The sequence below is a fragment of the Natrix helvetica genome (assembly GCF_964273705.1).
Source record: "Natrix helvetica genome assembly, chromosome: 3".
Taxonomy (NCBI): domain Eukaryota; kingdom Metazoa; phylum Chordata; class Lepidosauria; order Squamata; family Natricidae; genus Natrix; species Natrix helvetica.
In genome coordinates, this window is record NC_138549.1 from 120,469,644 (window position 1) to 120,531,162 (window position 61,519).

Sequence of the window (61,519 nt, forward strand, 5' to 3'; positions counted from 1 at the left end):
TCTCTACTCTGTATCAGATGAGAAATAAAGTGGAGATCATGACACCGTTTTCGGAGGCTGTGAGGGTCAGAAGGAGGGAAAACAGCTATAGATTGAATCCTACACAGAAAACATGTCTTTGGATTGTGTGGCAATTGAGACAAAGGTAGACCATATTTGACTCTAAATGAAATATCTCTTTTCAGGACAAAACTGGATTGCAATTTTCTGGTCTCGCTGCTCCTGGAGACTCTGGTGATGAAGGCCTTTGCACAACTACTTGTGCACAAGGTGTTGCTTTTCCTGGACTGGGAAACTTTACTCACAGTCATTAATGCCCTACCCATCCATAAAATCTAAGGGAGAAAATTTGCTGAATTTTTTGCACTACAAGAATTGCCCTCCAGGTGGATCTACATAAAAGGAAATGTATGATATATCGATTCCATCCTATCCTGATAGGCAAGCTGTCCAAGCAGAGACATGTTTTTCCCCCCTTAGGCTTTCTCTTCTTGGAAAGCCCCTGACTTTCTGCTTAGAAAGATAGTAGTGAGGGTATTGGTTTTTTAGCTTCAGGAGCTGCCAGGCACTTTTTTTTTTAACATTCTAATATTCGTCAGCAGGAGGAAGCACTGACTGCCTTATTGTATTCCCTTCTTATTCTCAGCATTCTGAGATCAGAAAAAGTGAAAGTAGTAAATGTCAAAATACCTTGCTGGGGCTGAGAAATGAAAACGGATATTGTGTGAAAGCATTCTACAGGTTGTTCTCAACACACAGTGACAATTGAGCCCAACATTTCTGCTGTTAAGTGAGTTTTGCCTCATTTTATGAACCTTTCTTGCCACAGTTGATTAAGTGAATCACTGCAGTTGATAAGTTAGTAACCCGGTTGTTAAGTGAATCTGGCTTCCCCCATTGACTTTAATTGTCAAAAGGTGGCAACGGGTGATTACGGGTGGCCTTGGAACCCAGCAATAGTCATAAGTATGAACCAGTTGCCAAGCATCTGAATTTTGATCATGCGGATCTCTCAAAGGTTGTAACTGCGAGAAATGGTCATAAGTCACTTTTTTAGTGCTGTTGTAACTTTGAACTAAATGAACTGTTGTAAGTTGAAGTTTACCTGTATTTGTAGATAGCTATAGCTACTAAGACTTGTTTCTCATGGTTGAGTCTAAAGGCCTCCAACTCTTTCATCCCACAATCAATGCTATCAGCATAATATTTGCTGAGTTCTGATGCTCCTTATCCTGCCAGAAGTTTGATGCCTGCAAATGGTGTCATCCTTATTTACTGGGTACAGGCAGGGTTGGGCTTCAAAAATTTCAGCAATGGTTCCTTAGTCGGCCTCCTGCACCATGGCAGGGGAACCGTTTTCGCCTTCCCCAGGCTCTGGAAGCTTTCCTCAAGCCTCTGGGAAGGCGAAAACTGCCTTCCCCGGGCTCTGTTGGCCCGGAACTTCCAGGAGGCTTGTTTATCCCCCTCTCCAAGCCTTCGCGTGGACCCTGCCCTTACCTAGCATCCAAAATGGGCCGCGTGGAGACTCCTGGGAGGGGAGGGGTCAGAGGGATGGCTGGGGCAAGCCAGGGATGGGATTTGGAGGTTCTCCGAACTGGCCATAACATTAGCTATGGGTTCTCCTGAACCCGGATGATTCCATAACTACCCACCCCTGAAGCCCACCATGAAGCAGAAGAATGGAGCTGCTTCTCTCTCTCCCTCTATCTTTCTCTCTCTCTCCTCTCAAAACAGCGCATTATCAGTTAATTTCTGTTTGGACTGATCCAGGACATCTTGGAGATGGACAGAATTAGGATCTTCTTGCTACCTAATCCTGTGCATCTCCAGTAACCTTAACTCACACATATATTTTACTTTGATCTAAATTGTCTCTGGTGGCACACCTGTGTAAGTAGGATGATCTTTCTCATTTTCAATCCCAATTAATCTCGAGAAACAGATGCTCCTCAACTTTGAGGTGGCCCATTGCCACCATGAGATTAAGCCATTGAAAAGCAAGTGGGCTTAATAAAATAATTAGAACACTCCCCTGGGATTAGATGTAGACCTAACTGAATGAGAGCTGCACATTTGCTGGCATTAAAGGAGTCCACATGCCATCATCCCTTTAGGGCAGGGGTGTCCAAACTTGGCAACTTTAAGACTTGTGGACTTCAACTCCCAGAATTCCCCAGCTCGCTGGAGAATTCTGGGAGTTGAAGTCCACAAGTCTTAAAGTTGCCAAGTTTGGACACCCCTGCTTTAGGGCCCCCTGTCTGTCAGAAAGGATATGAAGTCTTCTTGACTTACTGTGTTTTAAAATATGCTTAATTGGTATCTTGTTTTAATATTCTTTAATTGCTGTCTCGTGTTATATGGGTATGTTAATTTTTATACCACTTTAGAATAAAACCTTAAGTACTTCTACTGTTGTGGAATTCAGCATGACCCAGTCATCACCAAAAAGATATAAAGCTTATCCTCACACCTATTATTTTTCACATAACAATGATTGGATAACTCTGGGAATCATTATTGAATACTTGAATCCTCCTAACTGCAGCACAAGCATGCACTGGTAAGTTTTTATTTGACACATCTCAAAGACATTGCCTACATCTCACATTCAGCTGCAGTTAAGAAAGCTTAAAGCTGTGCTTAACTTAAAAACTTATCAGTGCATGCTTGTGCTGCAGTTAGGAGGGTAGTGTTTTCCTTGGGGAGGGAGACACAATTTTTGCCATCAGTTTATCATGACCTGGCATGCTTAATTGACAATGTACTCATAAGAAGTAGCTAGAGGCCAAGCCATATGGTGCTTTATAACTTAGGCTAACAGTTTGAGCCCAAAGCAATCAATAAAGGACCTGCAAGGCGGTTGTAATATGCTCACAATGATTTATGGTTGTCAGCCAACGAGTCATTGCAGGTGTAATGGTTAATCATAAATCAGGAGACTCCCACATCAGTCCAAGGATCAGATCAAAGGAGCTCAGGGAGACATTCAATTGAACAGCATCTTAACCCCACAACCCAACTTAACAAACCCCACTGCCTCAAGAAAACTGCCCATCATAACAAGATTGTTTTACGCACAAAAAGGGGGAAATTCAACATTGCCCACAATGGACAAATGGTTGGTGAAAAGGATGGAACTTGCTGAAACGACTGAATTGACCTCTTTCAGCAGAGACCAAACAATATTTATGTTTATTGCTGATGGGAAAGCCCTTATAGACTTTTTACATTAATCAGAAAAATATGAACGTAAGATTTATGGTTTTGGTCATTAAGCAGGATGGATTATAGAAAGAAAAGAGTATGTGGTAATGATAGAGTAAAAGGGAAATTTATCATTGTACTTATAACTGCTTGCAAAGAAGATAGGAAGCTGCTTCTTCATATCATTTTTCTTTTCTATTTTTCTTCTACTTTAGCCTTTGTTGTATTTTTATCTGTCTCTTTCACTTCTTTTCTTTTTCTTACTTTATGTCAGTTTGTATAAATGTTTACCTTCTTTTTTAAGCCGGGCCACTCTCCAGTAACTGGGGTAGGTTCAGCACACAAGGAGATGGATGATTTATCTGTGCAGAGAAGAGACCAAAGGGCAAAGGGTGTGACTCCTGCGTCATGCAGCACTGAAACTCTAATGCCTACTATTTGCCCTCTCGCTCTCTGAATACTTCCCTTTATTCTGTGTATTAATGCTCCTTTGAACAGAGGGACAAAGTCTGAAGTTGAAACCATGTTCCAGAGACAGACACAACTCTTTCTGTGGTCTTTTTCCTGATTCTATGCTTAGCAGAGGGAAATCCTGTGTTTGTTCGATCAAACCACCTGTTACCACAACAATTCAGAAGGTAAGCCGCTTTATTAAACCCTACTCCCCTCCCCTCTGATTGATGGAAAATAGCACTGATTTCTCAAGTTCACTTATTCATAAGTGGAGCCAAACCCAGCCTCAAAGAATGTTGGTCTTTTCAATAACCTTTAATGGATCTTGGCTAATGTTAGTTAAGACAGGTTGCCTAGATTAGTACGGTAATTGGAAGGAAGACCACCTGGGAATTCCAGGGCTATTGACCAGATTAGGACATGTATTAAAGTTTTTTAAAAGCAGTTTAAAAGTCCTACAAGAAGTCTCTACATGACACAGACAAGAAAGCCAACTAGTCAACTGGAGGGTATCTTTATCTTACAATAATTTTATTTTTTGCAATAATTTAAGAAGGGTGAAAGGTCTCAGGTAGAAAGGGAAAATGTAATAACATTGATGACCATGGAAAGAGATGCAGTAGTAGTAGAAAGTACGTACAAGGAAGAAGCCTTTAAAATTATCTGCATGTAAAACAAATTCCTTGGGGGGGGGGGTTGGTCTATTAAAGGGAATGACTATCTTGTGATTTTTAGCTTTTAGGTAGGAATGACAGGAAGTCCTGGAATTAGTCTCTGGCATCTCCAATTAAAATCCAGGCTGTATGCCCAAACATTTGGGAACATGAAAGCATGGGATCTGCTACTAGTCAGATTAATGATGAAGCTAGGTCAGATGAATTGACCACACTACCAAATTTCCTGCAAAAGTGCTATTCTTTAGAGTTATGATTAAATTTAGCCTAAGGTCTGGCTATTTAGAATGTTGAGAAGAAATATAATGCTTCAATCACAATTGCAGAAATGATTTATAAAATGCAGGTCTAGAATATTTATTTATTAATCCAATTTATATGGCTATCCATCTCTGCTAGAAACTCTGGCTGGTGAACAAGACTGTAAAAATCTGAATTCAGAATGGAAGATCGCTTCAGCTATGGGAATGGTGCTTACAGCGAGTGAGTCTATATATTTAAATATTTTTAAATAGTTTTTTTATTAGTTTATAATATAGCATGCAAAAAAAAAAATACAAAAGTAAATTGTAGGGGGAGGAGCTGAAGTCACGATGACACAACATGCGATCTCAATGCTCTGAGATTGCAGTCAATACTTTTGCCACTGGGTGGTCCAAATGGACCTAAACCATCCTGCAGAGACTGTGAACAGGAAGAATACATCTTGCTGATCTCAGGGACATCGCAAAGTCCCTGATTGATCCAAGAGAAGTTCTTCAAGACGGTGACAAAAAATCCAGCCAAATGGCTGATGAAGTCGGGGTGGCTCCAAAACGGAAGGATATGGAAAGAGAAAGTGTTTCCAGCTGGTGAGGAATTTTTACTGTTTTAAAAGTGACTGCCTATAAAAAAAAACCTTAAAGTTAATTTAAATTGGAGAACAGAAGAAATAAGCGGCGGAATTAAATTTGGACTGGTTTTGGATAGGGGGTTATCTTACTTTTTAAATGCTATCTTCACGGATGGAATTTATGCAAGCCTTTTAAAACGAATGGATTAAGTTTCCTTCTTCTATTTTTTTTCTTTTACTATTCTCTGTAATCTATGGACTAAAATTCTCCTCTTTCATTACTGTGAGTGTTTTTCTAACTCATTTAAGAATTGGACTTTTTTAAACTTGAAATACAAAAAAGATACAAAAAAACAAAGAAATACATTGTAACACTGTTACTTGGAGGCTAGAGGTTTGTGTATTGGAAACAAAACACTTTTTTCACTGATTAACCTGGTTTGACACCTCAAGGTCTCACAGCTTGTTTATAGAGAGTGATAAAACGAAAAGCACAGAGATGTTCCTTTGAAGTAAAGGTGAAATGTTATTGTGATGCTTAATTCTGTTAAAGCCTTCTAAGCTAGAGCATCGGTCTTTGTTAGCTGGAGATATTGGCAGAATTTCAACACCAGAAAGAAGTTTTAAGTCTGCAAAATATACTCAGAAATTATCAGATACACGTGAGAGGATAGAGAAAAAGTTGGAAGTTTTAGTGCACCTAACAGCAAAATATGATGAAGAAGTTGAAGATGCTAATCAAATGGAAAAAGTGACAGTTAAAATCCTAAAAACCGAAGAGGAAAATGAATATAAAGAAATTAAAATTGCTGATATTTATGGCAATTGGTTTGTCTCTGAAAAGGGAAAGAGTGGAATACTGAAAGAGGAATTAAATGGAGGGGAAATCTACCACAGATGGCACGATACAGAAGAAGGGAAAACAAAATAATTTATGGATTTAAAGAGAAAAATTTTATTAGCAATATCATTGATAACATTACCGACAATCAAAGATAAGCTGATTAAGGAAACAAAAGGGCATTGAAATTACATGAGAGATTCTATAAGCAAAGAGTTGCTAAGAGGAGTCCATACAAAGCTGATTAAGGAGATGATTAGAGGACTGACACCACAAATGGCAGAAGATACGAGACTGTTTTGCTACTGGAAAGATACAGGTTGATAGATGGAAGAGTATAATTTAAAACTAGCTAAACTTAGCAAAATTTAGTGATAATAGATATAGTTAAATAAATAATTGATAATGATAATAATGTATAAATTGTGTAGTGTTATGATAAGTAATAACTGAATATGAATATTGAATGGTACCCATGAAAGGAAGATTAGAAACCCTTTTGGATTATATATAAAGGTTAATTTAAAAAAGAATTAAGTTAGATTCAGTTGTCTTTTTTTAATTTTTTTTTAAATTTTTCTTTTAGATTCAGTTAAGTCTTGATTATTGGGGGGGAAATGATATGATGCAGGATATAGTCAAATAAAGGAGGGATAATGATAATAACATATATATATGTATGGGTACAACATAATGAAATGGGATGTAAATTGTAAACAGTGATTTGGAAAGAAGGACAGAAAACTTTGTTATTAAATATTATGGATGTTTAGCTAGAATAGGACATAAGGATTCTGTGTTATTGGAGGATTTTAGAAATAGTAAATGAAATGCCAGTATGTGGTTATGTATTAAATCTTGGTATATTTTATGATGATGGACGTTTAAACAATTATAGTCAAATGAAAATGGAGGTATAATGACGGTAACATGTATAAATATCTGAGTTAAAATACTTGAGTTAATATGAATTATGCTTGATGACTGTGGAAGAGATGCACGAAAGTCTTTTGTAACCAACTGATGCACTTTCTACAGTATGTAAAGAAGGAAGATTTTATCTGTTGTGTTTGTTTTAAAAATTAAAATAAAAAACTTTTATATAAAAAAGTAAATTGTAGGGAAAATAGGAAAGGGGAAAGAGAAAATGAGGGAAAAGAAAAGGGAAAAAGAAAAAAAGGCATTGACTTCTGGCTCCCTTTAGTTAGTAAGAACAAGGCATTCACTTCAAACCTCAACTTTTTCCATAATTGTATTAATTAGCCATTTCTATAAGAACAAATCTATCTAATCTGTAAAACCCAAAATCAAAGTTTCTTTTTTTTTCCACCTCAAGCATAAAATCCAGAAGCTGTTTCCAAGTAGAAATAAAAGTATTTTTATTTTTTTCCTTGATCAAAAGGGTCAATTTAGCCATCTAATGCCATCAGTTTTGCTGCCATTCATCCATTGTGGGGGTCGAGGTGATTTTCCATTTATGTGCATAAAGAAGTCTTGCTTTCATCAACATATATAACATCAAAGTTCTGAATTTTTTCCCTTAGATCACTTTCCACTAAACCCAAAAGCAAAGTCTCTGGTTTTCTCTTTATATTCACTTTAAGAATTTTCTGTATTAAAATATGAAAAGTCTCTTCTTTACATTTACATTTCCAACATTCATTTAAAATGCCTTCATACATTCTTGACAACCTATCTGGAGTTAAATACCAGTGATATATCATCTTATAGGCATTTTCTTTTAAGCTATAGTTTAATGTAAATTTTAAACCTTTATTCCTATATATTTCAATCTTATTGAGAATTTGCCACAACAAACTAGTCTCCAGTCTAGACACGGATTTGAGAAAGTCTTTGTCAAAAGTCTTTGGATTTGGATTCTAGACATTTTAAGTGAAATTTAGCACACACAGCATCTCAAAGAGCAGATCATTTCATTTTGTCCAGAATCATGCATTTTTATTATTGTAACTTATTAAAATTCCTGATTCAGTAGTAGCAGAGGGGAGGGAGGAATAACTGAGATATAAGGGAATATAAGTGAATAACAGGCCTTTAAAAAAAATTGAATCCATGTAATGGATCTTTGTTTTGTTTTCTCCACAGTGATCCTGGAACGGATTTCAGCAGAGACAACAGCATGTCCAGGCCAAGTGCCAAAGCCATTTACCGTAAGGATAGCCTGCTCTCCTCTTTCCAGATCATTCAAATGGAATCATATCCTAGAGGACAATTTTTTTTAATCAGAGCAAAAATGCAGTTGTAGCTACCATCTGCACATTGTCTACTTTCTTATGTAGGAGTATAATTCTTTTATTTCAAGAAATAGCCTAGAGAGAACCAGATGATGAAGATGATTGATGACGATCACGATGATTGTCACACTCAACCAGATTTTTAAACTGGATCTGATATTTTTATCCACCTATCAAGTCCTTCCCTGAGACCTGGAATAGGCAGATATTGTTTGATGTATTAAAGGTATTGTCACAGGATATAAGCTGTTCCAAGGAAAGCTGCCTTTTGCAATTGACTGGTGGTGATTTGTCAATGCTGATGGTATTCATGTCTTGCCCCAGATATTTTTGGAATTGCACTCAAGGCTTCTATTACTATCTTTGCTTTCTTTCGCCACTGTTGTTCCATTTCTATTTACAGATCTTTGTATGTCATGATTTTCTCCAGTTTTTTCTCTTCTATTCTGCTGTCTCCAGGTACTGCAACATCCACTATCCAGATTTTTTTTTATTTTTTTATGAACAATTGTTAAGTTTGGGTGTTATGTGGCAGGTACTTATCTGTTTGAATTCTAAAAGTCCCAGAGCACTTCTTTATTTTGTATTATTTTATCTATTTTGTGGTCCCACCAGTTCTTGCTTGTAGGCAAATGGTATTTCTTGCAGATATTCCAGTGCTTCATTTTTGCCATTTGATCATGGCATTGATTGTTTATAGTCAGTCTATGCAATCTTCTTGCAGCAGCTAACTAGGTGGTTCACTATTTCTTCAGCTTCTTTACAGAGGCAGCATTTGCTGCCTGTTGCTGCCTTCACAATTCTATCTTTATATGTTTATCTTCTTAAAGCCTGGTCTTGTGCAGCCAGAATTAGTCCCTCTCTTTCTTCAACTTTCTTGCTCTTAGCCATTGTCAGGTCTTGTTGTTATCTGCTTTGTCTGCTATTGTTAATAATACTTTGCCTTGACTCTTTTCTATTCTTTATTTGGTCTTTCTTGTAGGCTACTTTTATCTATCCAGTACTTGGTAACCCTCCATTGTATGCTAGCTTCAGTGCATCGTCTTCACTGTCCATCAGATATTCTTCCAATGCCCTTTTTATTTCTTCAACTCTCTGATGCCACCTGGGCAATATTCCATGCCCACTTATGCTCCTTTGTACATGAAGTCTGTCAACGTTGCTTCATGGGTACTTCAGGGCATGATTCATTGTCATTATTTTTCTGGCGTGGCTATCCCAGACGTTTAGTTCTTCTTGAGTCCAGTCTACTATTCCAGCTGTGTATCTAATGACTTGCCAAGGTGTTGTTGTTTTTTAAATTATTATTGATATGCTGCCCAACTACCAAATCTGATTCTGGATGCTTTACAAATTGTTGAAAACATTTAAAAATAAGGAAAGATCACAAAAATAAGACAACACAAAAAGAAAGAAATGTGGCAGAGAAAGCAAACCCAAATAGGGGCAAAGAAATGGAAGAAGAGGGATGCCAATCCTCTCCAAAGGTCTTGGAAAATAGGCCTTTGAAACACCAGTATTGGAGAGGGGGACATTTGAATCTCTCAGGGGAAACCTCCCTCCACAGAGCTGCACCAGAGAAGCTGTGCTTCTGAGTTCCCAATAGATAGCATTGTTTAGTCAAAGGTACCCAAAGCATGCCAACCTAGTCAAATCAGAGCTGGCAGGAAAATAATATGGGAGATAGGCGATCAAGTAACCAGATCCTGTGCCATGTACTTTCTCACTCTGTATCGAAGATAGGAATATCAGCTGATCTTCAGGCATAAACTAGTTTAGAAAAGTGGAGGGTTCCCCTCGTTCTGTTATCTTCTCTGAAAAAGAAACTACCCCCTTCCCTTATTAATTCCCTCTAATTGGCACGTAAAGCAGTCCTGGAGAAACCAAGATGAGTGAAGCCAACTCCTGCCCTCACCTGTCCTCGAGACATAAACTTTCTCTGAGGTTTTGGGTTATCATTTGTGTGGTACCCACTACAAACTGCGTTCTAATTGCCATCCCAATGTACACTTAAAGCAAAAACTGGAGTTGAATTCTGCCTTTTTCCCCTTCACAGGTCAAAGGAAAGAGTACAGTAACACTATAATGAAGGCTGAGCATGACTTTCGGCATCGAGTGGAGGTAGGAAAAACCTTTGGAAGCCCAGAAAGATCCCTGCCATTCTGCTCAGTTGCAGAAGTTGGGGGCACTTATCAGTTACGTATGCTCTACGTCAGGGGTGTCAAACTTAAGGCCGGGGGGGGGGGAAATCTGGCCTGCCGAGTACTTAGATCTGGCCCATGGGGCTGCCCTGGAAACAGTGAAGAAACGGCCCACGGTGTCTCTGCCAGCGAAAATGGAGCTCGGGAGGGCTGCACGCATGTCCTCCTGAGCTCCGTTTTTGCTGGCAGAGGGCTGCAGGAGGCCGTGAAAACTGAGCTCAGGAACCCATTTTCTCTGACAGAGTGCTTGGGCCACCATAGATGGCGTTAACATGAGTGATGTTGAGCTAGCCATGCCCACCCTGGCCACCCCCCCCCCCAAGGTCAAACACAATCCTGATGTAGCCCTCAATGAAATCAAGTTTGACACCCCTGCTCTACGTAAGCCTCATCCATTTTTCAATGAAATAATTTTGGGTCCTTTTGTGCTGATCGTCCTGAAGAGGAAATTACCTATCCATTGGCTCAAAATGCTCTGAGTCTGAACTTCCTGCATTGCACATAGAGTTAAGTATGATGGTTGACAAGATTTTGTCTTATTCCATAATGCTGTGCTTCCCATGCAGGATGATTTTTTTTCTTTACCAGTTCTCTGGTGCTAACCTCTTAAAGGCGTTCAAATGATTTTACAGAATGGTGAAAAACAGAAAATCAGCATTAATAACATCCTCAACTTTTACATTTTTAATTTACCATTCATTCATAAATTAGTAAATTTACAACCTTCATTATACAGGTAATCTTCAACTTACAACCCCAATTGAGACAGAAACTTCTTTTGCTAAATGAGGGAGTGATTAAGTGAGTTGGGCCCTATTTTATGACCTTTTAGGCCACAGTCATTAAGCAAATCACAATGGTTGTTAATTAAATCATGTGGTTGTTAAGTGAATCCATCTTTCCCCGTTGACTTTGCCTGTTGGAAGTCCCCTGGGAATGTTGGGAATGATGATCATTTCACCCCAGGACACGGCAAATTTTGTAAATACATGGTGATCACCAAGCAGTCAACTTTTGATCATTTGACTGCAGGGACACTGTAATAATTTATTTTATTTTATTTCTTAGATTTTTAGACCGCCCCTCTCCCAAAAAGGGACTCGGGGCGGTGTACAGTCAATACAATAAAACCAGTCATAAAATTAAATACATTTAAGCTACATTTAAGATACATTTGGAGGGGAGATAGGCTGTACTAAGAAATAAATAATTCTAATCCTAAAAACATCACAATTAAAACCCCAAACCCTAAAATAAAATAAATCCCTGGGAGGTAAAACTAAGAAAGTGCCAGGCCAGCTGATTGAAACAGGTGAGTCTTTAACTTTTGCCGGAAGGAACGGAGGTCGGTGGTAGTTCGAATGTCTGGGGGGAGGTCATTCCAGAGGGTTGGGCCCATCACAGAGAAGGATCTACTCCTAGGTGTCGCCCGCTGGCATTGCCTAGCAGACGGCACCAGGAGGAGCCCCTCCCTGTGTGAGCGGATAGGTCGCAGGGACGTATGTGGAAGGATGCGATCCTGCAGATAACTAGGTCCTCTGCCATGGAGCGCTTTAAAGATGGTGATCAATACCTTGAAACGCACCCGAAAGGCCACAGGTAGCCAGTGCAGCTCGCGCAGGAGAGGTGTTACGTGGGAGTAACGTGTACTTCCCATAATAACCCGCGCGGCTGCGTTCTGAACTAGCTGCAGTCTCCGGATGCGTCCCAAGGGAAGCCCCATGTAGAGGGCATTGCAGTAGTCCAGGCGAGACGTCACCAGCGCATGAGTGACCGTGCGCAGGGCACTCCGGTCCAGTAGGGGGCGCAATTGGCGCACCAGGCGAACCTGGTGGAACGCCCCCCTTGCCACGGCTGCCACATGGTCCTCCATTGACAGCCGGGCATCAAGGAGGACGCCCAAATTGCGCGCCTGCTCCACAGGGGACAGTTGTTCGCCCCCTATGGCCAGCAATGGGGTCAGCTGGCTAAACCGAGGTGCCGGTAACCACAGCCACTCGGTCTTGGAGGGGTTGAGTTTGAGTCTGTTGTCCCCCATCCAGACCCCGACGGCTTCCAAACACCGGGACATCACTTCGACAGCCTCGTTGGGGTGGTTTGGGGTTGAAATATACAGCTGAGTATCATCAGCGTAGAGATGGTACTCAACCCCAAAACCACGGATGATCTCACCCAGCGGCTTCACATATGCGTTGAACAGGAGAGGCGAGAGGACCGACCCCTGTGGCACCCCACAAGTGAGTGGCCTCAGGGACGACCTCTGCCCCCCTGTCAACACACATTGCTTCCGGTCGGAGAGGTAGGAGCCGAACCACCGCAAAACGGTGCCTCCGACTCCCATCCCCTCCAACCGGCGCAATAGGATACCATGGTCGATGGTATCAAAAGCCGCCGAGAGGTCTAATAGGACCAGGATAGAGGAGCAACCCCTATCTCTGGCCCTCCAGAGATCATCAACCAACGCGACCAAGGCTGTCTCAGTGCTGTGCCCAGGTCGGAAGCCGGACTGGCGTGGGTCTAGATAGTCGGATTCGTCTAGGTGTCGTGGGAACTGCTGCGCCACCACATTCTCGACAACCTTCGCCAAGAAGGGGAGGTTGGAGACTGGACGATAGTTAGCTAGCTCCATTGGGTCGAGCGAAGGCCTCTTGAGCAAGGGTCTCACCACCGCCTCTTTCAAGGCGGTTGGTAAGTATCCCTCACCCAGTGAGGCGCTCACCAGGCCCAGGAGCCAGCCTCGTGTCACCTCCCAGGCTGCCAGTACCAGCCAGGAGGGGCACGGGTCCGTTAAACAAGTGGTGGGTCGCAGCCGTCCACGCAACCTGTCCAAATCCTCGGGGGCAACAGAGTCAAACTCCTCCCAGAATGGTCTCTCAAGACTCGCTGTTGGCGGCTCGTCTGGTCCACTGACGGAGGTCCACCCGCTCCGGATCTGATCGATTTTGTCCTGAAGATATTCCCCAAACTCCTCTGCTCTACCCTGTAAGGGTGTCTCCCGCGCCCCCTGCGATAAAAGGGAGCGAGTCACCCTAAACAGGGCGGCAGGGCGGTTATCCGCGGACGCAATAAGAGCAGCACAATATCTACGTTTGGCCGCTCTTATTGCCACAAGGTAAGTCCGCAAATAGGCTCTTACCTGTGTTCGGTCAGATTCGGAGCGTGAGGACCTCCACCTGCTCTCTAGACGTCTCCTGTGGCGCTTCATCACCCTAAGCTCCTCAGTGAACCAAGGAGCCCGGGTGGGTCGATGCCGCAGGAGAGGTCGCAAAGGCGCAACCCGGTCCAAGGCCCCAGTCGTCGCCCTATTCCAGGCAGTCACTAGGTCCTCGGAACGGGAGCGGGACAAGGCTACAGGTATTGGCCCAAGCTCCGTCAGGAATCTGTCAGATTCCATCAGGTGCCTGGGGCGGTACCAGTTTATAGAGTCTGGTTCCGCCTCCTCGCGGTGGGGGATAGCGCCAGGGAAGTCCAGCCGGAGGGATGAGTGGTCTGACCATGACAGGGGCGTGATGACTAAATCCCCTATTCCCAGATCACTCGTCCACTGTTCAGATACAAAAATGAGGTCCAGTGTGTGGCCCCCTTCGTGAGTGGGGCCCTGCACTAATTGGGTCAGGTCCATGGCCGTCATGGAAGCCATGAACTCCCGAGCCACCTCGGAAGCCGCTCCCGTTGACGGCAAGTTGAAGTCCCCCATGACCAAAAGTCTGGGAGTCTCAACTGCCGTCGCTGCGATTAGCTCGAGGAGCTCGGGCAGGGCTGCTGATGCATAGCGAGGAGCCAAGTATACAATCAGCAAGCCCCACTGCCTCCCTGGGCCCCAGCTCACACCAAGGGACTCACACCCGGGTATCTGAGGGACAGTGAACTCCCTCGGCTCTAAACATTCCCGCATAACCACCGCCACCCCACCACCCTTACCCAGGGCCCGAGGCTGATGAAATGCACGAAAACCCGGTGGGCACATTTCCACGAGGGGTAAACCACCCTCGTGGCCCAACCAGGTCTCCGTTATCCCTGCAAGGTCTAGCTCCCCCTCTGAGATCAACTCATTAATGAGGGGGGCCTTGTTGGTGACAGACCTTGCATTGCAAAGCATCAGCCGCAGGCCCTGGCTCTGTAGCACCTGTCCACCTAGACTGCAGGGGTTGGTACAAGCGACCGGGCGTAACCAGCAGTCACGGTCTCCCAACCGACCTTGGGATCTTATCCTGTCCTCGCATCCCCACCTCCCCGCGACCGTTGTAATAAGACAACCCTCCGCTTTTGTGACCTTTATATTCCCTCCCTCCACCGCATCCCCGTCCTTCCTGGACTCACCTGTCTGTCCGGCGCTGGCTTTCCTCCCGGTCTGATTAACCCTCCCCCCCACCCTGGAACCCCCTAAAAAAGATAAAAAACATTTTACTAAAAATCCCCTTAGCTTCCGGTTCCTGCACCTCTCGGGGTCCACAAACCCGTCCTCGAGGCGGGCCCTTGAAAGGGCCAAGGGCCAAGCCTGCGAGAGAGGGGCCTCCCGCAGGCGGAGCAAGTCTAACCTCGAATACATATATGATCATATGTGTGAAAACTGACTCCAAGTCACTTTTTTGATTCCTATCATAACTTCAGTTACTAAACAAATACTGTATTTTTCGGACTATATGACGCCCCGGTGTATAAGACGCACCAAGATTTCAAAGAGGTAAGTAAGAAAAAAACAGTTTTTGTCCTCCCCAGCCGCCAGGAGCACTCTGCAGGCTTCAGCAGGGCTGGAGGAAGGCAAAAATGCCCCCGTTTTTGTGGGAAATGGCCCATTTTTTTGCAAAAGGGGGGCATTTTTGCCTTCCCCCAGCCCTGCTGAAGCCTACAAAGTGGTTCTGAGGGCTGGGAGAAGGTAAAAAGGCCTCAGTTTTTTGTGGGAAATGGCCCATTTTTTGCCCATTTTTCACAAAAATGAGATGCGGGGGCAGGGATTTGGGAGGCCAAAAATGGCTGTATTTGGTGTATAAGTCACATCAACATTTCCACACTCTTTTAGGGGGGAAGGGTGTGTCTTATACTCTGAAAAATATGATAGTTGGAAGTGGAGGATTATCTGTATATTCAGAGATTGCCTTCCAACATCCAGATGAATAAAAATAAATTAGGGCAAAGCCTATTATTGGCTGTATTCACACAACATTCCTAATTTGATGACTGAACTATTCTGTTGTTGTTGTTTTGTAAAATGTACGGAATCCCAAACTAACCAAACTGTCAAGGTTTTGTTTCAAGTAATAGTCCCTGGCAAAACTCTGAGGCAGGTGAATTCCTCAAAGAATAGCTTTATTGGAAATATATTGGCACATATCTGGTGAAAACCGACTCTGAAAGTTCCCACGGTTTTCACCTAATTAAAAGAAAAAGTTTCCCAACAACCCCAAACAATCAGTCACATGGTCCAATCAAGACGCTGTCTGGTTGTCCAGTGACCTCACTCCTCCTTCCACGGTCCAGGTGTGAGACGGTCCTTGATTCTCAAGAGAAAGTGTTTTATTTTGGCTACACAATTCCCTCTATCTCTAATCCCCCCTCCCTTTCCCTCAGCTCCAGTGTGGCAACACTGAAGTTCCAATATGGCTCTAGTCAGGTCGTCTTCAGGGTTGACACAAGCAGCCTTGGTTTTCACACCATGCTATTCAATCAAACCCACCCCCACCCCCACCCCCGTTTGAGCTTCATGTTGGATGAATGCAGCTACTGTAATTAGCCTGGCTAAGCATGTTGCATATATACAGCCACAGGTGGCAACTCACTTCTCCTGGTACACATTTGTCTGAATATCTGCAAGAGACTGTGGCCTATTCTTCTGACAGAAAGTTATTCCAAATTCCAGCATTAGAAGCCTATATCTTTTGGGTGATTAATATTTAACTCACTGAATTTTAATCAGATAAATTTAGAACTGTTTTCCTGCAGATGGAATATTAATTTTTCTATCTTTAATGTTTAATCTTTTTTCATTCTTTCTTACAGTAATATAACAACTCTAAATTACTTGTACATATTAAACAATTATGTAATCAATGATTAACCACCCAGTTTAATGAGCTATATGTTGCCTCTGTTGAACAAAATTCCCACCATAAATTAATCATGTGAAAAATGCCGCTGTTTATTATTCTGAACCAATTGAAGTTAATAGCATATATTCTATATGCAGCATGGTTGGTGCTTCCCTACAGTACTTCCTAGTGCCTCTTATACATTGATCCTTTCACAACAGTTACACGTACACCAGGGGTGAAATTCAGCAGGTTCTGACAGGTTCTGGAGAACCGGTAGCGGAAATTCTGAGTAGTTCAGAGAACCAGCAAATGCCGCTTCCCGGCTGGTACCAGAGTGGGGAGGGAATGGAGATTTTGCAAGATCCTTCCTCTGCCACGCCCACCAAGCCACACCATGCCCACCAAGCCACGCCCACAGTAAAAAAATTGAATTTCACCACTGACCAAAGTCCATATTTGATCCACAGCACCTTTTGACTTGTACTATTGATGGCAAAGAAATCAACAATGTGGAGAATTGTATTGAGCGACTCAAAATGATGCATGCCCAAAGCCAAGTGTGGGGCCAAGATATGCTTTTGCAGATCAAGGAAAACAAATTGTTGCTGATGGACATAGAGTCTGAGGTAAACAAAGCTTCTGTATACTTTATTTCACACCCAATTTGCATTGCCATATTTTCTTACAAGCTGGGATGGGTACCTGGGACAACTGAGACAGACTAAATATCTGAACAGTAGCCATGATACTGCTATTAAATAAGACATTTAAAATGCCAAGGAATAGCAAAGAACTACTGTACACTCATGGACTGTTGGGACAGAAAGTTGTGCCCTTTTCTTTGGACCTGGAAGGCAGCAGCATGGTCCTTTCTGCTACATCTGGTGTGTTTGGTTTTTTTTTACCTACAGGAAGAGCTGGACTGCTATCCCTTGGAAGATATCCAGGATTGGGTCTCCATCCTTAACCGTTGTATTTACAACTCCATCTTGGCCATTTCTGTTAAAGACATGAACGAGCAGAAAACTAGTATCTTGCTCTTTCAATGCGAGCAGATTGGGGTAACTATAGCATCTCTTTAATTTGGAGGGGACAGATTTGAAGGTAGCCTAGAGACAAACTGCAGGTTTCTCTGAAATCCATAATCACATGCAACATATCTGAAATTGACACCTTTGCTTAAAATATAGCAGTCCTAGACAATCTGATTTGGATCTGTGGCACTAGAAGAGTTGGGAAATTGTTCTCCTCTGGCAACATGATTGCCAGATTTTAATAAACATGTGGGGAACCTTCCATAGTCTAAATCCTACTGTTTTCCTAGTGTTTAACATAAGGGGATTAGCAAAAAGAACGTTCCTGTTTATCTTATAGGAGTGGGGAATAATTTGCTCGGGTATGAGTCCACATAATTTTCAAAAGGTTAGCCAAAGGAAATGTTCTGCAGTAATAGGATAGTACAGAATAACAGAATAATAGAGTTGAAAGAGACCTTGGAGGTCTTCTAGTCCAACTCTCTGCTCATTTCGTGAAAGAAATGGTATAGGAAAACATTCAGACAAATGGTTGTCCAATCTCTTCTTAAAAGCTTCCAGTGTTGGAGCATCCACAACCTCTGAAGGCAAGTTGTTCCACTGGTTAATTGTTCTGTCAGAAAATTTATCCTTAGTTCTAGGTTGCTTCTCCCATTGATTAGCTTCCATCCATTGCTTCTTGTTCTACACTCAGGTGCCTTGGAGAATAGTTTGACTCCCTCTTCTTTGTGGCAACCCCTTTAGTTATTAGAGCACTGCTATCATGTCGCCCTTAGTCTGTTCTTTCATTAAGCTAGATATACCCAATTCTAGCAACCTTTCTTTATATGTTTTAGCCTAATCATCTTTGCTGCTCTTCTCTGCACTCTTTCTAGAGTCTTCGCATCTTTTTTTTACAGTTATAGTGGTGGAGATCAATTTGTATCAGACAATAACAGTAGCCATTCCAGTTTAAAGCTGGAAGGTCTGAATCCAGAGAAACCTGAAAATTGCTTCTTCTTTCTTTTAGGCTGACTTGCTGAAAACCAAAATACAGAAAGCTATTGGGGAATGGAGAACTGAACGTCAGAATCATGATATGCTCAGGTAACAGAAAGGTAACCTGATATGCTCAGGTAACAGAAAAGTTGGACATCTGCAATATTATGTTTCAATTGTAGATGCTTTATTGATTACCTCAAGTGATGGTGATGATGATGATGATGTAGGTTTATTATTATAATTTAGAATTAACTTGGAGAACATGTTGAATCCGCAAAACAGATCATCTCACATTGGCAACACCAAACCAATTCTTCACGATTCTCCTTGGGACATAGAGCCACACTACACGGAATTCAATGGTAATTGTATAATTCCTTTTTGCTGGAATGTTGCCTACGAATGGAAGGCATGCATGCTAAATAAAGTAACAGATGGAGGGAGGGTTTATTGTGATAATGTACAGCACATGGAAATATGACCAAAGGAGAGAATTAGATTATTTACATGGGATAGGCTTGAATTATTCTTGGACTGTTTCCAATTTTGGATGCTCTGAATGCTGAATACAGTAGAACTGTAGTCTAGTGGTTCAGGTTTAGGAACTCTTGCTCAACAATAGGCCATTTGCTTGTCGTTTTCCTCAATATTCTATTTTATCTCCCACTGCTTTTCAATTTATACATGCAATTATTGGGATAAATGTTCTGGAAAGATCAGCTTCAGTGTCACCAGTAAATTGATAGCTTCCGGTAATGTGTTTCCTTTAAAAAAAAAAACACCAGGGAACATGTTGAATTCCATTGTCAGTTATGGGTAAGGTAAGGACAATCAGATTCAAGCTTAATGCAGAGAAAGATGCTTCTATCCAGTCAAAAAGCAAGTCAGGGAATGGAAATTTAGATAAAAAAGAGTCAAGAGTGCAATCGGGGTATGTTTCTAGATTGAGCCTAGGATCTAGAAGCCAAGATTTAGTAGCAGTAACTAGGAATGGATTTTCACAGCTTCTTTTACAACAGAGGGATGTGGTGGCTCAGTGGCTAAGACGTTAAGCTTGTCAATCGGAAGGGTCGGCAGTTCAGTGGTTCGAATCCCTAGTGATGCATAACGAAGTGAGCTCTAGTTACTTGTCCCAGCTTCTGCCAACCTAGCAGTTCAAAAGCACGTAAAAAATGCAAGTAGAAAAATAGGAACTACCTTTGGTGGGAAGGTAACAGCATTTTGTGTGCCTTCGGCATTTAGTTATGCGGGCCACATGACCACGGAGACATCTTCAGACCAACGCTGGCTCTTTTGCTTTGAAACAGAGATGAACATCGCCCCCTAGTGTTGGAAACGACTAGCACATATGTGTGAGGGGAACCTTTACCTTTATCCTTATTATAAGACTTCCAGGGTTAAATTATATCCATTCATTATGTGATAACAGCTACCTCTTTTACCCCCTGGTATCCTTTTTAGAAGCAACTGGGGTGCACACATTTGGGGCAAGGACTTGAAATGGAAAATCAGCTAGCTGGGGCATTATTGACACACTGTAGACACATTGATTATTGAATGTTGTAGATTCTGAACAGCAATTTGACTGGCAGCAGAAATATGAAACACATCAAGAAGATCCTAAACTCTCCTCGATGTCACAGGATAAACAAATAGAAATTGTAAGTACTCCATTCTTTCCTGGATACCATCTCTCTGCTGGCCCCACACTAAAGCATATTTCCCTGTCGTGTCTCTAGAGGGTAGGAATTGGAGAACTGGATATTGTTATCTAAACAGGTAGGGCAAGAAAACTGCATAGTTTGGATGGTGTATAAGATAAGATATATCCTCATTTATTTGGGATTAGAAATGCCCAACTGCTTAGGTTCATCATATTGTCTGGAGAGTATATGATTTTTAGCTCAACCCCAATTAGAAATCTCCTGTTTGAGTATAGGAATTGTTGTTGGTGGTACAAAGTCTGAATTTAAATATTTTTACGAACAGAGGTTATAATCATGAAGCACCCCTTCTAAAAAAAAAAGTGTGACAAGAGATTCTAGAAATTGTCTGGAAAGATAGTCAAGAACTATATTAAATGAAGATATTTAGCTAGAAGCCAGGATTACAAGCCAGAATAAGAGATACCTTGATATGTTTGTTTGTTTGTTTTATTGGATTTATATGCTGCCCTTCTCCCAAAGGACTCAGGGCGATGTACAACATTAAAAAACACATATCACAAAAGTTAAAAGGAAATTAGATAAATATCCAAGAAAACAAACCCAATTAATAGGACAATAACATTTTAAAAATTAGATAAAATTAACAGGCCAGGCTGGCTTGCTGGAAAAAGCAACTTTCTAGGGCGCGGAAGGACCGGAGATCAGGGATTATGCGAAGCTCCGGGGGCAGCTCATTCCAGAGGGAAGGCGCTCTCATAGAGAAGGCTCTCCCCCTGGGGGTCACCAGCTGACACTGTCTGGCTGACGGCACCCTGAGGAGGCCAACTCTGTGGGATCGTACTGGATGGTGGGGGAGGCTACTGGTGGCAGTAGGTGGTCTCACAGATACCCTGGGCCTCAGCCATGGAGCGCTTTAAAGGTCATAATTAATACCTTGAATTGCACCCGGAAAACAACCGGCAACCAGTGCACCACCCTAAAAGGGGTGTAACATAGGAGTACCTAGGTGCCCCCATGATAACCCGCGTGGCCGCATTCTGGACCAGCTGAAGCCTCCGGATGCTCTTCAAGGGCAGCCCCATGTAGAGAGCATTGCAGATATGGAGATCAATAACATTTAAATGGGAGAAGATGTCTCTGTATAGCTAATTAATTTCACTTCTTGATTAGTGTTTTTCCTCCAGATCTAGACAAGGAACCAAGTGAGGTAAATTAAACCATCATCAATACATCTATTGACTACAGCCAGAATAACATTTGCCCAATGTTGGAAACAGATTAATATTCCCCCAGATGAATTAGTGATTCAGAAAATTCTAGATTGTGCAGAAATGGACAAGTTAACATTAAGATTAAAGGATTAAAGGAGTCTGAATACTATTAAATTTGGGATAATTGGTATAAATGGTTGCACAACAGAAATAAAGTTAATGTAGCCAAGAAACAATAGAGAAATGTATAGAACTGTAAATGATTGTATATAAATAAAGAAGCAATATAAGATTGATATAGGCAGGTATGATGACACAACAATGTTAATGTGATGATTGTAAGTTGTTATAGATGGAAAAGACAATAAAAATGTGATTTAAAAAAATTAAACCATCATCAAATTGCTAAAATCTCTGAATGGCAAGAAAAATGTACACTGTTGGTAGTTTTCAATAATACAGTATTGGGTTTGGATTCTTGTTCCTCTGTTGCGAGCAGGAGATCCTGAACCATGTTCTGGAAGATATAGAATCATTCGCAGCAAAAGTACCAAAGAACGGCACCGTGAGTGACAAGAAGCAAAAGAAAAAGAAAAAAGGGAAGGAAAGTGGTAACAATCAAGGTAACATCGCCAAAGCAGCAGCAAGCAGGCAATTGCACATTTCTAAATTTCCTTGGTCCCGTAGAAAATAGAGGAGGGGGGAACATAAACTGATTCTAATCCAAACTTTTTTTGACTCAAGTCTCTGAACTGAACTGCCTTAAGAACTGTCTCATTTCAGAGTATTCTTTTATCTTCTAGATTAGTTTGCTAATGTTTTTTCTCTGATTCGGCAGCATTGCCCTCGGAATCTGAGTTTGGAGACTGCTTCCAGAAGATCAAGTACAGTTTCAATTTGCTGGTAGGTTTGCAACTTGTTTAACCTTGGCAGAAATTTCTCTATTGCCAATACAGTTGGCTACATTTCTTATGAAAAGAACCCTTCATGAATTCCGCAACAGAAAATATCTAGGGCAGTAGCACAAAGAGCTCCATTCTCTTTAGTTGTAGCTGTTTATTGCCACTGTGGAATGACTGTAGGAATATTTTAAGCAACTGAAAAATTATGGTAGTCAGATAAGAAATTAGGAAACTAAGAGGAGGATTGTAAATGTACCTACATATTCACCAGATGTAATCATACAACTGTTGGTATTTAATTCAGCTTTTTAGATGAGAATTGTTTCCCGAAGAAAGCCTCAATTAAATCACAATTAAAATTCTATGTGCATTTATGCTTTCAAGCATGATGCACAAATGATACAAACCTGACTTTATCGGTGGGCCCAATAAAGGCTATGCTTTATCGGAAAGCTATGCTTGCAAACTTGAATAGATATGATAAACAGGATGGGGAAAATAGTCCAGACTGGTACCAGAGTTGGGTTGCTCCCGGTTTGGCCCGGATTGGCCAAACCAGTAATGGCGGCAGCAGGAGGCTCCGCCCACCCTCCCGGATGCTTCTGCACATGCACAGAAGTGTCACGTGTGAACGAGCATGCGCGCGATCATGAGCAAACCAGTAGCGCCGGGATTTGAAACTCACCTCTGACTGGTGCTATGTAATTTGGAAAATAACCTTTCCTCATCTCCCAACGTGCATTGTTAGAATTATTCCCCAGTGAAAACAACTGAAACGATCTGGATTGGGATCATTTTGGGAAAGAGTAAAGGCTCCTAAAAAAGGGATATGGTGGCACAATGGCTAAGACGCTGAACTTGTTGATCAGAAAGGTTGGCAGTTCAGCGGTTCGAACTAGCACCATGTAGCGGAGTGAGCTCCCGTTACTTGTCCCAGCTTCTGCCAACCTAGCAGTTCAAAAGCATGTAAAAATGCAAGTACAAAAAATAGGAACCACCTTTGGTGGGAAGGTAACAGCATTCCATACGCCTTTGGCATTTAATAATGCCAGCCACATGACCACGGAGACGTCTTCAGACAGTGCTGGCTCTTCGGCTTTGAAATGGAGATGAGCACTGCCCCCTAGAGTCAAGAACTACGAGCACATATGTCCAAGGGGAACCTTTACCTTTACCTTAAAGGCTCCTAAACATTACCTTTCAACCTTTCCTATGATCCATAAACAGATAAAATCGCCCTGTCACTTATCTATTGTAAAAAGCCAATCACTAAAATAATTTTCTGGTGGTTTTTAAAAACCTTCTATAGTTTGATCTTAAAACCGTAAATGTGATCTGATCTTTATCTCCTATCATGTTTTCCTATTTCTTCTTTTCATAACTACCACAGTTGTGTTCTTCCGCAAAATTGGGGCATCAATATTCTCTCCTATTTTGATTGTTCACATCCGAATTATCCCATTCTACCTGCTTCTTTTTTTCTCATAGACAGCTAAAATGGATGGATGCAGGAATCTGGTTCCGAGAAACGAAACGAAGGGATAGGATTAAGATTTTCCCCTTTCTTTGTTTATCTGTATAGTATTATGTTTCTATTGCTAAAAAAAATGGAAGGAGAAAAAGAATAACTGGTAGCAATACTATGGTTAGATCTGTGTCATACACTAGACTAACCTGAGATTGTTTTAGTTTGTTGTCCAAATCTAGTTGGTATGTTTTATGAATGGTTCAGTGTGTTGAGCAAGAAATATAATTAATTTGATAGTCATTATGCAGTTAATTATGGGTTAATATGTTGTTTAAGCCTAATCTTTGTGATAACTGAGCTTCCTGAGCAGTTCCCATAAAGAAAGGGGAGTTAAAGAAAAAGAGCTGAAAAATGAACCAAGATGAACAGCACTTGAAAACAGCTTTGTCTTCTAGTGAGGGGGAAGTTCATTTTTCTTTGCTGATGGTCTTGCTAGAAAGAGAGGAAAGAAGTAATCCCCAGGGGCTCTTGGCTCCCTGGACCAACATCCAGCATCCCTTCCCAACTAATAATTGAAATTGTGTTATTAATGATGGGGAAAGGAGACCAAGTTCCCAGTAATTACTCACTAGCTGGAGTTGCACATATGTTACCCATTTTGTTTTGCTTACTGATGGTTTGTTAAATGTATCATAATTTGTTGGGTTTACCCAAGTACACAACAAACACTGATTTATAACCTATGTTCATACCATTTGTTAAACCACAGTTCCCAAACAAGGATTGTGTGATTCCCCTGGGCACCCCAGGTTATTTTAAAGAGGCCACAGATGAAAAACGTGTAATGGGGTGGCACAGTATGGGCTGGTGGGGCCACAGAAAAGTAAAGTACGTCTACTACAATTCTGTCTTATACAGTATATGCCAGAAAATGCATTGGTTACTGTCCCTTGTCTGTAGTCAGTAATGGGGCCTGGATAGGGGCAGTTGATAGGATGAAAACAAGGTTGGGAGAGGACTACAGATGGGGAAAAAATGTGGGGAAATGCAGTGTTAAGCCAAAATATGTGATGACACAGTACAATATGTGACTAGTTCATTCTCCAGCCAAGGACCAAGATAAGGCCTGCCTTCTTTCTTTAGAAGAATCAGAGTCCTGGCCAGAGCCAAGTATTAGTCGAAAATATGCTTCCCACGTCCAGTTTAATCCTTAATCCCCCTTACATGTTTTTCTTTGAGAAAGGAACAAAGCATTAGCTGAATAAGCAAGTTCAATAGGATTATTAGAGGGTCAAAGTCTTTACCAATACCAGGGCAGGTCATTGTAGGTTTCTTGCCCAGATTCTAATCAAACCTAGCCCCCATTCTTCCCCATTCTTGCACCCTCCTAATGGCTGGCATCGAGGTTCCCAGCATTCCCAGCCTATATAGCCACTTGGAAAGCATCAAGTTTGGGAAAGTTTATTTAGTACCATCCTTTATTTAAGTTTACCTAATATGAACAGTACTTAAGTGGTGTAGTCATTCAGGCATTAAAAGTAGAAAGTGGGAGACCATGAATTCTAGTCCTGCCTTAGAATTCATAAATAAATTAATCATCCATTCACCTATCACCTTGCCCCCACCCCCACCCCTCTCTTTCTCTTTCTCTCCCCCCAAATCCTCAAGGAAGAGGATGATGGCAAACCACTTCCAAACTTTTGCCCAAAAAATTGCAGGAAGTTGCTAGGAGTCAACACTATCTTGAAGTACAAAAATAACCCCATAACCTGATGTCGTGTTAACGGTTTACTTCCTTCCTTCTTCAATCTGCGAATTGGTTTTTCAAAATAGAAATAATAATTATGGGACTGTGCTTGTTTTTTTGCAGGGGAATCTTGAGCAAACAATACAACAGCCAAGTGCTCCTGAATTGATCAATCTCATCTTCACCACTCTAAGAACTGTGAGTACAGAAGTCAGGCAAGAAATTCCAGAAGTTTCTGATGGCTGTCTTTTTTTAAAAAAAAAAAAAGATTCATTTGTAAATAGAGAGCATTACTTTCTTATATAGTTTTATTGAAAGTTTTTACATCCGTAAAAGACAAACAAGAAAAATATATAAAAGGAAAGTAGAAAAAAATAAAAGAAAGTGCTGGGAACAGTAAAGATAAAGAAAAGAAGAAAAAAATGGTAAAATTTAGGAAGCAGCTTTCATTCTTTGCAGCAATTACAAACAATTTTTTACCATTTCCCCCCTTTAGTATTCCATAATATAGTTCCTTTCATAAAAGGCACTGTAAAGTCCATTAAAAGTTTTCAGTAACATAGTTACTGCCTATGTTATTAATCAAACAATTCAATTTTGTCATTTCTGCAAGTTTTCACAGTCAACTCCTTCATTGTGGGTACTTCTGTGCTTTACCATCTTTGTGCGTATAGTATGCACATGAGAGAGAGATTCCCCCCCCCCCCAAAAAAAATCAATTAGGTATCCCAGAGTCCTGAAAGGTGTTTTCCATGCTCTAGCAATCACATTTTCTAATATTCAGGATCAAAATGCAGGTGTCCTACATATTTCCCAGCATTGTTTATACCTCATTTTCTACAAATGACAAATGGGAAGCAGCTGTTATCAAAGGCCAGATGAGAAGAAATTTCCTGACACATTAGAAATCTCTAAAGAAGGGGTGTCAAACTTGATTTCATTGAGGGCTGCATCAGTTGTGTTTGACCTCGGGGGGGGCAGATGGGCATGGCTGGGGTGGGCATGGCCAGCTCGATGTCATTCATGTCGGGGGGGGCTATGGTGCCCTGGGCAGGGCTGGGGGGGTGAGATCCATTGTCTCTAGTGGAGGAAGGTGAGACCAGGGAGGGGGGCAAACCCTTGTTGTTAGATCAGGGCAATGAGAGGACAGACTCCAGACATGAAGGCAACAACAGCTCTTTATTAGCAGTCAAGTATGTACAATCCAGCAACTGTGAGGTCTGACGGCTCCCCTTTTATAGGGAGCTGTCAGGCCTCTCAACCAATCAGGTTAACCCAGGCTTCCCGCCTAAATGGAGGACTGGAGTGGAAACCTCTATAACTATTTACAGTATCTAACACTCCTCCCCTCTTAGTCGGAGTGTTCCTATTGGTTACGTAGTCTTTGAGATAGGCGGTTCTTTGCCTGACTCGCTCAGACCTGCGCAGTTCATTTTGAACTGGTTCGTGGAGCAGGTCGGAGGGACCTCTGTGCTCCTCTGCTCCAGGCGATGGAAGTTGCTGGAACTTACCCCTGGCCGCGGCTGGAGTCCTTGGAGCTTGTTCGCTTGGGGCTCGCTGTGGGCTAGCGACAAAGTCAGGTATGATTACCGGTTCATTTGGGTTGGAGAATTCTGTAGAAGGAGTGACTGGTTGCTCTTTTTGAGTGGAGCCTTGGTCAATTGGCGTCAGAGTTTCGTCTGGTGCCCTAAGATTGGAGTGATTCTACCATCCTCTAGCTCCAAGAGATAGGAGCGAGGCCCGGTGATGCCTATCACCGTGGCAGGAATCCACAGAGTCCCCCCTGCATAGTTGTGGGCGTATACTGAATCCACTATGCTAAAGTTCCAAATCTTGCTGGTAGAGTCTGGGGGCGATGTGGCAGAGTAGTTTGGGTGTAGCCGGTCTAAGTGGGACCTTAGCCGGCGACCCATGAGAAGCTCGGCTGGGCTTCTCCCTATGGTAGCGCTTGGCGTGATATGCTGAATTAAAAGATAATGATCGATGCGTGTTTGCCAATCACCTGGGCCCATCCTATTGAGGGCTTCTTTTGCTGAGCGCACCATTCTCTCCGCCTGTCCATTGGAGGCCGGGTGGAATGGCGCGACGAGGGCATGCCGAATTCCCTGGCTAGCTAGGTAGGTCTCGAAGTGCATGGCCGTAAATTGGGGCCCGTTGTCAGAGACCAAGACATCAGGCAGGCCGTGCGTGGCGAACAGGCGCCGTAGCACCTTGATGACCGCCTCTGCCGTGGTAGAGGTCATCAGGGCTACCTCTAACCATTTCGAATATGCATCAACAACTATTAGAAAGGTCTGGCCATGAACGGGGCCAGCAAAATCTATGTGCACCCTAGACCATGGTGCTTGAGGGCGCTCCCACTCCTTAGCGGGCACCTCTGGAGGGGCTGGTCTGGATTCCTGACAGGGCGTGCAAGTGGCCACCCACTCTTCTATTTCCTCAGACAGTGGCAAAGGCTGTTCAGATCCCTAGGTAGCAGAGGGCAAGCGGGACCCCACAGCCCAGCTCCATTTTTGTTGGCAGAGGCACCGCAGGCCAGTCCTTTGTTGTATCCAGGGATGGTCCTGCAGGCCAGCTCTAAGCATCCCATGAGCTGTATCTGGCCTGTAGGCCTTGAGTTTGACACCACTGCTCTAAGGACAAAAAAAAGACACAAGTGGAAATCACTTTAACATGTCTATGTAGATGGTTCCAGGGAGGGTGTGGATTAGGCAATTACTTTGGGGCACATCAGTGCCCAGTGGAGCTGGTGGCAGACTCCGACAATGAGGAGGAAGAGGAACATGGGCCAGTCCTGGAGTCTGGGGAAGGCTCTGACTAGTGCTCTGCATGAGGGGTAGAGATGGGTCCAAGGCCCTCCAACAGTTATCAGCTGCCTTTGGAGTCAGAGATCAGTAGGGCAGAAGAACAGCTGGAGCCTGTTCCCAATGTGGGTATGCACAGAGCTACCAGGAGAAGGGAACAGTTAAGAAACAAGGACTGACTTGGGATTAAAGGCACAGGTGAAGGGTGAATGTCCCCTCCCATAGGGAATAAAGAGGAGCAAAAGGGGAGTGGAGTTTGCAGGAGACAATTTGTTCATTTCATTAGTGTGTAGATTTGTTCGTGACTCTCAGAGACACCTTGCCAATTATTTTCTTGTACAGTGTTGTGAAGATATTGGCCTGGCAGCTCTACAAGCCTGATAAGATCTGTGGTTGTAAATTCAACCTTGAAAGACAGTTCGCCGGGACTTTGCTGGATGTGAATGAGAGGGATTCACGTTAGCTTAATAAAAAGGGGTTTTGTCGGGACAAGGAGTCTGCTCCGTGATTTTGTGAAGCCTAGGTCAGAACACCTCATTCATGGAATATATGAAATAATCCAGATAGCTTCATGCTCCATTTCTAACCATACTGCATTTCTTAGCCTTTTTTTTCTTTCCTAAACAAAATTCCAATATGCAGAAAAATGCATAGCTATACTGTGGTTTCTGAACGTTAAGCAATAAGAACTTTAGCTCTATTTGGAAGCATTCAATGAATCAAAACCTGGGTCATAAGAAAGTGCAACAATAAACGTGTGACTTCACTTGGAAGAATTTGGGAACTCACTTGGAAGCCTTCCTGTTCCTCGAAGGCTTGATGAATAGTCATGTTGCATTCCCTGAATAACATGTATTCCTACTCCTCAGATTTTATCCAGGTGTCCCAGGATGAACCTGGCCTCTACCATAGTCCTACCTTTGCTGACACCTGCAGCTATTAACTTGCTCAGGCGCTCCTTGAAATACGATGAGCAGATTATTTGGAAGAATTTGGGAACTGCTTGGAATCAAACTAGGTAAGACTTGTCAAGCCCTGTGCAATACTTTTCCTTCTATAATGTGATCAGAAACTAGGTCAAACGAGGGTACCCGCCATTGCATAACGTACTATAGCCAGAGCCATCCCATTGGCATCATGCAAAGCCACTGCCAAAGATAGCAACACGGACTTTGAGTCAAATCTAGCAGGATTCTTCTTCATTGAAATTATCCCTGTTAATCCCCGCTAAGCCTTCATTTTGTTCACTGTATAATTTTCAGTAACCCTGTCATTCAAGTGGATTTGTAACACAAATTCGGAAGGAAACACCTTGATGATCTGGATCTATCGTGGCTTGATCCCCATTTCTATTACTCAATAAGTTGTCTTCTTACTCACAGGGAAGAATTTCCAAAGGGACAGTCCTTCCCTCCCTATATACCCACATTTTCAGATGGATGGATACCTCCCAAGTCTACCTGGAGATCCAACGATATGGCCCAGGTGAGTCCTGAATGGCAGGCAACCACAGACAGAGCAGAAGTAATAGAGAGCCACGTTATGGGGATCAGGTGCCTGGCCATGAGCTTCTGAAGCAACATACAAAATGCTCTATACAAGATCAGCACAAATTCATCACAAATAGCCCAAATTTTTTTACAGTTTCGTATATTGTTCAAGGGCAATGTTAATTCTCATGGCAATACTCATGTAGCAAATGATCATTATATTCCTGCCCATCTGTACAGTTCAGTTGTTCTGTACTTGGTGCCTACAGACAAGGAGACCTGTAACTCCCAGTATCTTGGGATGGATACTTATGGATACTCTATTCTGTAGACTTAATTTTATCGGGTATTGGGATTTTAATGTCTGTTTATTTTAATTATTTATTAGCAATACAGTCCTGCACATCTTTTATCCTCCTCTTATCCATCTATTTTATATTTGTATATATATATTGTCCATTTAGTAATTTTAATTGTTTTAATTTTGTTCTTTGACATGGACTGTACACCGCCCCGAGTCCCTTTCGGGAGAGGGGGCGGTCTATAAGCGCTAATAAATTGAAATTGAAATTGAAAATTGGATGCAGCACAAGTATTGCTGTCTAGGCCTTATGGGAGCTGAACTCCAACATATTTGGAGAGAACCAGGCTGCCATAATTTGCAAATCAGTAGGTCAATTAGCAATTACAAAGGAAAAGTGTACTATACCATCAAAATGCAAAGTCTGCTATCACATACAAATGCATTACTAACAAGGCAATTCTCCAGCAGATAAAATTTTATTGCTACTACCAATACAGTGGATTCCTATGTAGTTCAAATATGTAAGCAAATATCACGACTATTGTCTTTGCATGCGTTTGAAGCCATTCATTTATTAAAACGTTGTTTAATATGTACTTATGATTAATTTCACTTAAAGTAAGCTGTATTATTTTCTTGTAGGCAAATGGAACCCAAAATAATTCCTCAGATGGGTATGTTCTCTTACCAGACTTTTTAGTGGATATACAGGAAATATTCCTGGAATGAAAATGACATTTGTGACTACATAGAAATTATTTTGACTCTTAACATGACCATGGAGATGTCTTCAAATAGCTCTCGCTCTTCAGCTTAGAAATAGAGAGCACTACCCCCTAGAGTCAGGAACGATTAGCACATATGTGCGAGGGGAACCTTTAGCTTTACTAAAATTCTGACAAAAGTATTCGGGGAGGAGGAGGTGGGAGGAGGAAGAGGTGGGGGAGGAGGGAGAGGAGATTGTGTGACCACTAATAATAAATTAAATGTATATGTTACTCATCACCCAGTAACTCTGGGTGGTTTACAATTGTTTAAAATATTTAAGAACAAAAATCAGTGCAAAAATACTGTTAGATTGGGTAATGGATAGGCACACACAGGCTTAACGGTAACAACAGCTCTTTATTAAGTACAACAAGTGAGAACAATCCAGCGAAGGTTGAGTCTGACAGCAGCCCTTTTATAGGGAGCTGTCAGACCCTTCGACCAATAGGATTAAACCTCTGTTCCCGCCAGAATAGAGGACCTTGGTGGAAGCCACTGTAGTTAGAACAAGTATCTAACAAATACCACAGTACAAAAATACCACAAAAACAGAACAAGATGCAATACTTTTGAATTTAATTGAAATTATCTTTCAAAAATTTTCTTTAATATATTTTCAGTATGTTCATCTTTAACATGCCATGTTGTGGCTTTTGCTACAGCAAATTAATGTGATTACTTCTTTGAAATTGGCATAAATCAGGAGTAAAGGAAGAAATAGGAGCCTAAGTATCGGAACCCTATTGCTAGAGCTGCTTTAGTGCATAAGAGCTCCATAATATTCTCAGCTGCCAGGTGTGTTAACTTTGGAAGTGGGAGTCACGTTATTCAATTCCTGTAAAGGCCCACCCTATGCTAGGTGTTTTGCCCACATTTGCAGAACCTAGTAGAATCGTTGCATCACAAGGGATGTGGCCATGTAGAGACAAGGAGGCAAACTCTTTTCAAGAGAGTCTTTTACATAAATAAGGAAGAAGGAAGAACATCTCCCGGACTTTCTCAAGAGCAGATTCATTTCCTTTTCAGGGCTCCCCATGCTCCCCAACTCATGCAAGCCATAAGTGATTTCCATGCACGGAATTCCCAAGAGCTCACTGTAAGAAAAGGAGACCTATTAGAGGTAAGACTGAAAATCTGTTCCTTTAGTAGATAGGCAAGTAAGTGCTTGTCTCTTGGCAAGTACATTGCTCTTCACCACCAAAGCTGCTGTACGGGATCAAAAGCTATTTTGCTTCATTACATAAACACCCTCAAAGCAACTGCAGCCCAATCATGACTAGGAAAGGGAGCAAATTATACCAAAGTATTTTGTTCTAAGCCTATGATGGCAAACATATGGCATGCATGCCAGAGGTGGCACGCAGAGTCCTCTCTGTGGGCATGTGCGTCATTGCCAGCTGCTCTTCTGTTTTCCGGCGTGCACATGCATGCTGGCCAGATGGTCTTTGTGGGTCCTGGAGCACCGGAAAGTGGCCTGAAAACAGCCTGAAAAATGGCCAAAAAACAGGCTGTTTTGGGGCATTTGGGGGTTGTTTTCCAGGCCATTTTCCAGGCCGTTTTTGAGCCCAAGAACAGCCCAGAAAATGGACTGAAAGCAGACCAAAAACCAGCCAAAACTATCCAAAAAATAGACATGTGTGCACTGGCCAACTGGTCTTTGGGTTTTTGGTGCTCTGGTGCACACACATGCATATGCATGCACGCATGATCCAGTTTGGGCACTCAGTGCCGAAAAGGTCTGCCATCACTGTTCTAAGCAGTATAAAAGACAAAAAAAAAAGAACCAAAAAGGAGAAGATAATTCTAATAATAATTCTTAACAGAAAACAGTTCCTCTAGCTAGTTCACATCATTAAATAAAATCAGAACTGAAGACTGGAATAGCCATCTTTGTCTAGAAGTCATCAGTGCTGCAAATGATTATCACAGGCTCTTGAGCTAGATCAGAGGTATGGTATTCAGCAGGTTCTCACCAGTTCTGGAGAACCGGTAGCGGAAATTTTGAGTAGTTCAGAGAACTGGTAAATACCACCTCTGGCTGCCCCCCCCCCATCTATTCGTTGCTTCCCGAGTCCCAGCTGATCGGGAGGAAATGGGAATTTTGCAGTAACCTTCCCCTGCCACGCCCACCAAGCCATGCCCATCAAGCCACGCCCACCACACACCCCAAGCCACTCCCACAGAACCAGTAGTAAAAAAAATTGAATCCCACAACTGAGCTAGAACCTGAAAGGAACAGTGTAGTAGACCAATGGTTTTCAAATCTGTAACTTTAAGTTACAGTATGTGGACTTCTGTAGAGTTTAGGATGCCTTTTACGCAAACCTCAAACTTTTATTAATAACCTCTTCCCAACAGTTTCCCTATAACAACATTTTCTTAACGTTTATTGCCATGGAGCAAGCAGTCACTCTAGTCATTCTGAATTTGTGCTAATGGCACAGGACTCATCTTTATTTAGATATTTATTTGGAAAACGTACCCGACCACCCAACTAGGCAGCCCACAGCAACAACAGTATAATAAAAACATGTAATTAAAAAAAATCCAAAACAAGAAATGGTGCCTGGCATTCTTAAACAACACTTCCCAACAATAATAATAACAGTACTGGGCTCATTTTTTCCTACATTCCACAAGGCACTTGAACACTTTTATTTTTAATAAGCTTCAGTATTGGGTTCCTTAGACTATCAAGAGTTATCTCATATATTTTTCATCAACGATATACTGATGAAGAACATGTGTTATCATATTCTTTTATGTTTTATCTCATACCTTCTTCACCAATTCCTCATATCTCCTTCATCAATGATTTAGATGGTGGAATAGATGGTGAACTCATCAAATTTGCAGACAACACCAAGCTGGCAGGAATAGCCAACACTCCAGAAGATAGGGTTAAGATATAGGTAGATCTTGACAGACTTGAACATTGGGCCCTAGCTAACAAAACGAAATTCAATGGTGAAAAAAGTAAGGTTCTGCATTTAGGCAAGAAAAACTAAATGCACAGATACAGTATAGGTGGATCAATAGTAGTAATTGTGACAGGAGTCCTAGTGGACAATTACTTAAATATGAGCCAGCAGTGTGCTGCAGCTGCCCAAAAAGCTAACACTACTAGGGTGCATTATCAGAGAGATAGAATCAAGATCATGTGAAATATCAATACTACTCAATAATGCCTTAGTAAGACCACACTTAGTATACTGGATCCAGTTTTGGTTGCCATGATAGAAAAAAGAGACTCTAAAAAGAGTATGGACAGTACTCTTAAAGTTGATTAGGGGAGTGGAGGCTAAAATATATAAAGAATGGTTGCTGAAATTGGGTATGTCTAGTAGGGACTAGGAGCAACATGATAGCTGCATGATCCAAATATCTAAGGGGTTGCCATAAAGAAGAGGGAGTCAAGTCATTCTGCAAAGCACCTGAAAGCAGGACAAGAAGCAATGGGTGGAAACTAATAAGGAGAGAAGCAACCTGGAACTAAGAAGACATTTCCTTACAGAACAATTAACCAGTGGAACAACTTGCCTCCAGAAGTTGTGAGTTCTCCAACACTGGAAGTTTTTAAGAAGAGATTGGGCAACCATTTGTCCAAAATGGTATAGGATTTCCTGCCCGAGCAAGGGGTTGGACTAGAAAACCTCCCAAGGTCCTTTCCAACTCTGTTACTCTGTTAAATTAAACTCTCCTATTTTTTAGGTTTTGGACCAACGAAAAAGATGGTGGCTTGCCAGAAATGCCATGGGGGAGAAAGGATATATTCCTAATAATATTCTGGAATCTAAGAATCAGTCAACATCTAAAGTACACAATCCAGTGCAAGTGGGTACAATTTTCTTTTGCATCATGTGGCATTGCAGAGACAGATGCTTTATGCTAGGTGTTATTTCACATAATCACTTCTCCCATTCATATAAAATGGAGGCATATCTAGGGAGCAGATCTCAATTGGCAATGTGATACAAAATCAGAAAAAAGTATATGTTCTCTGCATATGGGCATCTCTGCATACTTTGTTGGAACCAGCTGTTTTCTTCAGACAGAGTAGCTCTCGATGGCTATATCTCAGTTCTTAATATTCAGCTTATCAATTATCCTGAATTCTGATTGTGTCATAAAGTTAACTGCAAATCCATGGAGGAAGAATAGCAAGAAATCTCATCCCAACTGTATAGATTTTTTTGGAATTAAAACTGAGAAATTAAATTGGTAATGTAGTGAAAGCAGACATTCTCAATCTGCTATACCAATGTGTAAGTATAGAACTGACTTATGCTAAATATAGACAACCCATCTGAAGTGTCTAGCAACAGCACTTAGGTATTTGAGATTACTGTAAATTTATGACCATAGAGACATCTTCGGACAGTGCTGGCTCTTCGGCTTTGAAACAGAGATGAGCACCCCAGAGTTGGGAACAGCTAGCACATATGTTTGAGGGGAACCTTTACCTTTACCTAAGATTGAGATCAGGCCAGTTGTTGAGACTTTATTGTAATTACACTTATTTTGAAATAGGTAGGCCTTTAGAAGTTTGAGCAATTAATATCCTTTTTTCCTCTGAATCATCTTGTTCCTCTTGTCTCTGTTTATAGGTTTCAGCACGTTTCACTGATATCCAGCCAAGTTCCTCACCAGCAGAAGTCACAGTTTGGCTCAGGACAAAAGGTTTTTCCAAGATGTAGGTGTCACTTTAATAACTAGTTCAATAAATCTGATTCTGGTCATGACTGATTTGATTGTTCTAATCTAAAACTTGATGTTCATGAGATGAACAGTTGTGTAGAGTAGTAAACTCCTCCTTCATTTTCAACTCTGTTTAGTCCCTTGACACTTAACTTCCCTGCTGTACTGCAGCTATTAATCCCAGCAATCATACTATCACTATGACCATAGCAGTCAAGTTGGAGATATAATTCTAGGTGCTAATACCATGTTTCCCTGAAAATAAGACAGGGACTTATTTTTTTACCCCCGAAATAAGCACTTGGCCTTATTTTTGGGAAGGTCTTATTATTTTTGAGGTGCAGGAGGTGGCGAGCATGGTTACCTCATTGCTGCTGCTGTGTTGCAATATTTTTGAGGAGGGCTTATTTTGGGGGAGGGCTTATTTTAGCGCATGCACGCAAAAGCCTGATTTGGCTTATTATCTGGGGAGGTCTTATTTTCAAGGAAGCAGGGTAGTTCAACAGAAACCGTAGGTGTAAATTTGCTTTTAAGCAAAAATAGAGCAAGATGAATACGATAATGCTAACTTATACAGGAAAGACCAGATTCCATATTTACAGTCATGCACAACAAGGTCACAAATCAAGTGTTCAGAACTAGAAAGGCCATGTTCCACTTCACAGCCATGCAACAATTTTCAACTCTAACTACACTGAATGTTGAGAACCCAGATTGTTTATTTTCAACAACAATAAAAAGGATGCACTGTAGCATGGCCCAATAAACAAAACATATAGAATCAGGTCCAGCCCTGCTTTCTTCTTCAGTCTTCTTCAAGAGTGACTCATTTGGCTACGTATGTACCTTTTGGTTATTTCAACAGCACCGTTAAATCCCTTGGCATCTTAAATGGTAGACAGCTACTGTCGATGAGCCAAGAAGAACTGAAAATGGCCTGTCCGGAAGAGGGAAGAAAAGTATTTTCAATGCTTACAGGAGTTAAATCCCCACTGTAGGTAAGACAATGTCTAAATCCTGATCATTGGATCAATCTCAGCATATCTGCTGAAAGATACAGTTTGCTACCATATTGTCAATGTAGCTTTGTACTGGGATTCAGTCTCCCTCTCTTTTTCAATGACACCACTGACTGAATGAAGGAACAACTAAAACATTAGTCGTCAGGACTGTTTTGGATTTTCATCTGATCGATATTGTAGGCAGTAGATGTCAATTCAAAAAGGAATTGGCCTCTGAAGCCCACCCGGGATTTGGCACATGGGACCTTCTGCCAATGGGGATGGACCCTTTCTGGGAGCATTTTGGTGGTGGTGGTGAATTAAAAGAGACAATAAGCACATGGTTCCAATTTCCCACCACAGAACAGCAGGATTTGTTTATTTGTTTCTTCGTTCATTCATTCATTCATTCATTCATTCATTCATTCATTCATTCATTCATTCAATTTATGAGGGGACCTTGCTGCTCTCTGAGCTTGGTTGTTTTCTTAAAGATATTTCATTAGCCAACAAGCTACCTACCATATTTTTCGGAGTATAAGACGCACCAAGGTTTTGAAGAGGCAAATTAAAAAAAAAGGTTTTGCACTCTGCAAACCACCCGAAAACGGCCCATTTTTGCTAAAATGGCCCTGATTTTTTTTTTTAAAAAGGAGGGGCATGAATAGCCTTTAGGAAGCTTGTAGAGTGCTCCAGGGTGGGGTGGGGGGCAAAATTGAGCCAAAAAAAGTCTGCTTTCTGCTCATTTCTGCCCTCCCCAGCCCCCAGGAGCTCTCTGAAAGCCTCCTAAAAGCTATGCATGGCATTTTGGTGAAGGGGGCGGGGTTTCGGGAGGCAAAAAATGCTGTATTCCGTGTATAAGACGCACCCAGATTTTCAGCCTGTTTTTTGAGGGGAAAAGGTGCGTCTTATACTCCAAAAAATACAGTAATTTGGCTAATGAAAAGAGAGTACAAAGACCCCTCATTTCAACCCTCAGCTACAAATATTCTTTTATCAGTATTCAATTTATGTAGCCACACATCTCATCGTAGTAATTCTGGGTAGCTAGGAGACATTCAAAAAAGTAACAAAAATTAAGTACTTTGCTAGCACCTATGATAAAAAACTAAACAAGCAGTAATTAAAATAACCATATCAAGGACAATCAAGAGTCTGTGCCCAAGAACGCAAGCACCCCTTCAGGGCTTGCAAATTGCCAACAGGGAATGGTGCTGGAGAAAGTTGGTAGGTTTATTGTTTTTGATTTGGCTTAAAACACCAGAAACAGAAACAGGTTAAAGAAGTTTGGTTTAGCCATCCAAAGATGGCTATAGAGATGGTTTGGCATCATTCTACACCTATAGGTTACTTCTTAGTCCTTGTTTTTTCATATTTAGCTAAGGAAGATATGATAAATTAGCACATACATTTACTTCATTTAGAAGGAATTTGGTTGTGTAATTCAAAAGAACAAGGCTCAGTTGTTATAAATGCACTCCTACATGCAAATCATAAGATAGACACACCAAATGCATAATTTAAGAGTGGATCATTGTTACCATTCATTTTCTGGTAACTTACTCTTAATATCATAAACTCATGTGATAGTGTTGAAAATTGCACAATAAGCACAAGAGAGCAAAGTGTAATAGACTGCTGGCAATGTTTTATAAGCAGACTGTTGCAAGAGAATGACTGTTAAACAGAAGAGAAATGAGGCAGCTTGAATCTAACCTTAGGTATTTTCTAATCGGGGTTGCTATTGTACTTCCTGTCAAGGATACTTCTATCTAAATAAGTGTAGCACAAAAATGGGCTCTAAAATCTTACCAACCTTCAATGGTAATACTTTCATTGTTCTGACAAAGAAGCATATATAGTATTCTCCTAGATCAGGGGTGTCCAAACCTGGGAACTTTAAGACTTGTGGACTTCAACTCCCAGAATTCCCCAGCCAGCATGGCTGGCTGGGGAATTCTGGGAGTTGAAGTCCACAAGTCTTAAAGTTCCCAAGTTTGGACCCCCCCCCCCCCCGTTCTAGGTCAACTATTTATCTTGGGGGGTGGAAAGGTGATACAATTATTTATTTATTTTTGAAAACTGATAATGTGCAAAGCAGTAAAGCACTAACCAACTATTGGTAGGTAGAATTTAGGCTGCTCACTTCTCTTTGAAATTTACTGAATGGCCTTATATTAGCCGCTCTTATTAAGCACACCCACTACAATATTGCTATGAGGATAAAAGTATATTTACTTCCATGCAGTACATGATCCTGACCTCCTCAAGGGATATGACTTAAGCCAGAATTACCCACAGGCGGGGGGATTGCAGAATAGTGAATTCTGAACTCACATAACACCAAGATAAAAATTAATCAGGCCCCATTGTAATTTTCCATGAAGTCTGTGTGATTTTTTTAAATTGCTAGTTTATTTAAGTTAGGGTTTAATCTCTGTGCTTCTTTTCACAGTTATGGTCCTCAGCATTAGCTTTTGCAGATCTCCCAACCCATTCCATCATCTATTTTGAAGAGATGATCACTGCATCAATGGCACAATTCACTGAAAATGTTATTAGCTGCATGGTGACCTTCGGTCCACTAATTTTCCAGTTAGTTTGTAATTGCTGTGTTTAAGGATGGCCTTCAAGAGGGCTTTAAGATGCTTCTGTAAATGCTGTAGCAAGTAACATGTTTACCATTTTTGAATGATCTCAGGAACATTGGTAAATGGCTGTTATTATATTACAGTGATGGCCTACTCTTCTATTATTGGGCTATGGCTTTCAGGATAGGGGGCATTTGTAGGGGTCATTGATTCTTGCAGCCCGGCCTGATCACAGACCACCTCATCAATTTTTGAGTGTGAAAAGAGACTATTTCAAGGACATCTTTCTAAAGGATAGAATCTTAAATGGATCTTTTAGATCTTAGAACTTTGAAAAGATAACTTTGAGGTAACCAGGATGTTCTGAATAATGAATCTGATTTGGAAATACTCTTATCTTCTCCAAGTGAGAATCATTGGAGTAGGGGACAAAAGATTGAAAGTGTAAAAAGACTGTATTATATTCCATCCCCAAATTTGTAGTTAAGGCAAAGATTAATACGTTCAAAAACAATAATTGATCTTTTCCCAAGGATTGGCAGTAAATCCACTTAATGAAAAGGCTCCAGCAAGCCAGAAATTCTTTTCATCCTCACTCCATTTGAGAGCAACTCACAGATACGCAGATTCTTTTTGGATAATAGCAATAGGACTACCACTTAGACTTATACACCACTTCGCAGTGCTTTACAGCCCTCTCCAAACGGTTTAGAGTGTCAGCATATTGCCCCCCAACAATCTGGGTCCTCATTTTACCAACCTCAGAAGGAGGGAAGGCCGAGTCAACCTTGAGCCTGGTGAGAATCGAACTGCCAAACTGCAGGCAGGCAGCAGTCTGCAGAAGTAGCCTGCAGTACTGCATTCTAACCACTGCACCATCAGGGCTCCTGATTATGTCTTAAGAGTATTCACCTACTTTCCAACTTTCATCATTATGTACAAACAAAGTTTAGGACAAGAACATTTTGCTTGGAAATAGAAGAGTCAGATTTTGAGGCCCTTTCGCACTTCTGGATTAGAAATGAAGAAAATGATTCAATGTATTTACTGGTTGAAATATACCATTTTATGGGTGTATTATGAATATGAGTATATTAGGTTTATTTTAATTTCTTCATTTGTCAGTTTAGAAATACTTTCACTGATTCATGCTAGAACATGTTAGAGAGAAGTTGGGTAGAAAAATGAAGTGATTGTTTAAAAAATAATCAATGAACTTCCCTTCTATGAAAGTAATTATGTTTCAATTAATTCCAAATTGTCCATGTGTATTCATGTGAGATTATTCCCAGGATTTGACAGCTTGTAAATTTTGGGTTTGCAAAAAATATTAGACAGTTGACTCATGATTCAGTTTTCAGGAACATGCTTTAAGTAAATCAGAATACAGTTTTCTGATGCTGCTAATGTTCATCTAACTTATTATTTTGTTTAATCGACATTATTTAAATATTTCTTATATGTAATGGAAAATAAAATTAGTAGCCTTTTATATTTCTTCTGTGTTGTTCTCATTTTAGCCAAAGGTCAACAGCCAATCAGCTTTGAGCACATGTGAAAGCAGTTCTTCATAGATAAAGGCACATTCATGTGAATTACCTTAAAACCCAGAGATAAAACAGGAGGTGTGAGAGACTACAAGTCAAAAGGATGTGACAGCGTAGCAAACAGGACAACATCACAAAGTAATTCCAAGATACTTTATTCAGCACTATTGCTTTCCAAATGCCTAAACATCACAATTCTACGGAACGATCATTCTTTTTCTTATCAACTCCACCCAAGACAAGAATGGAGAAAAAAGGGGGGAAATATCTCATCCAGCACAAAGATTTTTTTTTCTTTATGTTTTCTTGTTACACCATTTGGCCATCTTATTGTTAACTGGAGTTTTCATAAAGCGGCTGGAACTCATGTAAGCAGCAATTTTCTCCAGGGCCTGAGGATGCAGACAAAAGAAATATTTAGGAGATTGAGAGCTGTTAGTAGACCAAAAGCTCAAGTAGGCATACTCCTACCAACCCCCCTATAAACCCACCATCAGGGCAACCACACTCATTTCTTCCACACTAAAAATACATTCTAGATGAAACCACATTAATGGAGTACCCTCCACATGCCTTTTCCCTTCAACCTCTGCTGCCATGCCTAGTTGGGGAAAGATGATAGGAATGAAATCCAAAAATATCTGAAACCATCTGTTAAGGCAGGGGTATCAATCCCCGGGGCCACAGAAGTGGCAGGTGAGCATGAGTGCATCCTCACTTGTGCAAGCAGACAGTGAGCAGTGCACATGCACTCCAAATGGAGCAGTACACATCCCCTCTCCCCCCTCCAAAGCCAGAAAGCTTGGGGAATTTTGAGTTAAGGAATGGCTGCTAGATTTAGTGCCAATTATATTTTGCTTTCCACCCAGAATTGGAGGGGAAACCTTTGTTGTTGTTGTTGTTTTATAGTTACTCATTATTTTCAATCCATAGTCTTGGGGAGGGGCTTGGGGGCAGCTAAAAAAAGCTGCATTTACCCAGATAGTCAGTAGATTTCCCATCTGCACCTTCTGAAATCATTCACTTATGGTAGTCTGTTTTACTTATCACACATGCCTACCAATTTCAAGTTTACCAGTTGGTAGTAGACTTTAAAATCCTTGCACTGTTTAACAACCAGTTCATCATAGGAAAATGTACGTCAAATAAAAGCATGGAAGGGAATCTACCACCAAGTCTTATGGTGCTTGTTTCCTATACTACAGGGACAGTAGCTCATACCATAAGGATGGCATTTTTCATATATTTCTGCCCATTCCAATTTGGGCATCCAATCTAGCCAACAGATAAATGCTGTGGGTTAATCTGTCAGTTCCTGCCAAAACCCAGTAAACTACGTCACAAAATCCACAAGCCAGCACATTTCATGAAGCCAAAGCTAACCTCAAAACGGGTCAGAAAATCTTGAAGATTCTTGAATTGATCAAGGCACTTGGGTTCAAACATGCGGTTTTGATCAAGTACATCATACATGAGAAAGTCAACAAATGTGATCTGGGGAAAAAAAACATTAGTGAGTCACCAAAAAGATCAGACCTGCCCAAGGATACCCAGGTATAGCTATGTACGTACCTTATCCCCAGCAAACCACTTTCTATCCCCCAAAAACTGGGAGAAGAGTTTGAGTTTCCCTGGTAATTGCTCCAAATATCCAGGCTTGAGTTTCTCCTGCAAAACAAAGCAAGAAGAAAAAAACTGAATTGAAACCATTGCTTGTTTCTACTCAACAGTTATGGAATTTGACATGCTCCATCCAAGAGGCATCAGAGGAAGCCAAGTTACTCCTTACATTCTGATGGCATTACAGAAGTACTGGACTAATTGACAGTACCTTTGGGTCACATAAAATATATTCCTTCCAGTCCAACCATTATAGCAGCATGTGCAAAGTGAGCAGGAAGGATTACAATAGCTTTATGACCAGCAAACATAGCTCATATCTATTCAGCAATTGTACTGAAAAGTGAAGGAAAATTCCTTTGCATTTTAACTTTTGGAGAGCTAGTTGACATGTTTATTATTTGGAGGATTATGCCAACATACAACACAATTTCTCATTGCAGATATTCACATGTTGATTTCAAATATGAGCAGATATCTATGTTTAACATGGAACTGTATGCAAAGATCAATATCATGAACTGGAGGTTTCAAATGTAGACTTTTCCAAATTGGTTAATGCCTGAATACAGGCAATAGCCCTTTAAAAAAAAACCCTCTCCATCTTGATTCCCAGAAAATTGGCACAGATATTGGCAGATGTTTTGCACACTTGCCACAAGAAACCTTCAGTGACACACCCAGTAACTATGATCTGTGTGTCATAAGTGGATCCAATCTTTAGTTTGTACAGCATTACATGGCATCACTTCTTTGTTCCGGTTTACTAGAAAATGGAAATGAAGGTGAATCAACTCACAAAGTCAGGATTGTAGCAAATCATTGCCAAGCCCATACGGAAATCCATCACCTGATTCTCCAGCATGTCCACTCTGTTAAGTTCTTCCTCGGTTTTGCCGCCTGCAGATAGTATAGAGAGAGAGAGGTGAGAAATGCTGGGCAGCAAAAACTGGTGTTTAATCAGCCAGTTCAGCTTCCGAAAGAGCTCAGGTATACTTACAAAGTTGGTGCTTGCGTGCGATGTATCTCATAATAGCATTACTCTGTGTCAATTTGGTCTTGCCATCAATTAAGTATGGAAGCTGGAAAGTAAACAGAATGAACTGCTTAAGAACACATCTTTGCCCTGTTAGGCTTTCACATGATTGCTCTCTATCTAATTGTCCTTCAGCTATCCTCTTTATCCAAGTCCTCATAGATGAATATCATAGAAAGCAGCATATTGGCAAGATATTCTTCCCAACCATTATATATACAGTTACTTACATTAGGGAAGTCCAGCCCCAATTTTTCTTTTTCATTGATCCATTGACTTTTATCATAATCCGGAGCTGGTAGAAAAATGGGAGATAGAAAGTTCAGACAGCCAGAAAATTTAAATAAGATATAAACTGCTGAACTTTCACTAGACAAAGCAATCCATTTTAGGAAATGCCCCAAAGTGCATGCTTCTTCTGGCCCACTTATAGCAAGTACCATACCAAATGCTTGCAAGTTTACCTCTGTCATTTAATGACTAGTTGCATGATAAGCATAGCTTGGCTGCTGAATTAATCCAATTTTTGAAGTTTGTCCATTGCACTGAACTATAAATTAACCAAATGGGCTAGGTTTATAGAACACATCAAATCACAAAACAAAAATTAACAGAGGTAAGCAAGGCAAGCTTAGCATGCTGTTAACATCCATTAAGCCTTCAGTTAACCTGGTTAAATAATATTGTGAGACTTCTGTGGGTCATCTGAATTCTTGGTTGCATACCAAGAATATTCCCCAGAACATCATGTAACATTCTACAAGTTGTTTCAAGGAAACAATTTGGCAAGATCAAGCCACATGAAGAAATCATCCTCCCCACTTACAGCGAAATATAGAGCTTAGGCCAGAGATATTTTTATTGTGTATCCTTCCAGAGAAATATGAAAAAGAAGATACATATTTGATTATACATGTAACTATGGCAGTGAGAATTCTATTTGCGCAGAATTGGAAATCAGGTAAGATACCAACAGAAGAAGAGATAATAAAAAAAATTAGATTGTGCAGAGATAAACAGGTTAACTTTGAGAATAAAGTATAAAGAGGAATCGGTGTACTTCAAGACACGGGGAAGATTTTATAATTGGTTAGAGAAAAGAATTTAGAAAAGAAAGCAAGAGAGAGATATAGAACTCAGACGAGACACTATTAAATGGAAAGCAGGGGAAAGAGAGTGGGAAATGGAAAAGAAAGCATTAATATATAAGTATATGTTCAAGAATGGGATATAGAGAAAAAATAGTTAGGACATGATAATGAAGAAAAGGGAATAGGAAAGGATAAGCATAAAATTATAACAGGGTTTGCAGGAAAACCATCCTGAAAATACACCAGCTTAGAGTTGAAAAGAGATAACTACAACAACAGAAAAGGAAAGGAAGAAAGGATGAGAGAAGAGAGGAAAGGGAAGGAAGAAACGAAAGGAGAGGAGAGGAAGGAGGGAAGGAATAGAAAGAGAAGGCGAGAGAGTAGGCGGGGGAAGAGGAAGAGAGGAGCAGGGGAGAGGTAAGGGAAGAAGGAAAAGGAAAGGAGAGGAGGAAGGAGGAAAGTAGAGGAGGGAGGGTGAAAAGAAAAGAAAAAATAGGGTGGTGATAATACAAAACAGGTGTATATGGGATGGCAAGCAAAGCAACCCAGAATGTATATTTTAACCTTTTATATGGAAAAACAAATATGTGAAAATGATAAAGATAAATAAGAACAATAACTAAGAGAATGTATACCTGTAACTATATATAAGAGAATAAAAAAATTAAAAAAAAACTTTTTTAAAAAAAAGAAATCATCCTCTCCAGCTGAATAAATGGAAAATCCCATAAATATTTGGCACAACAAATAAATAGAGTGGTTCATTCCTCAGATTCAGATGTCCTATTTGAGGAAGAGAATTTGGTGCTGACATAATATGAGGTGGCTACCAGCAGGATCAGCGTCCTCAGAACTGCTGCTGTGATCATACGATCCCCATCAACCCGCTTTCTTCCAGCAGCTTCCCGGGCTTCCGTACTGATTTGTGGGAAGATGTTCAGAGAACATTGTCAATGAGGATCCTATGACCACAAAAGCAGCGCTGAATAACAACAGACCAGCAGTACCAAATGACAAGAACTTTCCAGAATCCAATTCCCACTGGAATGATGTGTCCCAGCATTCTGTAAGTTAGCTTAATTGAGATACCTTGGTTGAAAAGGTGTTTGCCTTATGATGGACCATTTCGGCCAGTTAAAAGTTACAGACAGTAAAGTTTTAGTAGTAGACAGATGGATATACAGCTTATATACTAATACCTAATTCAATGGAAATATTAGCCAAGTGATGACCAACTATGACCATTGCCTAACAAACCATACCAGGAGCCTATCAAAAACTAATTCTAGACATTCATTAGATGGTGATCCGGGAGCTACAGTCCAATACTGCAATGAGGGACCAAGGTGGACAACACCACAGCTACAAAGTAATTCCAAGTGCCAATCCTTTGTACTGTTTTCCTATAAATTAAAAACTAATCTTTCTCAGATGTGTAAGGACAACATTGTATACAAAAGGGGAGGGGGAGGGAGCACCTCAAGCTATCACAGAATATCCTGTAACACCAAAATCTCTCCCACATTTTTAATACCTTTTTTTTACTAAGGTTGACCTGAAAGTAACTTGTGAATAAAACTAAGAAATCTTACAGAGCAGTGCATGGGCATAAATATAAAATAGCAGGGTTAGAGGGAACTGGGTGCCTGGTTATCCAGGTAGAGAGACCAAGAATCAGCAGAGATAAATGGAGATATCCTGCTGGATTAGAAGCCTGCAATTGTAGTGATAAAGATTATGCAACATCCTTGATGTGAACTTTCATTAGAAGAACACTATTATACTTCATAGGACTTGCCTAAAGCCAACTCAAGAGCACTGGAATGTGCAATGCTGAACAAAATTATTATGTAATAATGTCTACGATTTTGGCAGCAAATAGCTAAAAGGATAGATATATTAGAATCATTTACTGATAGGCACCCACTCATTGTGACTCAGAGGTCTCCCTAATGAGATGACAGTCTGGAAGAACCTAGTTCTGACGGCAACATATTCCAAAATAAGGGAGCTACCTGAGATGATGAATGGATATAAGGAGCCTGTTGTTATATAAAGGAAAATTAGCTTAAATTAATGGCTTTGGAAAGAGGCCCATCATATTGCACTAGAGAGATCACCTGGAAAAGTTCCAATACAACGGTTGTATAACAGCCCAGCCTTCAATGAACAGCTCAATTTAATTATTGTGTGCACCATCCTATCTTAGGTAACTTAAGGAATGTTTAAATAATTTACTCTGCTTCTCTTCTACTCTAACCTTTTATACATTTGTGTAGAGCAAGAACACATTCCCCACATTCTTGGGAATACTCAAAAGCTAGAAACAAAGAGAGTTTCTTTTGAATGAAGAGCTGAGCTAATATTTACATTCAACAAGTTATATTCACAGAAGGAAACGAGGGGGGAAGAGAGGACTTCGGTACAAATGAAACTTGGCAAGGCATACAAACCTTCTCCACAGCTGTATAACTTATCTTCGTAAGGTGTTCCTGTGTATTCAAGCAGCAATCGAATGCTATGGGCAAGCTGTAAAGAAAACAAGCAAACCAGCCATCAGATGGGTGGGGTAGTTTTTCTCAAGATGTGTGAAGAGATCTGATGAGAGCCCGTTGAGGTAAACAGGGCCAAGAAGTGGACACAGATTTCAGGAATGCTCTTTATTCTTACTGGGTAGAATGACAGGCCAGACACAATGGCTCAGTGGCTAAAATGCTGAGCTTGTCAATCAGAAAGGTTGGCAGTTCGAATCCCTAGCACCGCATAACAGAGTGAGCTCCCGTTACTTGTCCCAGCTTCTGTCAACCTAGCAGTTCTAAAGCATGTAAAAATGCAAGTAGAAAAATAGGAACCATCTTGGTGGGAAGGTAACGGCGTTCTGTGCGCCTTCAGCGTTAAGGCATGCGGCCACATGACCAAGGAGACATCTTTGGACAGCACTGACTCTTTGGCCTTGAAACGGAGATGAGCCCCACCCCCTAGAGTCGGGAATAACTACCACATATTGTGAGGGAACCTTTACCTTTACCTAGAATGACAGGCACTTTGGAAGCCTCTATCAAGAGTTCCTCACTACCCATCCCAAACCAAGCAAAATCAAGGCAGGGTTATTTCAAGTTTCTTCTCAATTTCTTCTTGGGACTGAACTCCTCCCACAATGATTTGCACATTCCTTTCTCTTTGCCAAGACCAGATCTATATGATTTAACACTTGGTAACTAGCAAAAGATCCCCTTGAGAAAGAGGCGGTTCAAAACTATGAAGGTGTACTTATGTTTGGTAGAGGAAAAACATATATTCAGTGTTCCCCAACCAGGTGCTGGTCATGGGTTATTTTTAAACTGTACCAATTAGACCGACCCAGACTCAAGAGAAGACCCAATACTATTGACCCTGGACAGGTGGTTTCTTTGCACCTCTCCAAAAGTGTTGGCAAATTGTTTTTTTTTTTAATGTACATATAAAAGTGATTATCCTTATACCATTGCTATGGTAATTACTGTATGATTACTATTCCATATAATATAATTTATACTAATGCTATTCAATATATTTTATACCATTACCATTCTATTACTATCACCTATAGCTCTATTATGATTATCTATATAGTATGCTCTATGATTGCTATCATACACCAACGCTTCTTTCTTAAGCCAGTTCTGCTTTTAAGTCCCCTCTCTCTGAGATTGTTTTTCTTTTTCGCTTAATGGCCAGCATGTAGAGCTCTTGCACCTTGTTTTACATTCTGCTTTGCCTTGCCTTGGTGTGCTGCTATAGGGTTTTCTGTGTGGGTATAGGGTTGTATAGGGTTTCCTGCCTGAAGAGGAGGGGGTTGGACTAGAAGACCCCACAAGGTTCCTTCCAACTCTGTTATTCTGATCGGTTCTATATACTTCTTTTCCTCTCTTTTGGACTGTCCACTATATACTCCGTTTGCTGCCAATGCCAGAGCTCCAAAACACACCTCCTCCGTTCTTCTCCCACACCTATGACAAGGTTACAGCTTTATTGACACCACCACCAAGCACACTCTGGGGGAAAGGTTCAAATGGAAGGGAAAGAAGGCAGCACCAGTTCCTGCAATTTGCTAAGCAACCTGCTCCTTTTAACTTTAACATTAAAACAATTCCTGTTCTCCTTACCCAGCATAGCCAGGCAGAATGACAGAAACTGCAGTCCAACCTGTTTGGAGGAAACCCCCCCCCCCAATTGAGGCTGGATAAACTACTAGAGCCACTTGAAGAGGAAACTCTGCTACTTAAATCCTGTTCATGGTTCTTTGAGCTCCTTCAATATTTTCCAGTGCTTGCAACAAAACTTATTTTTCTTTATCAATATAATTATAGGGGGGAAAGCAAGGGGAGAAATGGTTCAGGCTTATATATTCTCCAATCTCATGAGTACAAGTAAGTGAGATTTCTGTTCCACACGCATTTTAAACACATAGTAATCACTCTTTTTTTTTAAATCAATTCCATTGTATCCACACATAGACAGGGCTAGCAATTCCTTTCGACCAGGAGCCACGCTAAAAGCCCTTCTTGGGTGGTGGAATTTCTTTTGTGAATAAATAACAAAGGAAAGGATTTCCTACTGGACTTGAAACTGTGATCTTGGAAGGCAGGAGATAATACTCAGTCTCTGGAAGGTTGTTTCTTTATTCAATTTATTGAACTTACGTTTTCCCACCCTTTATCTATGGGGACAGGAAAAAGGAAGAGATATTCCTCCAGGTATGATCACCTGATTTCATTGTGAGACCCACGTCACGTGCCAGGGGAAATGTGCAAAGCCATCTTAAAAACGTTAAGCCTGCTTTAACCGTGATCGTACCCATCTTCCCCTCTTGCAGCGCAATTCCGGCAACGTTTATTTAGATCCAACTGCCAATTTTACTCAATAGGTCGGGCACACCCCCTCTCCTCTCCCCGGTGGAAGAGAAAAGCCAACTCCTTTCGGCCACGAGATCACTCAGTCTGCAGGCGCAGGAGAGCGAAGCAGGCCTCCCCACCGCCTCGCCGCCCCCACGAAACAATTGCCCGCGTGCAAGACAAGCCCAGCTGATCTTGCAAGCAGCCAAGGCTGGCAATGGCCTCGCCGGGAACCGCCGCCTCTCCTTTCATTCGCCCGCAGGCAGGGAAAGGCCTTACTGAGGCGCGGGGTGAGTGGATGCGAATTTCCCCCGCCTTTTCAAACAGCCGCTTCGAGCGTCCTGCGAGTAGAAGCGGCCGGTTTCCTGCACGCCTCGGCTGCAACCTGGAGCCCCGCCGGCACCGTTGGTGGCAGCAGCGAGAGAAGAGAAGCAGCAGGTCCCCGCACGGCGCCCGGGGAAAGCAAACCCAGCGCCGGCTTTCTTGCCCGAGCAACTCACCCCTCTAATGTCCCAGTAGCCCAGAATCATCGTCATGGCGCTTGCAGCTCCTCGACTCTGTCGCTCACACGGCGGACTCTCCGCTTTCACGGGACACTGGGCTCTGCAACCTAAAGAGGTAGACTCCGTCTGGGAGGGGCTTCAGAAACTGCTAAAGCGCCGCCCTGATTGCCAAAACGGACAGGGGGAGTTCTGTGTGTGTGGGGGGGTGTTTCTCCAAAGTGGGGGTGGCCCGGCAGCCCAATACCAGAAGTATAACTTGCAACTGCTGTTTCGGCCGCCGGCGGCCACTTCGGAAGAGCGCCTTTTCTTTTTTCTTTTTTTTTGGCTGAGTTTGGGATGTGCGTTTGGGTTTGGGTGGAATTTGAACGGCTCTTCTGAAATTTGCCCTCTTAAGTCCAGTTAGAACTGGCATCGGTAGAGGCCCTTTGCAGGTCTGGTTGTACCTGTAGAGATGAATCAGAAATAACGCTAAGGGCTTCTGAAACTGTTAACGATTGCTTAAGGCGAAGTCCAAGTGCAGGGACCGAGAACAACTTTGAGCGGGGGCGGGGGGGGGGTGTATGTGAATTCAGTGCGAAATTCAGAGCAAGCGATTGGTGCGCGCGTTGGCTTCGGAGCAAACTTCACCGAGTGAAAGGTGAGACCGGGATCCGCAGAAGCGACCGTCCAATATTCTCTCTCCCTGCTTAAACAGTTTCCCTTTATGTTATTTTAACCGTGATTTCTGGCTGAAAATAGCAAAGGCTGAAAAGCAGGAAAAGTATGGTGGTCCGAAGCCTGACTGAATCACAGGTTTTGAAATTTGTCTGCAGGGATCACGATGGTGTGACTGTGATCTAATACAAAGTACATAGAGAGCACTGCCCACCAGAACAGCTAGACACAAGAACAGTTCTCCCCCCACCCCGCAAACGCCATCACTCTGCTAAACAAATAATTCCCTCAACACTGTTAAACTATTTACTAAGCCTGCATTACTATTAATCTTCTCATTTCCTATTGCCCATCTCCTCCCACTTATGACTGTATGATTGTAACTGTTGCTTGTATCCTTGCAATTTATGTTGTTTCCTAGTATGATTTGATTGCTTATTTGTACCCTATGACTATCATTCAGTGTTGTACCTTATGATTCTTGATGAATGTATCTTGTCTTTGTATGTACACTGAGAGCATATGCACCAAAGACACATTCCTTGGGTGTCCAATCACACTTGGCCAATAAAGAATTCTATTCTATTCTATTCCATTCTACAAAGTACAAAGGAGAATATTTTTAGCTAAGGGTTGACATGTGGGGTCCTTGGTGCTTTCTGAGCTAGTTTGTTTTCTTGCAGACATTTCATTACCCAAACTAGGTAACATCATCAGTACTACCTAGTTTGGGTAATGAAAGTCTGCAAAAAAACAAGCCAGCTCAGACAGCACCAAACACCCCACGTGGTCTGTTCTAAATACCATCCATGTTTATGTATATTTGGTGCCATGGTGGTCTAATAGTGAAGATGCTGGCCTCCCACTTGAGAGTTCAATTAGTTGAGAGTTCAATCCTAGGTAGCAGCAGATGGGTGCTAAGAAAAAAATGATCTGCTGTGAAGGTCACGTAGGGTCAGGAAGGGCATCCAGCCAGTAAATGCTTACCTCCGTCCAGTCAATTTAATTTAATTTTTAATTTTTATTAAATTTATAGACCGCCCCCTCTCCCCAAAGGGACTCGGGGCGGTGTACAGACCACAGTAAAAACAATATACAAAAATTAAATATTTTTAGAAACCCATAAAAACAGATTAAATAATAGGCTGTACAGTATAGTTAAAAATTAAAACAACCTAAAAAACCTACCCCTAAAAATTTAAAAAACAGGCTAGAGGGACACAAAACTACAGTTAAGCCAGGCCAGCCTGACTGTACCCTGAATTTAATAGACTATTATAACAAGGGAGTATATTTTTAATGCACATTAAAAAGAAGAAGCAGAACTTCAATTGTACCATTGTAGCCATTATCTTGACTTTTCTTTTGCATAGCCTGCAGACATGCTTGACTGTTGAGCTGCATTTTCTAAATTGGAGTTGCTAGGCGTTGTCCTTTAATGTGACACATTAAATAAATGAAATTTTCAAAATTGTTTTTACAGTATCTCATTTTCCCACATCTGCATGATTCTACTTGCATAATAGCAGATGAAATGGAATCATTGGTCCTTTGTTCTATCTTTTCATTTTTAATCCAAATGTCTGTGCAGTAGAACTCTGGACTTCACAAGTTCTAACACTTCTAAGACTTCACGTGATCTTGATTCTATATCTCTGTTAATGCAGCCTAGGACAGTGACGGCGAACCTATGGCACGCGTGCCACAAGTGGCACATGGAGCCATTTGTCAGGGCACGTGAGGCGCTGCCCTGTCAGCTGGCCAGCATGCATGCGCGCGCGGGCCAGCAGAGTTCACCTTTTTAAAAGCTATTTTTCGCCTTCCCCAGGCTCCAGAGGCTTTATAGGAGCCTGGAGAGGGCGAAAAGAGCCTCACCCCCCCCCCCCGGAGGCTTCAGGGACCATCCCTGAAGCCTTCGGAATGTTTAAAACCACCCTCCATGCAAACCGGAAGTGACTTCCAGGTTGCTCGGAGGGTTGTTTTAAGCGTTCCGGAGGCTTCCCTGACGCCTTCGGGGCGCTTAAAACCACCCTCCGAGCAAACCGGAAGTGACTTCTGGGTTGCTCGAAGGGTCGTTTTAAGCGTTCCGAAGGCTTCAGGGACCATCCGAGGCTTCCCTGATGCCTTCGGAGCGCTTAAAACGACCCTCCGAGCAACCCGGAAGTCACTTCCGGTTTGCTCGGAGGGTGGTTTTAAGCGCTCCGAAGGCTTCAGGGACGGTCCCTGAAGCCTCCGGGGGGGTCGGGGAGGCTCTTTTCACCCTCCCCAGGCTCCTATAAAGCCCCTGGAGCTTGGGGAGGGCGAAAAAAGCATGTAAAAATGGGGGGGTCGCGCGTTGTGCGCATATGCGCACTGGGGGGGGTCGCACGTTGCATTATGGGTGTGGCACGCCCGCACTCAACCCCCTTGCGCTCCCCCCACTTATGGCACACGAGCCAAAAAAGGTTCACCATCACTGGCCTAGGATGTTGGCTTTTATGACAGCTGAACACACTGCTGACTCATATCTATCTATCTATCTATCTATCTACTCCACGATCCCTCTCGCAGTTACTACTTTTGAACCAGGTACCACCTATTTTATACCCGTGTGTTTGGTTTTTCTTGCTTAAATGTAGAACCTTCACTTTTCTCACCTCTGAATTTCATTTTGTTAGATAGGGCCCAGTGTTCAAGTCTGCCTCCTCTCATCTAAATTGTTTATGAAGATATTGAAGAGTATTAGGCTAGGGCAGAGTGTTCTATGAACTGGTATGGTTTTTAGTTCTGTGACAACCTTCCCCTATTCACAGGCAGTCTGCCAGCAGTGTTGGAGAACAGTATAAAGTGCTGTTCACCACTTTATACAATGTCACACATGATTACAGCGAGGCTCATTATTTCACCATCTTTTGGCACAGAGCCAAATATATGACATGGACTAAAGAGAACAAGCAAAATGCAAAAAAAGGGAGGGATGGATGGATGGAGAGACAGAGAGGGAAAAAAAGACAGAAAGAAAAAGAAAGAAAGAAAGAAAGAAAGAGAGAAAGAGAAAGAGAAAGAAAGAAAGACAAAACAAAATGATTTTAACTGTGTTTGTGACAATTCTAGAATACATTATGGGGGGAAAAACTATCTGCAATTAGAAGAAATAATTGTTTGGGGTTGGGAGGAGAAGGAGGGGGGAGATACTCTCTGCTATATTGAATCTGAAACTGCTGGTAAAGTCTATAAATCATATTCAACTATGCATCTAAATAACCATGGTAGATATGTGCCAGCATCAGAAGCAGATGCTGTATCCCAAACAGCTTTATAACATGCGCTCCCCAAATTATCTGCATTTTATAGTCTTTGGGAGAGATTTCAGATTTCTCAATCCCAGTGAAAAAATTGTAAATTACCTCCTCAGTTTTCCCATTATGGAATCCAAGGACTATCTACTCACTGCTGTCATGAAATTACCAATCCTACTGTGGATCCCAGTTTTCCAATGTCAGAGGCTGTTCTTGATCAGAAGCGACTGAGGGGGTGAGTGGACCAACAGGTGAGGGGGGGGTTAGCTTTCTCCCCTGGCTCTGCTGCCATTACTTTCTTGCAGTTCATCAGCCAACAAGGTGAACACCCCCACCCCCATTAGAAGCCCCTTTGGCATGCACTACAGCAGGAATAAGAAGTGTCTGGTTACAGATTTTTCCCTGATCCATCTAGACTGGTTGGTGTGCCTCTCCTTCCACACCCATTTGGGCCCCTCCCAGCTTAAAATAATCTATCATCTATCTATCTACCTACCTATCTATCTATCTATCTATCTATCTATCTATCTATCTATCTATCATCTATCTATCCATCTATCAACAGCTGTGGGTGGGTATGCATATTCCAGCATAACGCTGGAACACCTCCAGCAATTTCAACCAAACTTGGTACACAGATTACTTACTCTCTGGAAACAAATACTGTGAGGGTAAGATACCCCTAAAACCCCTCAGGGTGTGTGTTCTGTTAAGATACAGCCTGTTGTGTCTTAAAATGACTTCTACTGTACAGCGCAGTGAAGTTGCCATGGTAACGGCTTCACGGTACTCCACAAGGGGGCTCCCTCTGGTAAGGTGGTAAATCCAACATTAGAAATTACATTTGGTCTGGACATTTCCCCCCTATAAATAAATATCCGGGCAACGCCGGGTTATCAACTAGTGAGAAATAAAAGAAGCATCCTGTGATGGAGAGGACCTGATTCATTGCCTTAAAGAGGCCAGCGGAGTTCATAATTGCTGCATTGCAACATCATTGTTTCAGTCCTGGGGAACCCTCAGTGCATGCCAAAGGGGCTTCAAAGTGAACATGCTTCAGCAGCTACTTTGCATGGCGCAGCTGCTATTTGCTCAGCTCTGGCACATGCTGAGCAGCCTTCAGAATGGGAATCTCCCATTAGCAGCCCCTGCTGTAGCTGCCCACTTTCAGAGCCTTGGCCCACCTGCATTAAAGGCCTTCCAGGGCCGATGGCTTCTTCAGTTGCTGCAGGAGGACCTGATATGCCCAACCGTGAAGCTCTTTGGATAGCGGAGTAGAAGAGGGCTGGCAATTGGAGGCCATGCATCAATAGGCAGCGGAGCCTCCCTTCCCCCTCCCCTCTTGTTCTGAAGCTTCAACTGGTCTAGCACATCCAATTCTTTTCTTCTTATCTCTCAGTAGAACAAAGGCAGGGTGGGATTGGTGCTACTTTGTCAATATGCCCTTTCTCTTGTCCGAGCTGCCTAGTTTTTTTTGCTTCCCTTTTCTGCAAGAGAGAAGAGGGCCTTTTTCCTTTGTTGCAAGAACTAGGGCAGCTGGTGGGGTGGGGTGGGGTGGGGGAGAGAGGCTTTCTCCTTTTCTCAGTGCTTCTGAGTTCATAAGTGAAGACAGATGGCTTTTATTAAACTGTAGAGGCTGGGAAATCAAAACCAGTAGTATGAAATGTTAGTCTAGACTCTAGAGAAAAGAAGGACTCCGGGGACTTGATAGCAGTATTCCGGTATTTGAGGGGCTGCCACAAAGAGGAGGGAGTCAGCTTGTTTTCCAAAGCTCCAGAAGAAACAATGGATGGAAACTAGTCAAGGAGAGAAGCAGCCTGCAATTAAGGCGAAACTTCCTAGCAGTGAGAACAACGAAGCAGCGAAACGGCTTGCCTTCGGAAGTTGTGAATGCTCCAACACTGGAGGTTTTTAAGAATGGACAATCACTTGTCTGAAATGGAAGAGGACCGTGATGGTGAACCTATGCACGTGTGGCCAAAGTGGCACAAAAAGCCATGTCGCCCTGCACGCGTGGCCTTGCCTGTTTGTCTTCTGGGTTTCTGACACACATGTGCATGTGACGGTCAGCTGTTCTTGTGCGCAGCAGTGCTGAGAACCTGTATGCGCTTGTAGGCCAGCCAGCTGATTGTCTGATGCGCATGAGTGCCAGAACCCGCAAGTTTGGTTTTTCCAGAGCGCGGCCCCAACGAGCACTCCTGTGTACATGTGATGTTTCCGTGAAACCTTTTCAGCACTGAGCACCGAAAAGGTTCGCCATCACTGGTATAGGGTCTCCTACTTGAGCCTGGGGTTGGACTAGATGACCTCCAAGGTCCCTTCCAGCTCTATTCTGATTGAAAATGCTCCTCGTAAACTTAATCTGCTTTTCCCCTATTGAAAGAAGGAGAGTCTCGGGAAAAAGTCATGGAGTAACATAGTTTGTTACCTAAGCATCATATAGGATCTTTTCTACGCATGTTATAAAAAGTAATCTCCTTTGCTGCAACATTGGAGCCCAAATTTAAAGTGGGGAAACAGACCAAAGAGGAATTAAGAAACAGACTTGTTTTTTTTCCCGGTTTCTTATATTCTTTATTAGGTGAATATATGCCATAATCAAGTTTGGAAATATGGAGGACTAATGGAAGATCCCTCATTCATATGGCAGTTCCAGTTGTTACTCTCCTGAAACTTGTGGTCTCTTCTAGATTTTGTTGCCGCCCCACGTGGCACAACTCCAAAAGATGGGACTTCTGATGCAGCGACTTGATTTCAAGTAGGGAGCAATCATCTCCAAGGCCTACCGAGAAAGCCAAAAGAAGGATATTCGTCATTGCCTAGTGTTGCCACGACACAGCACAATAGCCTAAGCCAGAACAAAACCACAAATTTCTGTTTGGTATCTGAAAAGCTATATTGTTCTTGCTTTCAATTGGCAATGTGTTTGCAATATGGGAGAGCTGGAAGGAATATAGGTTGCTCCATTTTTCTATAGATCCCAATTTATATTCCCAGTTTCTCCCCCTTAAACTGCTACATGCTCGCTTTGCTGCAAAGATCTTGGCTTACATGCCATTTGAGCACTATTAGATTCACACCTTGGCTTTATTGGGATGAAAATCATATTCACTTTTACTACTGCAAACTTTCAGTAATTATTGGTAGAGATTCATGAATAAAGCAGAAGGCATTTCACCTCAAAGCGATGTAGGAACTCCTTCAGATTTGGGAATTGATCCAAGCATTTTGGGTCCAGCATTTGATGTACATCTAGCACATCATAAGCAATGAAATCTACGTAGGTGAGCTAGAAAAATGAACAGCGGGAAAATATTTTTATAATGGAAGAATAAAATGTGCCAAGTAGCATAGTTTGATGTAAATTGCCTAGAACATAAATACCTTTCTTCCTATAAACCACTGCCTGTCCCCCAGAAATTGAGAGAACAGCTTGAGTTTCCCAGGTAGTGATTCCAAATAGCCAGGCTTTAGTTTTTCCTGCAAGAAGAGATGATTATATAGAGCCTGGCTTCTAGACAAATTGTTGTGAAACTTTGAACTTAGCAATTTCCCATGTTCCTTTTTTGTTCCTTTCCCCTCAGCTCAATCATTAATGCAGAACTTTTCTCTCTCCTTCCTACCCAGGAATAGAGGATTGAATTAATCTAGCCCAGAGATGGCTAACCTTTTCCAGACTGAGTGATCAAAGCCCCCACAAATGCCCATACGCATGCTCAAACCCCCAAAATGCAATGTGGGTTTGGCCCCGTGCATTCGCCCCGCCTCCCGTGCATGCATCCACGCACATGTCCTGTGCATGCATGCACATCCCCATGCATGCCATGCTCCTCCCACATACGTGCAGATGCCCCACACACACGCACCGCCCCGCCCCCCCCCCCCGCGCATTTGTGGCAGAGACCCAAAGATCAGTTGGCCACCGGGAGGTGCACACGAAAGTGGTGGAGCTGAACTGGGGCGACGGCTTGCGTGACATCAGAGAGGGCGCTGCGTGCCACCTCTGGCATGTGTGCCATAGGTTCGCCATCACGGATCTATCCACTCACTCCAAAACAAGCCTAAGCTGATCTTCAGACCCCCTGTTACAGTCTGATAGCATTTTGAAGGAAGACAGAAAGCACAACACTCACAAAATCTGGACTGTAACACAAGTGTGCAAAGCCCAGACGGAAATCCATGAGGTGGTTCTCCAGCATGTCCATCCTGATTGTTTCGTCTTCAGTCTCGCCACCTGTGGCAACACAATGTCCTACAGAACTAAGAATCTGCAATTATTGGAAGGAAATCATTTTGAAAGCAAGACCGAAGGGGAGTCTGAACCACTTACACATCTTGTGCTTGCGTGCAATGTATCGCAGGATGGCGTTGCTTTGGGAAATCTTTCTGTCACCATCAATAAGATAGGGGAGCTCGGGAGAAAGGAAAAGAAGAAGAGTAAAGATGCAAAGATAGTATGAATTATTACCTTGTCCAAACGTGACCCTTGAACAGGTCTTAAATTCTAGGAATGAACCAAGAGGAGGATTTTCTGAGTGGCTTGAATTCATGTTTTTACGACCACACATTGCTTAGAATACAACACTTTTGCACAGAGTTGTCAGAGGCCACAACAGTAACTTTGGGGTTTTGCCGAGATTAAACGGAAATATCCAATTATTTCTCCCTAATTCATTCTGTTCTCCTGAGACATTCTTTTCACATATAGCGTTCCCAGTTTATTCCCAGTCCTTTCATCTTTTTCCATTCAGAATTTGAGTACACTTAAACTTCCACCTATTTCTACAGGATTTTACTTTGAAACATCTCAGCCTGTTTGCTTGTTTGTAACTCTGCTCAGGTGAAACACTAGGATTTGGGGTCCCAAGGTCAATCGCGTTCAGGGGTGGGTTCCTGCCGGCATTACTGCTGGTTTGACGCACACACAAAATGTGTATGCACACTCTCATTTCCCTTGCGTGCATGTGAGCATTTGCACCTAAAAAGGACTGCGCGTGCACACAACATTAGAAAAGGGGGGGAAATAAATCTTTGCAACAAAAATCAAGATGGCACCGAACACAATAGAACTGGTTCAGGGACGTGGCAGGCCGAGTTACTACCTACTCATCTGCTGCAATCAAGCAGATTTCAGTCAAGACATTTTGCCTGCCTTGATTGCCTCTACAACATCTCAGGACTCTTTCCTCATTGCAGTCACAGTAACTTGAGCCACCATCCCCTCTCAACCCATAGGAATATACCGCTGTTTATTTCGCAACGGCTACATACATTTGGGAAGTCCAACCCCAGCTTCTCCTTCACACTCGTCCATTGAGACATATCCATATTAGGAACTGTAAGCAGATACATGCGTCGTTAAGGCAAATCCATTTAAATAGATTGGGCAAAATGGAAGTTTTGTGGTTGCAACAACAGCAAATATATATTTTGACATCCCTCCAGCAGAATGCAATTACCGCAGATCCCATTGAAGGTTATTCTCATTTAAGGTTGATTTGTCAATTGTTTGATTCCATTATTACATCCCTCAGACTGCTCTGTCTCCTCTCCACAAAAGGACTGTTTGCCTCGCCAAGGGGAAGGGGGGGAAGGGGGAAGAGCAGCCCCAGAGAGGGAACTCCTCACGGAACACTTCCTCCCTCCCTCTCTCTTACTCCCTTGCTCCCTTCCTCCGATTGGCTCCTGAGTCCAAAACCCCAGGATGAGCAGTATTTCGCCAAATGGCCCATGATGAAGGTTCTGGGACTGAAGAGGCTGGGGCCCATTGCCCAGGACAAACAGCTAGGGTCTTTTCAGCAGAGGACAAATGGTAGAGGTTAATGGCTGGGTGCGAAACCCTGGGGGCGAACAAGGGGCGGTGAAGGGTACGAGGCAAACAGTCCCACTCCAGGCAGCACTGACCTTCCCACCCAGCACATTGAATTCCTGGACATCCCAGCAGCTTTGGAACTGCAGAGAGGGCCTGTCCTGATTGCAGTTGGTCTTTCCATGCCATGCTGGGAATGGAATGCTTCCCATTTCTATTGAATCAGAGGTTAAGGCTGAAGCTGGCTAATCTGAAACAGTATTCCTAGTATTGCTCCCTTGCTGACCAACTTGAAGTCCTCGTTTTACAACAGATGAGGCTTAGGTCCTATCCACGCCTACTAATCAAAAGCTGGATAAAGCTTAGCTCCTTTGCCTTTGTAGCTTCAGGGCAGACAAATTCAATTATTAGGATCTTTCCAATATGGAAATATGATGAATGATCCATTGCCTTTACATCTGACATACATTGCAGTTTATAGATGATTCCCTATTTTATTTGATAGCAGTGTTCCGATATTTAAGGGGTTGCCACAAAGAAGAGGGAGTCAGCCCATTCTCCAAAGCACCTGAAGGCAGGACAAGAAGCAATGGGTGGACACTAATCAAGGAGAGAAGCAACCCAGAACTAAGGAGAAATTTCTTGACAGAACAATTAATCAGTGGAGCAAGTTGCCTCCAGGAGTTGTGAATGCTCCAACATTGGAGGTTTTTAAAAAGAGATTGGACAACTGTTTGTCTGAAATGGTACGGGGTTTCCTGCCTGAGCAGGGGGTTGGACTAGAAGACCTCCAAGGTCATTTCCAGCTTTGTTATTCTGTATTCTGTAGTTAGAAAACTTTTTTGGTCCCATCCCATACTCACCAATGCCAATCTTTCCAACTTGTTCTGATTTCGGTTCATTGTTTTGCACTAGGGTGAAATGCATTATTTTTATATTTAAATAACAATCATCAGCATTTAGATATGCACATTAAGATGCAATTGTATACTTATCAATATATATGTATTTGTATTATATATGCTTTTTTGCAAATATTGAATAGACAGCTTAAAAATATAAAATGTACAAGCACTAAATGTACTTTTTGCATGCCTGCCTCTAAATACTATGATTTCACCCATTGTTTGTCCAGGACACAAATCATTTCTAAAAATAAGACAACTCCCTCCCACAACTACTCTAACAATGGTTATTATTATTTATACATTTTCCCAGGAAGATGTCTTTACAAATAATACCTAACCAGGTGATTATGGTATCCTAAGTTGTCAACTTTACTTGAAACTAAAAACCTAATTCTGTATTCATTTCATCTTCTTGGGCCAGCTTAAGGGGTGCAGGTAAGAAAAGTGATTCATCATGAATGGGTCAGAGAAAATAAATGCCTGCAAAACTTCTACTGCCCCATTGACAATCCTGGTCTAGAATATCTCTTCCAAAACGTTGCTAATTATTACCCTGATCAGTGAGTGTACAACTCATTACAAGAAGCTTTTTCTCTGGCTTTGTTGCCATCTCCTTTCAATATGTCACCAATCAGCAGAAGGTATCTATCAATCAGATCACTGAAGACAGAATGGCTTGGGTCTGTCTTTGGGATTCAAGCTTCTCTAAACTGGTTTTCTACAGCCTGCAACTCCCAAGAAAGAAATACAGTAAGATAAAGAAACTTATAGGAAAAACAACAGCCACAGAAAGGAAGAAAACAGAACCTGTTGTTATGCTATAACTATATACCCTGTTTCTCCTAAAATAAGACCTAACCGGAAAATAAGTCCTAGCATGATTTTTCAGGATGTTTGTAATATAAGCCCTAACCCCCCTCCCCAAATAAACCCCAGTAAAGATTGTCAGCCAGATACTGTAGATGCATTTAGTGCCATATTTCCTCCAAAATAAGACCCTAATCAGAAAATAACCCCAATGCATCTTTTGGAGAAAAAATTAAT

At 41.9% G+C, this 61,519-nt stretch overlaps 3 protein-coding genes across 3 annotated transcripts; 1 reads left to right on the top strand and 2 right to left on the bottom strand.

Moving 5' to 3' along the window:
* The first annotated feature begins 3,704 nt into the window (after nucleotides 1-3,704).
* Nucleotides 3,705-39,498, top strand: EPS8L3 (EPS8 signaling adaptor L3). The gene is made up of 20 exons (XM_081949649.1): nucleotides 3,705-3,842; nucleotides 4,731-4,814; nucleotides 8,111-8,175; nucleotides 10,316-10,380; nucleotides 16,957-17,115; nucleotides 17,401-17,550; nucleotides 18,533-18,609; nucleotides 18,751-18,866; nucleotides 20,071-20,165; nucleotides 21,882-22,005; nucleotides 22,221-22,285; nucleotides 25,623-25,697; nucleotides 29,173-29,321; nucleotides 29,686-29,788; nucleotides 30,740-30,771; nucleotides 31,892-31,985; nucleotides 34,577-34,699; nucleotides 35,473-35,558; nucleotides 36,429-36,561; nucleotides 39,020-39,498. The coding sequence occupies exons 2-19, from the start codon at nucleotides 4,774-4,776 to the stop codon at nucleotides 36,559-36,561; spliced, it is 1,752 nt and encodes a 583-aa protein (XP_081805775.1). The 5' UTR covers nucleotides 3,705-3,842; nucleotides 4,731-4,773; the 3' UTR covers nucleotides 39,020-39,498.
* Nucleotides 39,499-40,841: 1,343 nt separating this feature from the next.
* LOC309389433 (glutathione S-transferase Mu 1-like) lies at nucleotides 40,842-49,982 on the bottom strand. Its single transcript, XM_081947776.1, has 8 exons — nucleotides 49,824-49,982; nucleotides 46,903-46,978; nucleotides 43,589-43,653; nucleotides 43,323-43,404; nucleotides 43,122-43,222; nucleotides 42,275-42,370; nucleotides 42,086-42,196; nucleotides 40,842-41,094 (listed from the first exon to the last, which is right to left on the bottom strand). Exons 1-8 carry the CDS (start codon nucleotides 49,857-49,859, stop codon nucleotides 40,999-41,001), a joined length of 663 nt encoding a protein of 220 aa, XP_081803902.1. The 5' UTR covers nucleotides 49,860-49,982; the 3' UTR covers nucleotides 40,842-40,998.
* Nucleotides 49,983-56,303: 6,321 nt separating this feature from the next.
* LOC309389435 (glutathione S-transferase Mu 1-like) lies at nucleotides 56,304-60,568 on the bottom strand. Its single transcript, XM_081947779.1, has 7 exons — nucleotides 60,431-60,568; nucleotides 59,030-59,094; nucleotides 58,089-58,170; nucleotides 57,892-57,992; nucleotides 57,143-57,238; nucleotides 56,937-57,047; nucleotides 56,304-56,540 (listed from the first exon to the last, which is right to left on the bottom strand). Exons 1-7 carry the CDS (start codon nucleotides 60,492-60,494, stop codon nucleotides 56,445-56,447), a joined length of 615 nt encoding a protein of 204 aa, XP_081803905.1. The 5' UTR covers nucleotides 60,495-60,568; the 3' UTR covers nucleotides 56,304-56,444.
* Between the last annotated feature and the right edge of the window lie 951 nt (nucleotides 60,569-61,519).

Excerpts from the sequence above, each read along its gene's own strand:
- LOC309389433 (XM_081947776.1), bottom strand. The coding sequence starts at position 49,859 with ATGACGATGATTCTGGGCTACTGGGACATTAGAGGG. Across the intron at positions 43,654-46,902 it reads GTTATACAGCTGTGGAGAAG|CTCCGGATTATGATAAAAGT; the intron begins GTTTGTATGCCT and ends TTTTTCTACCAG. Across the intron at positions 42,197-42,274 it reads AGTGGTTTGCTGGGGATAAG|ATCACATTTGTTGACTTTCT; the intron begins GTACGTACATAG and ends TTTTTTCCCCAG.
- LOC309389435 (XM_081947779.1), bottom strand. The coding sequence starts at position 60,494 with ATGCATTTCACCCTAGTGCAAAACAATGAACCGAAATCAGAACAAGTT. Across the intron at positions 58,171-59,029 it reads TGGGGTTGGACTTCCCAAAT|CTCCCCTATCTTATTGATGG; the intron begins GTATGTAGCCGT and ends CTTTCTCCCGAG. Across the intron at positions 57,048-57,142 it reads AGTGGTTTATAGGAAGAAAG|CTCACCTACGTAGATTTCAT; the intron begins GTATTTATGTTC and ends TCATTTTTCTAG.
- EPS8L3 (XM_081949649.1), top strand. The coding sequence starts at position 4,774 with ATGGAAGATCGCTTCAGCTATGGGAATGGTGCTTACAGCGA. Across the intron at positions 17,116-17,400 it reads TGATGGACATAGAGTCTGAG|GAAGAGCTGGACTGCTATCC; the intron begins GTAAACAAAGCT and ends TTTTACCTACAG. Across the intron at positions 35,559-36,428 it reads ACAAAAGGTTTTTCCAAGAT|CACCGTTAAATCCCTTGGCA; the intron begins GTAGGTGTCACT and ends TTATTTCAACAG.